Below are 72,089 nucleotides of genomic sequence, written 5' to 3' on the forward strand. Positions count from 1 at the left end.
GTCGATGGCGGCCCTTGCTCCGGCAGATGGTGGTTTGGGTAGTCGTGGACCTCGTCGGAGAGAGCTGCTGGGGTCAAATTGGAGTGGGGGTTAGTCTCCTAGAGGCGTCATGAGGCTACGGGCAAGTCTAGGGCGGTGGAGGAGTTCTCACCAGCGAGCACGCTACCGGAGCCCGAAGCGGACGGAGGTGGCCGGAGTGGAGGAAGAAGGGCCCCTCGAGGCTCTTTCAGTGGCTAGGTGGGGTCTGGTGAGGTGGTGGAGGTGTGCGGGGTCGAGAGCGAGCTCGGAGGCGCTATTTATAGCCAGCCCGAGGCGGTTGCCGTGTACGGGATAAGTCCGGCGAGCGATTACGGCGGCGCTGTAGCTGGATGGTTGGTTTAAGGGCTTGAGCATCGCCTAGACGGAGCACTGATTCCATTCCAGTGCCTAACTCAACAAGGTAGGGGTGGTTACGGCCTGTCCCCGACGGAACGGCCGTACGGCACGTCGGCGGCAGAGAGCGTGCCCTGAGTGTGCCAGGCCACGGCGACAGTGCTGCATGCGTGCGCTGGCAAGGTAGATGTTCACGCGGAGCTCTCAGGTGGTTTGGGCGGTGCCGAACGGCGTTATGCCGCAGGATGCCCCCTGTCGGCCGCCACTGGAGGCTCTGCCGCCGCGGAAGACGCCGGCGCAGGCGAGCCAGGGTGCCACTGACGCCAGGAACGAGCCAAGCGCGCGTCTGGTGCTCCGGACAGGGAGGAGGAGCCATGCATAATGCGCCAGGCGCACAGTCGACATGTGACTGAACTCTGACAAAGAAACGACACTGAACTTACTGAATTTTCTGAAGATGTACAGTAACAGTGCAGGCCAGGTGTTCGACAGAATGATTTTGGCATGTGGGGATTTTTCCTTGAGCTGGTTTTTGGTGGAGTGGTCTCTCATTGCAACTGGGGGTTGCTTGAATTTTGGTGGAATTTTTGGAGAAGTGGAGATATGAATTTCACCAAATTTGACAAATCTGGTCCAAACTTGCAGAGGGTGAATTTTGAAAATTTTGAAAAGGAGAAGAGTGGATCTTGATGGTTCTAGGTTGTGGGTGCTAAGGACTATCCAGAGGAGTTGAGTTGAGATCAAAGTTCAAAGGCATTAAGGTACTTGCTTTGCAAATTACCTAGGCTCAAAACAAAGGACAGAATTGTTTTGGGAAAAGAAATAAATGAGATAAAATCCAAAAATGGATTTAACTAGTTGGGACAGAAAGTTTGGGTTGTCCCAAAGTGGAAGGAGGGGTTTTGGGAGAATTTTACCACAAGAGGCATGGTAAAACAAGAATGGATCAAAACCAAAGAATAGCCCAAAACCAAAAAGGTTTTCTTTTTAGAAGAAATAAATCCAAGAAAAGATTTTTAAGAGGGAAAACTCAGAAGAGAGGTTTTTTTAAGAAGGTTTTAAATGACCTTCTTTAAACCAAGCAAGGCTCTTGCTGAAAACAAAAACCACAAAATTTTTGGAGTGTCACATTGAGGTAACTTAGTGTTATTCGAAATTTCTCAGGTTCCGTGTTATTCGGAATGAGTTTGCTAACAAGACTTGATCAACCTCGTTAGTGGATTCATTTTGATGATCATGAAATGGATGAAATTAGAAGGCACAACCTTCTGTACCCTCTTTTTACTTTCTGTTATTTAGAATAAATAAAGCAAAAATAGTATTATCTGTCTGTTTTCTGAATTATCCGTGCATTAAAAAAATATCCCAAAAATAAAAGTGCTCCAAATGCCCTGCAAATTTAGTATGATTTTTTAGTGAATATTTGAGGATTTTAGGCACTCAAATCACTACAGGAGGGGCAAGCACGAGGCCACGAGAGTGGAGGGCGTGCCCACCCCACCTAGGCGCGCCCCCTATCTCGTGGCCCCCTGGTGGCCCCCCTCCACTTATGCCAGCACCCACACACTTCCTCTGGTACCAAAAAAATCCCCATCCAGCTCAAGCACGAGTTCTAGCTCATTTTGCTGTGATTTTCAATCTCCTTGCTCAAAGCTCCATTCACAAAGCTGCTTCGGGAGATTGTTGCTTGGTATGTGGCTCCTCCATTTGTCCAACTAGTTTTTGTTCTAGTGCTATATTCATTGCAAATTTTTGCTGCATAGGTGACCATGTTCTTGAGCTTGCATGTTAAATTTATGAGGTCCCAAGCAATTCTAATGCATGATATAGGCTCTAGGCACTTGTAGGAGTAGTTGCTATCAATCTTGTTTAGTTTTATTCACTTTTATTTTGAAGTTACTAAATTTTCAAAAAAAATCAGAAAATGTTAAGGAGACTTTTAAGGGGCTCTTCTAGCCAAGGCTCTCAGGAAAAACAAGCCAAAGAGAAGGAAAAAGCCAAGTACAACCTTCCTCGCTTAGTGGAAGTCCGGTCGTGTGAATGTCCATGCAATGATTTCTTGAAAGAAGCTGGAATTCATGAAGATTTTTATTCTTTGATAGAGAACGCAGGCCTCACCGGTTTCATCAATGACCCGATCGATCAGTATCTCTTACTCACCAATACATTCATGCAAATTTTTTATTATTATCCTAAGAAGTCACCGCCTAAGAAGTCATCGGATCGGTCATCATTTCATTTGTATGATGAATTCAGAGCAATGTCTTTACATGATTTTGCGCGGTTTGTAGGATACCCTTTCGGGGATAATTAGAGGAACCGCATTGTAAAGATGTGGATGGCTTTGTTAACACTATAGCTGTATAGGAGCCAAAGAAAGGTTCCGAGGCAAAAATCTCTAGCATACACTTTCCTGTTTTACGCTATTTTGCCATATTTTCTAGCAGATGCTTGATTGGTCGTGGAAATAGTGGAAACTTTAATGTTCCTGATATTATCATTCTTCAGCATGCCTTGTTTGGAGACAATAGTTTTAGTATGGGTGTCGTCATTGCTAAACGGCTGAGCCTGAATCGTACAAAAGGCCCCATATTTGGAGGTATCTATGCTTCACGTCTTGCTAGACATTTTCAGATACCCATTAGGCACCATGAGAAAGGGGAGACAAAATTGCCTCCTCACATTTTAGATTACAAAAGCATGGTAGCACATAAGTTTATTGTTGACAACAAAGAGAAGATGCTCTTGTATAAACTTAGATTTAATAAGAAACACATTGAGATTATTATTTTGCCTGCGCCTCTGTTGTTTGATTTGCTTGCAGAAAATTTTCTTGTCACGCCGGAAGTGGTGTACAATCATCGAGCCCAAGCTTTCACTCCAGAACCTGAACCTGAGCCGGAACCTGCACTGGACCCTTATCGCGAATCATTTTTCCAGTGGGATCCGAAGATGACCAGCCAATGGTATCCTGATTACACCTCCCAGTACACCGGGGAGAGTAGCGGCGGTCCTTGGTACTAGACCAACTTAGGCCAAAAGCCTAAGCTTGGGGGAGTACGTATTTCTCACTGACTTTACAGTCATGTTCACACACTAGTCGTCGGTGCTCATACTCTTTCATTATATTATCCATGCTAGTTTAAATTTCTTTTTCTAGTTTTCTTCTTGTGTGTTTGATAAACCTTAAGAAAAACCCAAAAAAATAGTTAGTTTAACTTTCATGTTTGTAGTTGAATTGAAATAAAAATCCAAAAATATTTATCGCTCTTCTTCTTACTTTTTGGGAGCTTTCCCGTGTAAATAGTTTTATTTTCTTTTCCTTCCTTTGGGGGTCGAGAAGACCATATTGAAAATGCTTAGTGGCTCTCGTATGCATTATTGTTTATTTAACTTAGAGCCCATATTACTTGTCTTCTCTCTTGAGTTGAATGCTTGCAGATTCCAACTTAGTCCAATGCACGTGCACTCTTATTATTATACACATTGTTCGGTCGTGCAAGTGAAAGGCAATAATGACGATATATGATGGACTTACTAGGATGAGAAAAGCTGGTATGAACTCAGCCTCTCTTGTTTTTGTAAATATGATGAGTTCATCGTTCCTGATTCAGCTTATTATGAAGTAAGCATATTTGCAATGACATTTAGAGATTATAGTTGCTTGTGCCATGCTTGATTAGCTTTGAGTTATAATGGTTTACCTTGCGTGCCAACATGCTATTAGAATGATTATGATGTGATATGATGGGATGGTATCCTCCTTTGAATGAATTGAGTGACTCGACTTGGCACATGTTCACGCATGTAGTTGAAACAAATCAACATAGCCTTCACGATATTTATGTTCATGGTAGATTATATCCTACTCATGCTTGTACTCAGTGTGAATTAATTTTAATGCATGTTTATGACTGTTGTCGCTCTCTCAGTTGGTCGCTTCCCAGTCTTTTGCTAGCCTTCACTTGTGCATCCAAACTCCTTAAACCCCAAAGTTGTTCCATATGAGTCCACTATACCTTCCTATACGCGGTATTTACCTGCCGTTCCAAGTAAATTGGTATGTGCCAAACTCTAAACCTTCAAATGAAATTCTGTTTTGTATGCTCGAGCAGCTCATGTTACAACTAGGGCTTCCTATATCTTCCATGCTAGGTGGGTTATTCTCAAGAGGAGTGGACTCCACTCCTCATTCACGAGAAAGGGTCGGTAATCGGGATGCCCAGTCCCATGATCCAAAAAGATCAAAGCAAATCAAAATAATTAAACAAAACTCCCCCAGGGTTGTTGTTAGTTGGAGGCACTCGTTGTTACGAGCAAGCCATGGATTGATGCTTGTTGGTGGTTGGGGAGTATAAACCTTTACCATTCTATTTGGGAACTGCCTATAATGCATGTAGTATGGAAGATACAACCATCTCATAGTTGTTGCGTTGACAGCAAAAGTATGCCGCTCAAAATGTTATTCAATATCTATTTTAAAATCGAGCTCTGGCACCTCTACAAATCCCTTCTTCCCTCTGTAAAGGGCCTATCTATTTACTTTTATGTTGAGTCATCACCCTTCTTATTAAAAAGCACCCGCTGGAGAGCACGCTGTTATTTGCATTCATTACTGTTGGTATACATTAGGTATGACTTGACTAGATCTCTTTTACCATGAATTACAATGTTTAGTCAGTCCTTGATCTTTAAAGGTGATCTGCATTTATGTTTTGCGGTCTCAGAAAGGGCTAGCGAGATACCATTTTGTTATATCATGTTATGATTGTTTTGAGAAAGTGTTGTCATCCGAGTTTTATTATTATGGCTCGCTAGCTGATTATGCTATTGATATGAGTAATTGTGAGACCTAAGTGTTATTGTGAGTATGGTTAGTTCATAATATTGGTTGAAACCTTAATGCTGGCTTTTCATGTTTACAACAGCAAGAGCAAACAGAGTTTGTAAAAGTTTTTCTTTATCACTTTCAGTTTATCAACTGAATTGCTTGAGGACAAGCAAATGTTTAAGCTTGAGGGAGTTGATACATCTCCAACGTATCTACTTTTCCAAACACTTTTTCCCTTGTTTTGGACTCTAACTTGCATGATTTGAATGGAACTAACCCGGACTGACGTTGTTTTCAGCAGAACTGCCATGATGTTGTTTTATGTGTAGAAAAGAAAAGTTCTTGGAATGTCCTGGAAATCCACGGAGGCACTTTTTGGAAAATATAAAAAATATTGGCGAAAGAAACAAGACCAGGGGGCCCACACCCTGTCCACGAGATAGGGAGGCGTGCCCCCTCCCCCTAGGCGCGCCCCCCTATCTCGAGGCCCCCATGGACCTCCACCGACCTCAACTCCAACACCATATATTCACCTTCGGAGAGAAAAAAATTAGAGAGGAAGTTTCATCATGTTTTAAGACACGGAGCCGCCGCCAAGCCCCAATCTCTCTCGGGAGGTGTCGGAGTAAATGACCACGGGTAGCCTAACCGGCTCCCTTTGGCCCTTAGAAAATACAACGGGCCAAATGAGCCTTGAAGCATCCAAGACACGGGGCCGCCTTCCTCCGGCCGGCTATCTCATAGGCCGGCTATCGGAAGGCAGCCCGGCCCTAAACTCTCTTGGGGGACGCCACGATAGGGCCGACTCCAAGAGGCCGGCCACGGAAAGACCGACTCCAAGAAGTCGGCCCAAGAGAACCGCCTCCAAGAGGCCGGCCCCAGGCAGGCGGCCATGGGCCGTGCCCTAAAAGTCTGCACCCCCCATAACAATGATGGGACGGGGCGTGGCAATAGTGGACCCTGCCACCCCCGAATCCCAAAGCACGCATGGCTACAGTAATCCGGCGTGGCACTGTTGCCATCCTGAGCGTGACGCCCTCCACGACGGGCTGCCAGTACGGCCCATAGGCGGCGGACCCCTTCGGTCAGAGAGACGCCCGAAGGCAGCCTGGCCTCCCCCAGCCGGCCTGAGGCATGGCCGGCTTCCTATAGCCGGCTTGATCCCCTCCTCGAGGCACGCGCACCATTAAGGAGACAAGACGAGGTAAGGCTACAGTGATAGTCTGCAAGGCGGCGGAACTATAGCCATGCTTAGCTCGATAAAGCCCTCGTCATCAGAGGCGAGGCAACAGTAACCAGCCCCCGACAAGACCCCCAAGTGGTGGGGCCGGCCTGTCGACCAATGAGCCGGCAGCCGGTGGGACCCACAAGTCGGCGGGCCCCAACAGTCGGCGGAGAAGCCGGCGGTCATAGACACTGACGGCTAGGGCCCACGCCCAGCCGGATTACCATTGTACCCCGGGGGGGTAGGCCTATATAAACCCCCCGGGACACCCATGCAAAGGGTTGATCTCACATAGTTCTAGACACCTCTAAAGGGAGAGGAGAGAGCTAGCCTTGTCCTTCTTCCTCCTTCCACCGAACAACTCAAGGAGCCTCTTGTAGCTTCTTGTTGATCTAGTGATCATGCGGAGACCCCGCAGAGCAGGCGTAAGGGTATTATCTCCACGGAGAGCCCCCAACCTGGGTAAGATCCGTCGGCGTGCATGTCTTCGCCTCATCCAATTTCCAGGCACCGGTGATGTCTTACTGGCTCCCACACAGATAAGCCATCCGTTGGCATATGTCGCACCTCCCACCTAACGTTTGGCGCCCACCGTGGGGCCGGGTGCACTGTTGTCCGGAGACCTGTTCTGGACGGGAACCCTTTTCCTCCCCAGCGAGCGTAGCCAGCCCGGCACGCCCGATGGCGCTTGCCCCGACGCGTTGCAAAGCGTCGACGACGCCTGCGCAGCGAGCTGCCTCACCGATCTTCTTGGCGAGGCTCGCATCTCCGACGATCCCGCATCGGTCGCGGGCACAGGCTGCCCCGAGAGCCGCCTCGCCAGCCTCCTCGACCAACTCCACGTCTCCAGCGAGCCTACCGCAGATTTGGAGTCGGCTGGCTCCATCGACCCGATGCTTGTCGACTCCGACACTGCGTCGCTCGACACCTTCCCCACCAACATGATCATCTTCGACGACCCTCTTCCTCGAGCCGACAGTGGAGGCAGCACCGTCACCGAGGTGTTAGTCATCATCCATGGTGTCACCTCCAACGAAAACACCCGCGACGCCCTACAGGCAACGCTGCATGATCTGTCCGTCCCCATCCCGGCGGACGCTGACGCGGAGACGCTGGAGGTACGCCGCCTTGCTCTCCTTGCGGAGGGCCAGAGGATAGCCTCCATGAGACGCCTCACTGAAGGACACCAGCGCGAAGTCGACCACGCCGCCTTTGGTACGCCGCCTCTAGAAGGGCCAAGCCGAGTCGGCGTTGTCAAGAAACGCGGTGCGGCCATCGCCAGCATGCTGGGAGCGGACCGCCCAGTCTACGCCACGCCCCTCGAGAATCTACGCATCGCCCAGTCGATCGTAGATGAGCTAAATGGGCTGGGGGCCGACGAGCTCCCCTACATGACCAGACGCATCCAGCAGCTAATCGACGCGGCCGCATAGCGGCACGAAGTCGGCGTCCGTGCTGGGAGTCCCCCTCGCCGAGAGCACGGCGCGACATTGCGTACGCCGACTGCGGGCGGCGCCCGTACGAGACAAGAGAAGGAGCCGGCTGCTAGCCGCAGCCGGACTCGAATCACCATCGAGCGCGACGCCGAAGGCCGCCCTCGAGGTGTGGAATGACGAGGCGACATGCCTCCTCCTCCGCCTCGTGGGGAGATATATCCCACCCCGCCGCCTTTCGCGCATCCGACTCTCAGTGGTCGACTTGGTCGCCGCGAAGGAGTCGGCGAGAATGATGCCCGCCATCGGATCGACCGCCTTGCGCGATCCTTGGCCCTGGAAGAAGAAGATGATTTCGGCCCGCCCTATTTCGGCCCCCAAATCCGCGACGAGCCCTTCCCCAAAGGGTTCTCGCTCCCAAGAGACACACCCAAGTACAACGGCTCCGTGAAGCCGGAAGATTGGTTGATCGACTACTCCACCGCAGTGCGCATAGCAAACGGCAACAGGCGCGTTGCCGTGAAATATGTCCCCCTGATGCTCCAAGGCACGGCGCGCACCTGTCTCAATAGCCTCAAGCCTTACAGCATCAACAGCAGGCTGGACTTCACAGAAGCCTTCATACGCAACTTCACCAGCACCTACAAATGGGCCCCCAAGCCCCGGCAGCTCTCCTTGTGCGTACAAGGGCCCAATGAATCAACCCGCGACTACCTCACGCGTTGGGCCGAGCTCCGCAACTCCTGCAAGGGAGTGCACGAGGTTCAAGCCATAGAGTACTTCACCGCCGGGTGCAGAGAGGGAACCCTCCTCAAGCACCGACTCCTCTACGACGAGCCGGCTACCCTCGATGAGCTGTTGGTCATAGCAGACAAGTACGCCACGGCCGACTCCTCGATGAAGACTGAGCTCCGGGTGCTGGCGCCGGCTCCCAAGACGCCGGCTGGAGAATCAAGGCGACGCCCGTACCAGATCGATCACAAGCGCAAGGCCCCCATGCCGACTTCCACAAGCCGGCAGGTGGCCACAGTCGAAGACGAGCAACCTGAGGGGCGGCCGGCACCCAATAAGCAGAAGGGAGGCAGGCCGGCTTGGCAGCCGGCTTTCTCCTACGAGCAAACCCTCGATGCCCCCTGCAAGTTCCACAGCGGCGCGAAGCCGTCCAACCACACAACTCAGAAATGCCACTGGGTCACATGAATCTCCAAGGGCGAGGGGCTGTTGCCGCCTCCGCCTGCAGGACAGCCGCCTCCTGCCCCACAGCAGCCGGCCGCTCGGCCAGCAGTCGGAGCTATCCAAGACGAGTTCCCTGACGAACATGCCACCTACTCGTCTTTACAAGCCAGACAGAAGATTGGCGCAGCCGGCGCCGACAACAGCAAGAAGTCAACACGGTCGCCTCCAACAACCCCGAGTTTATGCACTGGTCAGAGAAGCCCATCGGCTAGAGCCAGGCCGATCACCCAGAGGTGATGCCGTCTCCTGGCTCCTATGCATTGGTTTTGGACGCCACCCTCGCGACAGAAAGGCGAGCTACCTGTTTCTCCCGCGTGCTAATAGATGGTGGGAGCAGCATCAACATACTGTACCGAGATACCATGGAGAAGCTCAACATCAAGCCAAAGCAGCTCATGCCAAGCCGGACTGTGTTCCATGGCATTGTACCCGGCCTATCCTGCTCACCAATCGGCAAGATCAAGATGGATGTCCTCTTTGGGGGCAGGGATCATTTCCGCCAAGAAGCAATATGGTTTGAGGTAGTGGATCTGGAGAGCCCGTACCACGCATTGCTAGGCCGTCCTGCTTTGGCCAAGTTTATGGTTGTGCCCCACTATGCCTACCTCAAGATGAAGATGCCGAGTTCCAAGGGCATCATCACCATAGCCGGAGACTACAAGAAGTCTTCTGAGTGTGCAGCAGCTAGCAGCCGGCTGGCCGAGTCCCTTGTGATTGCTGAAGAGAAGAAAATGCTAAATCGAGTTGTGGCCATGGCTGGCAAGCAGCCGGCCCTGTCCCCTGACCCCAAGGAATGTGACGCTCAAGGTTCTTTCCAGCCGGCCAAAGAGACAAAGAAGATACCTCTGGACCCGGAGCACCCGGAGAGGTACGTTGTCATGGGCACCGGCCTCGATAGTAAATAGGAAAGCGAGCTCGTCGATTTCCTCCGTGAGAATCGGGACATCTTCGCATGGTCTCCCAAAGACATGCCGGGTGTCCTGACGGATTTCGCAGAGCACAAGCTACACGTCCGATCTAACGCCAAGCCGGTCAGGCAGCCCTTGCGCCGCCTGTCAGAAGAAAAGAGAAGAGTAGTCGGAGAAGAAATAGCCCGGCTTCTGGCATCCAGCTTCATTATGGAAGTGTTCTTTTCCAGAATGGCTTGCCAACCCGGTCCTCGTGTTGAAGAAGAACAAGCAGTGGTGCATGTGCATTGATTACACCAGCCTCAACAAAGCCTACCCTAAAGATCCTTTTGCTCTGCCAAGGATTGATCAAGTGATAGACTCCACAGCCGGATGCGAGCTATTGAGTTTTTTGGATGCTTACTCAGGCTACCATCAGATAAAATTGAACCAAGCTAACCGTTTGAAGACCGCCTTCATCACCCCATTCGGAGCTTTCTGTTACCTGACTATGACATTCGGCTTGAGGAATGCCGGCGCCACTTTTCAGTGTTGCATGCAGAAATGCCTCCTCAAGCAACTCGGCAGAAATGCCCACGTCTACGTAGACGATGTTGTTGTGAAGACGAAGAAACACGGCACCTTGCTAGAAGACCTCAAGCAGACCTTTGAGAATTTGCGCCGGTTTCAGATCAAGCTCAACCCGGAGAAATGCGTGTTCGGGGTACCAGCCGGCCAGCTTCTAGGCTTCCTGGTCTCCGAACGCGGCATCGAATGCAACCTAGTCAAGATCAAGGCCATAGAGAGAATGAAGATTCCCACCAAGTTGCAAGACGTCCAAAAGTTCATTGGATGCCTGGCGTCTTTGAACCGCTTCATCAGCCGGCTTGGAGAGAAAGCTCTCCCCCTCTACCGACTCATGAAGAAGTCCACTCACTTCGAGTGGAATGACCAAGTGGACCAAGCTATCCACGAGCTAAAGAATATGTTGTCCACGTCGCCTATCTTGGCGGCACTGACTGAGAAAGAGCCCATGTTCCTCTACATTGCCGCCACTAGCTGGGTGGTCAGCACAGTTATCGTGGTCCAGCGTCCAGAAGAAGGTCGAGCCCAACTAATCCAGAGGCCGGTGTATTATTTGAGCGAAGTACTGTCCACCTCGAAGCAGAACTACCCGCACTATCAGAAGATGTTCTATGGTGTGTACTTCGCCTCCAAGAAACTCAAGCCCTACTTTCAATAGCATCCCATCACGGTTGTATGCACTGCCCCGCTCGCCGAGATCATAGGCAGCCGGGATGCATCCGGCCAAGTGGCGAAGTGGCCCATTGCGCTGGCTCCTTGCACGATCTACTACCAGCCCCGCACCGCCATCAAGTCCCAAGCATTGGCCGACTTCCTTGTCGACTGGGCCGAGACCCAGTACCTGCCACCGGCTCCCGACTCCACTCATTGGCAGATGCACTTTGACGGATCCAAGATGTGCACCGGCTTGGGAGCCGGCATCGTCCTCACCTCTCCCAAAGGCGACAAACTCAAATACACATTGCAAATCCATTTTGCCGCCTCCAACAATGTGGCCGAGTACGAAGCACTCATACACGGGCTCCGGATAGCCAAGGAACTCGGCATCCGCCGGATCCTGTGCTATGGCGACTCGGACTTGGTGGTCTAGAAATCATCCGGTGACTGGGACGCCAAGGACGCAAACATGGCAAGCTACATTTCCTCGTTCAGCAGAACAACGGATACTTTGAGGGGTGCGAGTTCCTCCACCTACCACGGGGCGACAACGAGCAAGCAGATGCCCTGGCATGAATAGGCTCCACCCGGCAAGCTATACCAACCGGCGTCGCCCTCCAACGCCTCCTCAAGCCGTCTGTCAAGCCGTCTCCGGAATCCAGTTCCATCTTCGAGAACCAAGCAGGTGGTACAGGGACTTCGACAGCCGGCTCGGGGACTGCCGTAGTCGAACCCGGCTCGGGGACTACTGCAGCCGGCCCGGGGACTGCACCAACATAGCAAGCGGTGGCCGACTCCAACTCCTCACAACCCGACCCGCCCACCCTGGTTGCAGTAGCCATTTTAGCGATAGAAGAAGTCACAGCTCCATCATGGGCCCAGCCCATCCTCCACTTCCTGATAAACGGAGAGCTGCCGACTAACGAGATCTCGGCAAGACAAGTCCAACACGGAGCCGGAGCATACACAATAATGAACCGAGAGCTTGTTAGGCGTAGTGTTACCGGAGTCTTCCAGCGCTGCGTCGAGCTAGAGAAAGGCGTAGCAATCCTCCAAGACATCCACCAAGGCGAATGCGGCCACCATACCGCCTCAAGGCCACTCGTTGCCAAAGCTTTCCGCCATGGATTCTTCTGGCCGACTACTTTGGAGGATGCCAAGGAGTTAGTCAAACACTGCAAAGGGTGCCAAATCTTCGGCTCCAAGCAACACCTGCCGAGTTCTGCACTCAAGACCATCCCCCTCACTTGGCCTTTTGCCGTCTGGGGGCTGGACATGCTCGGCCCGTTCAAAACGGCGTGCAGCGGCATGACACATCTGCTTGTCGCCTTGGGCAAATTTACCAAGTGGATTGAAGCAAAGCCAATCAAGAAACTGACTGGCCCGACTGCCGTGACATTCATTGCAGATATTACAACCCCGTACGGAGTACCACATAGCATCATCACAGACAATGCACGAATTTTGCCAAGGGAGCACTGGCACGTTTCTGCGCGACATAGGGCATCCGACTGGACTTAGCGTCTGTTGCTCACCCGCAGTCAAACGGCCAAGTCGAGCGAGCAAACGACATCATCCTCTCCGGCATCAAGCCCCGACTGGTCGTGCCGCTGGAGTGTTCGGCCGGCTGCTGGCTCGACGAGCTGCCGTCCGTCCTCTGGAGTCTGCGCACTACCTCGAACAAGTCAACCGGCTTCACCCCTTTCTTCCTTGTATATGGTGCCGAGGCTGTCATCCCAACTGACATCGAGTTCGACTCACCTCGGGTCAGCATGTACATGGAGGCAGAGGCCAACGAATCACAAGAAGACGATGTCGACTTGCTGGAAGAAAGCCGGCTGTTAGCCCTCAGCCGGTCCGCCATCTACCAGCAGGGTCTACGCCGTTACCACAGTCCGAGGGTCAAGTCAAAATCTTTCCAAGAGGGTGATCTTGTGCTCCAGCTGATCCAGCGAACAGCTGGCCAGCACAAGCTCTCGGCCCCTTGGGAAGGCCCCTTCATCATCAGCCGGGCTCTAGGCAACAACTCCTACTACCTGATCGACGTGCAGAAGCCGAAGGCACGCAAGAGAGACGATTCCGGCAAGGAGTCGGAGCGACCATGGAACGCCAATCTTCTCCGAAGATTTTACAGTTAAAATGCAGTATGTACCACACTACCTTTTGTATTAAGTATGAGACAACGGGCTCCCTGAGGAGTTCTCGGGGACAACCCTCTTTTATCTATGAATGCCGGGTATCATACCCATGGTTATGCCACTACATTCGTCTTTTTGTCCGGCACCGGGTTTGACTAGTCGGCCCGGGGACTTGCTGCCTTGAGTTATGTCCAAGTTCTACCTGCAGTCAGACAAGTAATGAGCCAGCACCCAAGCCCTCTCTCGTGAAAGTCGCAGCTCGAAGAATCGGTTGTCCGACTAGTAAGAGCCAAAGGCAAAAAAGGGGGCCCACATGAAAAACGGCTAAGGACTAACGAACTTACATAACGCAAGCCGACTCCCCCCCCCCCGCCAACCGGCTGTCGAAGCAGCCGGCTGGCCGGCTTGTCTTCTTACTCTGCTACAATCTAAGAAAGCTTGAGTACTTGCCCTCCTAGACGTCCAATTCCTTACCCGGCCACAGACTGCAGAGCAGCTGTCCGGCTGGGAAAGGCGGCGACCAAAGGAGGGCGGCAAAGGAAAACTACCCAACGATAAAAAGCAAGTAGAAATGGAAGCCAAGCACATGCATAATTATATTTACACAAAAGGCCTTCGAGAGGCCGGCATTTGACAAAGTTTGAATACACCCCCAGTGGGTGGAATTGCGCAAAGTTAATAAAAGCTGTTCAAAGAGTGATAAGCAGGGAAGTAAAAAAGGCGAGTCAAGCCAAGGGAGCAACTGGGGCGTCGGGCAGATCGGTGGAGACGGTGTTGTCGGCTGGAGGAGTGGCCGGCTGGCGAGTCTCGGCCTGATCGTCACCTCCAGCAGGCGGTGCATTCGCACGCGCCTCGTTGCTGGAGGCACGATCAGGCTGAAGCTGGCCGGCTGCTTCACCATCCGGTACAACGTCTTCGCCGTCTTCCTCCTCCTCCTCTTTGCCCTCGTCGCTGGAGTCGATCTCCTCCACCGAATCTTCACCGTCGGCCGGGTTCAGCCTGAACCATTCCTCTGGCTGCGCAACGCCGTCTTTGTTGACCTCGGCAGCAAAGGCGCTGGTGTCGGTGAAATCGGCGATCGCCGAGGCACACTGGATGATAGCCGGCCGCACCGCCTCTAGCTCCTCGTCAGCCTCCTGCCGCCAGGTGCGCAGCTGGTCCAAGTTCAGCCCAGGATACCAAGCCCGGACAAACTCCAGCGCCTGTCGCGCGCCGGACCAAGCTGACGAAGCCTTCCAGGCCTCGAGGCGGCCGACTGCTACCTCCAGCCAGTCGGCAGTACGGCTGGGGGTGCGGGGAATCACCTCGCTGGGCCAGAGGGTGGCCGGTACCTGCGCTCCAGCATGCTGAAGCCAGCGGAGCATGCAATAGGCCGGCTGGAGGTGGGCTTGGATCGCTACAAGCTGCTCCTCAAGCGACCGATTGGCGTCCGGTGCGACCTCAACCCCAGCTTGCCGCCGGGCCTCACGGTGAGCTTTCATGGCTTGGTTGGCGGTGACGGAGTAGTCGGGGAAGTATTCTTCACAAAGAAGAAAGAAACAGAACAAGTCAGAAGATAAACCGGATTACAAAGGTAAGCAAAGAAGTGAAGAAGAAGGCAGCCTACCGTCAATCAAGTCCTCGACCCGGCCGTAGCCTTCGCTCAGAGCCTGCCTTGCCTCGGCCCAGCTCGCCGCCTCGGTCTCATACTCGGCTTTGAGGGCGGCCTCGCTGTCCTGCGCTGCCTTCAGGGCCGCCTTGTGGCTCGCCTCCTGGTCGGCCAGTTTCTTGGCCAGATGATCACGCTCCTGAACCAAGGCATTGAACTCGCCCTCCCTGGTGCGAAGGGCGGTCTGGGCCACGCCGAGCTGCTGCCTTAAGTCGGCATTGGCTCCTGCCAATATGAAGAAGAAGAAATTAAGAAAGAAGCCGGCAAGAAAGATCCGACCCGACTGCTCAGTAGTCGGCCCGAATCTCGGGGACTACACCCAGTGGGTGCGCTGACGCACCCCCACATGAGATAAAAAGACAAAGCACTCACACCGGCTCTCCGACAGATCGGCGGCCTTCTGGTTCATCTCCCGGGCCTGGGAGTTGAAGGTAGCGGCGTGGAGGTTGTGATAATCCTGCAAACAGAACGAAGGTGCGAGAAAGAACAAGTCATTAAACCAAAGTCTTCTAAGAAGTTCCAAGCTGCCTGCTCAGCAGCCGCCTTGGAACTCAGGGAATACACCCAGTGGATGCGCTGACGTGCCCCCACGGAAGAAATCAAGAGCAAGAAAACTCATCCGAATGACCCACCGCGTCGTGAGAAACTCTTGGGTGCACTGCTTCAGCGCGGTAGCCTGAGCCTGAAGCCGGCTATGGACATCCTGCGCCGCTAGATTCAGCGCGGCTGTCCCGCCGCCCGGCGTCCACCCTGGCAAGCTGACGCTGGCCGTCTCCAGGTCGTGCGACAATGAGCTAGAGCCGGCAGCCCTCTGCGGGTCCGGCTTTGAAGCCGCCCTCCCCGCACGCCGACGAATCAGCGACAAGACCACAGGAAACCTCAGGCTGGCCGCCTCAGCCCGTTCCGGCCGACGGAGGCGGCACCGCTTCTCCCTCCGGGACGACTACGTCGCCCCCCTCCCTCTCCATCGCCGGCGGGTCACGGTCGGTTTCCTCCGGCGGGGGCACCGGGATTTCAGGGGCCACGGTGCGGAGGGGGATGACGAGTTGCGGAGGATGGCTACACATGGCATCCGCCTCCCTCTCTGCGGCCTCGGCCTCCGCCTGGGCCTTGGCTGCTGCGTCGGCCTGCGGCTCGGCCGACTTCGCCGCCGTCTCCTGAGCCGCCTCGGTGGCGGCTGCCCTCCACTTCTCCGCCTCCCGCTCCTCCCGCGCCTCCCGCGTGTTCCGGTCCGTCGCCGCTTGGAGCTCGGCACAAGGGTCTACGCGGCGGGAACTCGCAGATCCTCCGGCCCCGCCGACTATGGAGGCGGCGGTAGTCCGCTCAAGAGAGAGCGGAGCCCTAGTTGATAAAACAAGAAAGACTTAGAAGAGCACCGACTGAAGGAAAGAAAGAAAGGCGTGCGAGAATCAATACTTACGCCGAAACCGCCTACGGCTGCTTCACCACCTTGCGGAAGCAAGCCACCTTCACGGCCGCCTCGTCTCGCTTGGTTGCCGTCGTGGAACCCTTGGGCTTCTTCGGCCGCCCGCCGAAGAGGGTCGGCGCCGCCCGGTGTTTCTGCGCGCCGCCCCGCGCATCCGGCCCACCGGAAGGGCCGGCGCCTTGATGGTCAGATGACGGCTGGCGGCGCGGAATAGGATCGGCCTCGTCATCGTCAGGCCAGTCATCAAAGCCGGCGGTGAACCCGGAGCCGCCTGTCTCGCCGCCTCCCACTACAGCGTCGTCGTCAAGGGCGGCCGCCCCCAAGTTGGGGTCGTCAAGGTCGTCCACCATGCGGTCAGGGGCAAACTCGCGTTCCGCCCCGCGGTCCCGGCCGAAGGATGAAGGAGGGGGTTCTGATTAAAAAGCAAGCCGACTGGTCAGAAGCCGGCCAGAGAGAACTCGGCAACAGAAAAGAAGACAAGAAAGAAAGCTTACCACAGGCGGAGGGTTGGCACGAGAATACGGCTCCTTGCCATACTGCCACTCCTCGGTGAACTTGCAGTTGGCGATGTAGTTCACCATGTAAGATACATCATCATGCAGCATCTCCCTGGTGCTCAGCTGGCTTGGGTCGAAGCGGCTGCTCATATGGCAGATCAGATGAGGGTGGCCTTGGAGCGGGAGTACCGGCGCTCGACGAAGGCGGCTATCAAGTCGGACCCAGTCAGACGCTCTGACTGGATCAGCACCCAAAGCTGGGCGACGACGCCAGCTCCAGCCGGTGTCAGCGACCTCGCCTGGAAGGACCACGAGGGCTGCCTCCCAGGTGGCGGGCCGGCTATGTAAGCTGGCAAGTTGACATAGTCACCGTGCGGGGCGACGTTCTTCACGTAAAAATAGGACTTCTGCCAGAGCTTCACTGACTGGATCAACGCGATAGGCGGGAACGGGTTGTCGGCGGCGGATCTCCGGATGGCGATGAAGGCGCCGCATGGAGCCGGCACGCCTGCGACAACGGTGCCGAGCTTGGACTGGAAGAACTCCCCCCAGAGTTCGATGGTGGGGAGGGCGCCGAGGAAACCTTCACACAAAGTGACGAAGGCCGACAGCACCACCACCGTGTTGGAGGTGAGCAGGTGCGGATGAAGATGGTAGAAATCAAGAAACGAGCGGAAGAAGCCACTCGCGGGAAACCGACGCCGCACAGGCAGTGGGAGTAGAAGATCACTCACTCGCCCTCCTCCAGCACCGGCGAAACCTCCCTCGCCAGTGCGAGGCGGACCCGCATGAGATCTTCGCCCGGCCACCGCCGCGTCTTGCGGAGGAAGTCGATGTGGTCGTCGCGGACGTTGGAGCCGTCCTAGGAGCTCGACGTCGGAGCCATGGCGATGCAAGGGCGATGGAGAGCGTGGCAACGAGGAACGCGCGGTGCGGTGGCGGCAAGATTGCGGCGCGCTAAGAAGAGTGGAGGAACGGTGGCGCCGCGGAGAGCTACTGGGGCAATGGAGAGGAAGGAGAAGGTGGTGGCGGAGCGAGGGCGAGCGCGCGAACGACTACCGCTCCCCCTCCCCACCCCTACTTATAGCCTCGTGCGGCGAAGCCGAGGAGGCGAGGCACAGGGGGCGTGAGATTAACTGCGCCCACTCCCCCACGTCCCACGATTATCGCGCCTTTATGACGTATGGGAACCGCCGTCGGAAGACGTGCGGTTGGTTCGGGCCGCAGGAGATCCACGCATGGGCCGAGGCGTGGAAGTGGCGGGCCCCGGCCTGCGGCGGCGTCCCGTCACGCGCGTAGGCTAGCAGGCCCATCCAGCCGGATGGTGCCACGTAGCGCACAGGCGGCGGGTGGCCAGCCCGCCGCTTGGCTAGCGCGCCAGCTGGTTCCCGCCTTCAGATTTCAAGGAGACTTCGTCGAGAAGGCACGCATAAGAGAAGCCGGCTCCCAGCTGCCGGCTCTTCGGGATAGGAAGCTAGCCGAGCTTCTCGATTCCCCCTTCAGCCACAAAGCCCAACCAGCTTTGGGGACTACTCTCGGAGTAAATGACCACGGGTAGCCTAACCGGCTCCCTTTGGCCCTTAGAAAAAACAACGGGCCAACCAAGCCTTGAAGCATCCAAGACACGGGGCCGCCTTCCTTCGGCCAGCTATCTCACAGGCCGGCTATCGGAAGGCGGCCCGGCCCTAAACTCTCTTGGGGGACGCCACGATAGGGCCGACTCCAAGAGGCCGGCCACGGAAAGACCGACTCCCAGAAGCCAGCCCAAGAGAACCGACTCCAAGAGGCCGGCCCCAGGCAGGCGGCCAGGGGCCGTGCCCTAAAAGTCTGCACCCCCCATAACGATGATGGGACGGGGCGTGGAAACAGTGGACCCTGCCACCCCCGAATCCCAGAGCACGCATGGCTATAGTACGCCGTACAGGACAGCCATCACCCGTCCGGCGTGGCACTGTTGCCATGCTGCGCGTGACGCCCTCCACGACGTGCTGCTAGTACGGCCCGTAGGCGGCGGGCCCCTTCAGCCAGAGAGACGAGGGAAGGCGGCCTGGCCTCCCCCAGCTGGCCTGAGGCATGGCCGGCTTCCTATAGCCGGCTTGCTCCCCTCCTCGGGGCGCGTGCACCATTAAGGAGACAAGACGAGGTAAGGCTACAGTGAGAGTCCGCAAGGCGGCGGCACTGTAGCCATGCTTACCTCGACAAAGCCCTCATCATCAGAGGCGAGGCAACAGTAACCAGCCCCCGACAAGACCCCCAAGCGGTGGGGCCGGCCTGTCGACCAATGAGCCGGCAGCCGGCGGGACCCACCAGTCGGCGGTCCCCAACAGTCGGCGGAGAAGCCGGCGGTCATAGACACTGACGGCTAGGGCCCACGCCCAACCGGATTACCATTGTACCCCCGGGGGGTAGGCCTATATAAACCCCCCGGGACACCCATGCAAAGGGTTGATCTCACATAGTTCTAGACACCTCTAAAGGGAGAGGAGAGAGCTAGCCTTGCCCTTCTTCCTCCTTCCACCGAACAGCTCAAGGAGCCTCTTGTAGCTTCCTGTTGATCTAGTGATCATGCGGAGAACCCGCAGAGCAGGAGTAGGGGTATTATCTCCACGGAGAGCCCCCAACCTGGGTAAGATCCACCGGCGTGCATGTCTTTGCCTCATCCCGTTTCCAGGCACCGGCGATGTCTTACTAGCTCCCACACAGATAAGCCATCCGTTGGCTTATGTCGCACCTACCACCAGACAGGAGGGCTGATCTGGAGTCTGTTCGGGGCTCTGGAGAGGAGGATTCGTCGCCGTCGTCATCATCAACCATCCTCCATCACCAATTTCATGATGCTCACCGTCGTGCGTGAGTAATTGCATTGTAGGCTTGCTGGACGGTGATGGGTTGGATGAGATTTATCATGTAATCAAGTTAGTTTTGTTTGGGTTTGATCCCTAGTATCCACTATGTTCTGAGATTGATGTCGCTATGACTTTGCTATGCTTAATGCTTGTCACTAGGGCCCGAGTGCCATGATTTCAGATCTGAACCTATTATGTTTTCATGAATATATGTGTGTTCTTGATCCTATCTTGCAAGTTTATAGTCACCTATTATGTGTTATGATCCGACAACCCCGAAGTGACAATAATCGGGATACCTCCCGGTGATGACCGTAGTTTGAGGAGTTCATGTATTTACTATGTGCTAATGCTTTGTTCCGGTTCTCTATTAAAATGAGGCCTTAATATCCCTTAGTTTCCACTAGGACCCCGCTGCCACGGGAGGGTAGGACAAAAGATGTCATGCAAGTTCTTTTCCATAAGCATGTATGACTAATTATGGAATACATGCCTACATTACATTGATGAACTGGAGCTAGTTCTGTGTCACCCTATGTTATAGCTATTACATGAGGAATCGCATCCGGCATAATTATCCATCACTGATCCATTGCCTATGAGCTTTTCACATACTCTTCTTCGCTTATTTACTTTTCCGTTGCTACTGTTACAACTACTACAAAAACCCAAAAACTATTATCTTTACTTTTGCCACCATTACCTTTATTATCATACTACTTTGCTACTAAATACTTTGCTGCAGATACTAAGTTATCCAGGTGTGGTTGAATTTACAACTCAACTGCTAATACTCAAGAATACTCTTTGGCTCCCCTTGTGTCGAATCAATAAATTTGGGTTGAATAATTTACCTTCGAAAGCTGTTGCGATCCCCTACACTTGTGGGTTATCAGGTACCCGTAATCAGTTGAGCCGGTGTCGGGGCCCCAGCCTGCATCGTCGATGTAGAGCTTGCCGCGGTGACTCTTGGTCATCCGGCCGAGAGCGTATCCCTTGAGCCCTTCGAAGCTGCCCTTCAAGAACTCAAATTCATCGTGCACTGGCCCCACGGTGGGCGCCAACTATTGTGGAATTGTCACTCTAGATGTCCTCGTGAAAGGACTTAGTCGTGGAGCCATCGCAACTACGAAACTTAAAGGGGTTAATCGGGACAAAGGACACGAGGTTTATACTGGTTCGGCCCCTTGCGGTGAAGGTAAAAGCCTACGATCTAGTTTTGAGTGGGATTGCTTATGTCTCGATAACCAGGGAGCGAATCTCTTGACCTAGCTCTCGATTTGGTGTTACTTGCCCTGAACCGCCGCAGGGTCGTCCCTTTATATACAGAGGTCGATGCCCAGCGGCTCACAGAGTCCCGACCGGCTCATAAACAGTGTACGGCTCGGTCTCTTAACTATTCTTGACTTACAATACAAGTCACGTACATATGGCGGTTTATCACTACGGGCCTTAAGTCGCCTCTGGGCTTTGGGCCCTTAGCTGAGCCGCCATCTTCAACCTTGGTCTTGGGCTTCAAGAATACTTGTAAGTATAACCCGGCGCCTCCTGGGCGGGTCATACCAATAGTTATATCCCCAACAACAAGTATACAGAAGAAAATCAGAGTCCGGAAGGTTCCCCAGGTGGGCACAACCCACCTGGGTGCGACAGGCATGCCTGGCGCACCCTGGTGTCTTATGTCCACCATGGGATGTTTCCTGGGAGTTTCTTTATTTCCAAAATTCTAAAATATTCCAAAACTAACAAAAAATATTTTTGCGGCCGTATCATGTACCTCCTTATTTTGACTATTCTGGGGTGTTCTAGAAGGACCCTTTTATGTGTTCTTCCGGTGTCAAAGTTTGGATAATATTACTTTCAACATTGATAGGCATACCTGAGATATAATGCTTTATTCATTGCCCGTTGAAAACCTTCGGGTTAGTGCCTTTGAAATTATTTATTTTGATGGCTCCAGACCGGTAAACCTCCTCGACGACATATGGGCCTTCCCATTTTGAGAGGAGCTTTCCTGCAAAAAATCTAAAACGAGAGTTGTACAAAAGAACATATTCTTTGACTTTGAACTCATGCTTTTGGATTCTTTTGTCATGCCATTTTTAACATTCTCTTTGAATAATTTTGCATTTTCATAAGCATGGGTTCTCCATTCATCTAAAGAGCTAATATCAAATAACCTATTTTCACCGGCAAGTTTGAAATCATAGTTGAGTTGTTTAACTGTCCAGTATGCTTTATGTTCTAACTCAAGAGGCAAATGACAAGCTTTTCCATAAACTATTTTATAAGGAGACATACCCATAGGATTTTTATATGATGTTCTATAAGCCCAAAGTGCATCATCTAATTTCTTAGATCAATTCTTCCTAGACCTATTCACAGTATTTTGGAAAATTAATTTTATCTCTCTATTGCTAAGTTCAACTTGACCACTAGACTGAGGATGATAAGGTGATGCAATTCTATGGTTAACATCATACTTGGCAAGCATTTTACAAAAAGCACCATGAATAAAGTGTGAACCATCATCAGCCATTAAATATCTGGGGACTCCAAACCTTGGGAAAATAACTTCCTTAAGCATTTTAATAGAGGTGTTGTGATCAGCACTACTAGTTGGATAGCTTCTACCCATTTAGTAACATAATCAACAACAACCAAAATATGTGTATAACCATTAGAGGAAGGAAAAGGTCCCATGTAATCAAATCCCCAAACATCAAATGGTTCAACAACAAGTGAATAATTCATAGGCATTTCTTGATGTTCTTTGGCATTCATCACAAGATGAGACAAACTTACAGGCATCCTTGAAGAGAGTAGGCCAATAATCTAGATTGCAATACCTTGTGAGAAGTTCTATCTCTAGCATGATGCCCTCCATAAGCCTCGGAGTGACATTTCCGTGGGATTTGTCCTTGTTCATGCTCAGGTACACAACGTCTAATAATACCATCTACTCCTTCTTTATAAAGATGTGGGTCATCCCAAAAGTAATGTCTTAAATCATAGAAGAATTTTTTCTTTTGTTGGTATGTAAAGCTAGGAGGTAAATATTTACCAACAATGTAATTAGCATAATAAGCATACCAAGGAATAATATTAGCAACATTTATTGCTGCTAACTGCTTATCAGGAAAACTATCATCAATAGGTAGTGGGTCATCAAGCACATTTTCAAGCCTAGACAAGTTATCTGCTACGGTGTTCTCAGCTCCTTTTCTATCAATAATATGTAAATCAAATTCTTGTAACAAGAGAACCCAATGAATAAGTCTAGGTTTAGCATCTTTCTTTTCCATAAAATATTTAATAGTAGCATGGTCTGTGTGAACAGTTACTTTGGAATCAACAATATAGGGTCTAAATTTATCACAAGCAAACACCACTGCTAAAAATTCTTTTTCAGTAGTAGCATAATTTCTTTGAGCACTATCTAGAGTTTTACTAGCATAATGAATAACATTCAATTTCTTATCAACTCTTTGTCCTAGAACAGCACCAACAGCATAATCACTAGCATCACACATAATTTCAAAAGGCAAGTTCCAATCAGGTGGTTGAACAATAGGTGCAGAATTTAAGGCTTTCTTGAGTGTTTCAAAGGCTTCTAAACAATCATCATCAAAAACAAAAGGAACATCCTTTTGCAAAAGACTAGTGAGAGGCCTAGAAATTTTAGAGAAGTCTTTAATAAATCTCCTATGGAAACCAGCATGACCTAGGAAACTATGAATACCTTTGATGTTCTTACGACATGGCATTTTCTCAATTGCATCAACCTTAGCTTGGTCCACTTCAATACCTCTTTCAGAAATTTTATGACCCAAGACAATGCCCTCATTAACCATAAAGTGGCACTTCTCCCAATTCAAGACAAGATTTGTTTGTTCACATCTCTGCAAAACTCGCTCAAGATTGCTTAAACAATCATCAAAGGACTTCCCATAAACAGAAAAGTCATCCATGAAAACATCAACAATCTTTTCACAAAAGTCAGAGAATATAGCCATCATGCATCTTTGAAAGGTAGCAGGTGCATTACATAAACCAAAAGGCATACGTCTATAAGCATAGGTTCCAAAGGGACAAGTAAAAGTAGTCTTTTCTTGATCAGGCTGAGATACAGGTATTTGTGAAAAGCCAGAATATCCATCAAGGAAGCAGAAGTGTGTGTGTTTAGATAATCTTTCAAGCATTTGATCAATAAAAGGCAAATGGTAATGATCTTTTCTGGTTGCTTTGTTTAATTTTCTAAAATCAATTACCATTCTATAGCATGTAACAATTCTTTGTGGAATAAGCTCATTCTTATCATTAGGAACAACAGTTATACCTCCTTTCTTAGGGACACAATGAACAGGACTTACCCATCTACTCTCAGCTATGGGATAGATTATACCTGCTTCCAAAAGTTTTAGTATTTACGTTCTTACCACTTATTTCATCTTCGGATTTAACCGACGTTGATGATCAACCACTGTTTTAGCATCAGGTTCCATATTAATTTTGTGCTTACATAGACTGGGACTAATGCCCTTTAAATCACCAAGAGTATATGCAATAGCAGCTCGGTGCTTCCTTAGAACTTTCAATAATCTTTCTTCTTCATGTTCTGAAAGGTTAGCACTGATAATAACAGGATATATCTTCTTTTTATTAAGATAAGCATATTTTAAAGTGTTTGGCAATTTTTTTAATTCAAACACAGGGTCACCCTTAGGTGGAGGAGGACCTCCAAGAGTTTCAATAGGCAAATTGTGTTTAAGCAGAGGACATTGTTCAAACAGGATCTTATCTATTTCATTTCTTTCATGCATATGTAAATCATTCTCATGGTCTAGCAAGTATTGCTCTAAAGGATCAGTAGGTGGCACAACAATAGAAGCAAGACCAATTAATTCATCCTTACTAGGAAATTCTTTTTCATGATGATTTCTACTAAACTTGGAAAAATTAAGGGATAATTAGATTTATGCCCCTAGTTGTGTCCCACTCGTCTGTTTTACCCCTAATTCCTAAAAGTCACCGGTTCTGTCCAAGTCACTTTGCTCCTCTTATGCTTTGGCCCTTTGACCATTTGACCGTCAGTGTGAAAACTTCATAACTAATTCATACTAAATCAGAAAAATGCAAATAAGATACCAAAATGTTCAGAAAAACATCACCTATATGTCAGTGTCATTTGCATTCATGAAAAAAGTGTTGCATTCATGAAAAAAGTGTTGGAAAGTGCCCATCCAGGTTTTAGCTCTTATGCTACCACCACGAATAGTAAAATCTAAAAATTTCAAAAAAAATTCCAAAAAAATTTGGTTGCAAAGAATGACAAGTGTTTTAAGTGTCTGCCAAGTTTCATCAGGGAATAACATTTGTGGGTGCCGCGGCAAAAAAACAATCAGCACTCGCAAAAAAACAATCAGCACTCCAAAATAGATTATTTTTTGCCACGACTTCCACGAATGGTGTTCCCTAATGAAACTTGGCAAGCACTTAGAACATTTGTCGTTCTTTGCCACCATATTTTTTTGAATTCTTTTAGAGTTTACTATTGATGGTGGTACCAAAAGAGCTAAAAACTCGGATGTGCACTTTCCAACACTTTTTTCATGAATGTAAATGACACTGACCTATAGGTGATGTTTTTTTGAACATTTTGGTATTTTATTTGCATTTTTCTAATTTAGTATGAATTAGTTATGAAGTTTTCAAACTGACGGTCAAATGGTCAAAGGGCAAAAGCATAAGAGGAGCAAAGTGACTTGGACAGAACCAATGACTTTTGGGAATTAGGGGTAAAACAAATGAGTGGGACAAAACTAGGGGCATAAATCTAATTATCCCAAAAATTAAACTCATGAGACTCATCACCAAAGCTAACACCCACAATTTGTTTCTTGCAATCTATCTTAGCATTTACTATGTTCAATAAAGGTCTACCAAAGATAATGGGATAGAAGTCATCTTGCGGGGTACCAAGAACAAGAAAATCAGTATGATATTTTATTTTCCCACACAAGACTTCAACATCTCTAATAATCCCATAAGGTGATATGGTGTCTCTATTTGCAAGTTTCATAGTAACATCTATGTCTTCTAACTCGGTAGGTGATATGTCTTTTATAATTTCTTAATATATAGTGTAAGGAATAGCACTCACACTAGCACCCATGTCACATAAACCATGATAACAGTGATCTCCTATTTTAACTGAAATAACAGGCATACCAACAACAGGTCTATGTTTATCTCTTCCACCAGGTTTAGCGGTTCTAGAAGCTTCTTCACAGAAGTAAATAACATGCCCATCCGTATCTTCTTCCAAGAGATCTTTAACCATAGCAATGCTAGTTCTACTTTAATTTGTTCATTAGGTTTAGGAGTTCTGACATAGCTTTTGTTAATCACAATTGAAACTTTAGCATGTTCTTTTATCCTAACAGGGAAAGGTGGTTTCTCAATATAAGCAAAAGGAACAACTGGATCAACATTATAAAGTATAGTTTCTTATTTAACTGGTACTGGTTCTTTAATTTCATCTTTCATAGGTGGGTAATATTTAACCCACTTCTTTTTAGGAATTTCAACATGAGTAGCAAATGATTCACAAAAGGAGGCTACTATCTCAGAGTCAAGTCCATATTTAGTGCTAAACTTTTGAAAAGCATTAGTATCCATAAAAGATTTAACACAATCATACTTAAGCTTTATACCCGACTCTTTACCTTCGTCAAGTTCCCAATCTTCAGAGTTGCGTTTAATTCTTTCCAATAGATCCCACCGGAATTCAATAGTTTTCTTCATAAAAGAATCAGCACAAGAAGTATCCAGCATGGTTTGATCATTACGAGAAAGCCGAGCATAAAAATTCTGAATAATAATTTCTCTTGAGAGCTCATGATTGGGGCATGAATATAACATCGACTTAAGCCTCCCCCAAGCTAGAGCAATACTTTTTCCCCCACGAGGCCAAAAGTTATATATATAATTCTGATCACGATGAACTAGATGCATAGGATAATTTTTTTGACGGAACTCCAATTTCAAACGATTCCAATTCCATGATCCAATATCATCACATAGCCCATACCATGCCAATGCGTTTCCATTCAAAGATAAAGGGAAAACCTTTTTCATCACTTCATCCCTGGGCAAACCTGAAAGCTTAAACAATCCACAAATTTGTTCCACATGTATCAAGTGCATATCAAGATGTTCAGTTCCATCTCCTACATAAGGATTAGCTAGCAGTTATTCTATCATACCCGAAGGGATTTCATATTCATTATTTTCAGTAGGTGCAGTAGGTTGAGGGGTAACTAATTGTTGTTCCGCCCGAGGTGAAGATACCCCGAACAAACCCCTCAAAGGATTGTTTTCCATAGTAACAAGTGACAATAAATTTCAGCACACTATATAAATGTTTCCTTACTGAATTCCACTTACCAAAGGCGCTTCACTCCCCGGCAACGGCGCCAGAAAATAGCCTTGATGACCCACAAGTATAGGGGATCAATTGTAGCTCTTTTTGATAAGTAAGAGTGTTGAACCCAACGAGGAGCAGAAGGAAATGAAAAGTAGTTTTCAGTAAGGTAATGTCCACAAGTGCTGAAACTGTAAGTAGCGAGTAGTATGATAGCAAGATAATTTGTAACGAGCAAGTAACAATAGTAACAATAAGTATGCAACAAGGTAGCCCAATACTTTTAAGACAAAGTACAGGCCAAAACAGTCTCTTATAACAAGCAAAGCGTTCTTGAGGGTACACGGGAATTTCATTAGTTACTTTCGTCATCTTAGTTTGATTTGTGTTCGCTACTTTGATAATTTGATATGTGGGTGGACCGGTGCTCAGGTGTTGTTCTTACTTGAAAACACCTCCTACTTATGATTACCCCCCCCCCCCCACTCGCAAGCATCCGCAACTACAATAAAAGTATTAAGAATAAATTCTAACCATAGCATTAAACTCTAGGATCCAGTTGGTCGCTTACGGAATAGTGCGTAAACTGGGGTTTAAGTTTCTGTCACTCTCGCAACCCACCATCTATTTACTACTCCACAATGAATTCCCTTAGGCCCAAATATGGTGAAGTGTCATGTAGTCGATGTTCACATGACACCACTAAGGGAATCACAACATACATACTATCAAAAATATCAAACACATATCAAATTCACATGATTACTTGCAACATGATTTCTCCCGTGACCTCAAGAACAAAAGTAACTACTCACAAATAATCAACATGCTCATGATTAGAGGGGTATTAAATAGCATAATGGATCTGAACATATAATCTTCCACCAAATAAACCATATAGTAATCAACTACAAGATGTAATCAACACTACTAGTCACCCCCTAGCACCAATCTATAGCTTCGGTAACAAGATTGAATACAAGAGATGAACTAGGGTTTGAGATGAGATGGTGCTGGTGAAGATGTTGATTGAGATTGCCCTCCCAAAGATGGGGGAGTTGTTGGTGATGATGATGATCATGATTTCCCCCTCCGGGAGGGAAGTTCCCTCGGCAGAATCGCTCCGCCGGAGAGCAAAAGTGCTCATTTCCAAGTTCCGCCTCGAGGCGGTAGCGCTCCATCCCGAAAGTCTCCCCTTTTATTTTTTTTCTAGGTCAAAATGACTTATATACTAGAAGATGGGCACCGAAGGTGGGCCGAGGAGGTCACAACCCACCAGGGCGCGCCTGGGCTCCCTGGCGCGCCCAGGTGGGTTGTGCCCACCTAGTGGGGCCCCTCTGGTAGTTATTTGCTCCAATATTTCTAAAACATTCCATAAAAAATTCTCCGTGAAGTTTCAGCTTGTTTGGAGTTGAGCAGAATAGTTAGCCTGACGTAGCTTTTTTAGGTCCAGATTTCCAGCTGCTAGAATTCTCCCTCTTGGTGTGTACCTTGCAAATTATGAGAGAAAAGGCATTAGAATTACTTCGAAAAGCATTATTATGGATAAAAACATTATAAATAACAGTAAGAAAACATGATGCAAAATGGGCGTATCACATGCGCGTAGTGCTTGGGTTTGATGAATTATAGATTTTTGCAATAAGTATGTGAATTCTTTATGACTAATGTTGAGTCCATGGATTATACGCACTCTCACCCTTCCATCATTGCTAGCCTCTCGTGTGCCGCACAACTTTCACCGGTACCATACACCCACCATATACCTTCCTCAAAACAGACACCATACCTACCTATTATGGCATTTTCATAGTCATTCCAAGATATATTGCCATGCAACCTTCCACCGTTCCGTTTATTATGACACGCTTCATCATTGTCATGTTGCTTTGCATGATCATGTAGTTGACATTGTATTTGTGGCAAAGCCACTGTCGGTGTCAAAACCGGCGGATCTCGGGTAGGGGGTCCCGAACTATGCGTCTAGGCGGATGGTAATAGGAGACAAGGGACACGATGTTTTTACCCAGGTTCGGGCCCTCTCGATGGAGGTAAAACCCTACTCCTGCTTGATTAATATTGATGATATGGGTAGTACAAGAGTAGATCTACCACGAGATCGGAGTGGCTAAACCCTAGAAGCTAGCCTATGGTATGATTGTTGTTCGTCCTACGGACTAAAACTCTCTGGTTTATATAGACACCGGAGAGGGCTAGGGTTACATAGAGTCGGTTACAATGGGAGGAGATCTTCATATCGTATCGCCAAGCTTGCCTTCCACGCCAAGGAAAGTCCCATCCGGACATGGGATGGAGTCTTCAATCTTGTATCTTCATAGTCCGGGAGTCCGGCCGAAGGTCATAGTCCGGCCATCCGGACACCCCCTAATCCAGGACTCCGTCAGTAGCCCCTGAACCAGGCTTCAATGACGACGAGTCCGGTGCGCAAGTTGTCTTCGGCATTGCAAGGCGGGTTCCTCCTCTGAATATTTCATAGAAGATGTTGAACACCAGGGTAGTGTCCGGCTCTGCAAAATAAGTTCCACATTCCAGCGTAGAGAGAATAATATTTGCGTTAATCGGATCTGCTGACGTATTCCGCGGCATGACATCATGCCACGGCCAGGCTTTTATTCATTTTATTGTTCCACCTCAGCACGTTTAGCGAGGCGGTTTCCTTGGCACGTCTTGTCAAAGCAGAGATCGTGTCCCCTTATTCCGGGATTCTCATCAATACGGGTGTGGGTAACCCAACTGCGCCATTAACCGCGGCGCTTGGGAGATAAGAGAGTTTTATTAGGCCGGTGGGGGGCTCGTAGTTTTGGCTGCCCATATAAGGGGATAAGAATCCGCCCTTTCCATTCACGCCTTCTTCCTCTTCTGCTTATCCGTCCCTGTGTGCTCGAGCTCCAGCGCCCAAACCCGCACTTCCCACCTCAACCTTCTCCGACCATGTCCGGAGCGGGAGGTAGATGGATGGCCTCCTCCGTCACGGAGGGGCAAATCAAAAAACTGAGGAAGGCCGGATACTTGTCTAACGACATCGCGCACCGGCTTCCAGATGAGGGGCAACTCATCCCCACCCCTGGGCCCCATGAGAGGGTTGTTTTTCTTCCCCATTTCCTCCGCGGACTAGGTTTTCCTCTTCACCCGTTCGTCCGGGGGCTCATGTTCTACTACGGCCTAGACTTCCACGATCTGGCCCCGAACTTCATCCTCAACATCTGGTGTTTATCGTTGTGTGCGAGGCCTTCCTCCGCATCCAGCCTCACTTTGGCCTATGGCTGAAGATCTTCAGCGTCAAGCTGAAGGTAGTGGGCGGGCGCCAAGCGGAGTGCGGAGGCGCCATGGTGGGCAAAATAGCCAACGTTACATGGCTCGAGGGCGCCTTCGTAGAGACCATCAAAGGGTGGCAATCGGGGTGGTTCTATATCACCGAGCCGCGTGACCCTGAATGGGTAGCGGCCCCCGAATTCCGATCTGGTATCCCCACATGGCTCACATCTTGGAAGGAGATGGGCCTGTCGTGGGGTAGTTCGGCGGAATTGACCGGACATCAAACCTGCATCAAAGACTTGATCGGCAAGAAGGTTAAACTCATCAACGTCGTCCAGGTCATGCTCTTCCGTCGGATTCTCCCGTGTCAACGACGGGCTTTTAGCTTGTGGGAGTTCGACCCGGCCCAGCACCAGACTCTGTCCCGGCTCTTCGACACAAAGCATGGGGATGCCTGGAAGGTGCTATTCAAGAGCTCCGAGGTCTCCCCTCCCGTCACCGAGGATCGCGGATTCTACGCCGAGCGCCAAGCCAGCGCGGTGAGCTTAATTTTCCCTTTACGGGGTATTTGTTTTTCATAGATTTGATTCTATGCGGGATCTAAACTCCCATCTCCTTAACAGGACTGGCAGAAAAAGGCCGGACAGATCAACTGTCCGGCTCCCTTGCCCGAAGACCCAGCGGACGCCCACTTGACGAAGCTGCTGGTCCCGGCACCTCACGTGGTGCCGGAGAAGAAGGCCAAGAAGAAGGCCACGGGGACTCGAAAGAGTTCCCGGCGCCTGGTGGTGTCGGATTCATCGCCCGACAACCCCGAAGCACCCTCCGCCTCTGAGGACGAGGAGGAGGAAGAAGAAGAAGCCTCTCCCCCTCCAACGGGGGAAGGAAAGAAAAGGAAAGCCGCCCCAACTGGGGAGGCCGGAGGGTCCAAGAAAGGGAGAACCCTCCTTCCGGACTACACCTCCGACGCCGAAGACGGCGGGGAGGAATGGCCATCCAGGGTCAAGCCCCTGGCAAAATCGTAAGCATCCGGTCATCCGAATAACTTATGACGCCCCTCCATTATTTGGCATTTTCTGACGCCGAATTTGATCATGTAGTCCGCCCAAGGCCCAGCTCGACGATTCGACGAGCGGCTCCTTGGATTCGTCGGATGTGAATAGCGCTTCACTTCCGACGGCCTCCTCCCCTCTCCCTACGGACGAAGCCGAGGTGGAGTCCCAAAAGGGACTAAACCAGGAGGAGGTGGTCCTGGAGGCGCCACAAGGCGACCTTCCGGACTGCAGGCCCAAAGGGGGTAAAGCTCCGGAGGGATCTAAGTCCGGCCCCGAGCCGGACACTGCTCTGGAACCATCAGCGGTTCCGGAGTCCGACAGGCGGCGCCTTCATAAGAAGGGCAAGCCTGCGACGCCGGCGACTTCCGTCCATCCGGAGGGCCGGACAATTTGCTGGAGGCGCTTAACGGCGCCTCCATCGACGAGGAACACCGCACTGTTATGAGTGCGGTGATTCAGAAGGTTCCGTCTGCCAAGAGCGGGCTGACAGAAGCCTGTGCAAGCCTGTTAACGGGCTTTGAGGTATGTGTTGAAAAACATATATATATATAAAATATTACCGCATAGACAGTAGCCCCTGATGCTCAGTTCGGTGTTTGGAAAGAAAAGCCGAACTGAGGATCTAAAAAGATATACGTAGGAGTCTAATAGAAATATGTCAATATGGGAATGCAGGCTGCGCTGCTGACCTCTACCGCACTGACTACGGAGGTTAATGCATTGAAGGAAAGCCTCGAACGGTCCGAGAGCGAGCTCGGCCGTGCCAAGAAGCAGCTCGAGGATAAAGAGGGTACATAGTACCTCATGTAAATGTATATAGAAATACTTGGTTGCAAAATAATAACAGGACCAACGTTAATGTTGCAGGAGCCACGAACGAGGTGGCGACCCTGAAAGAGGCGGTCTCCAATGCCGAAAAGAGTGCGGCCTTGGAGCGCACCGAGCGAGAGAAGCAGGAGGCGCGGGTGGCGGAGGTGCGGCAAGAGCTCCAGGCTCTCGTGGAAAAACACGAGAGTTTGGAGCGTGACTCGAAGACTCGAGAGTCCGAGCTTGCCTTGGCTCTTGAGAGTGCCAAGACCGCTAAGGCCGAAGCCCAGAAGGCCCTTCAGGAGATCGAGGCGATGAAGAAGATAGCGGCGGGTAAGGCATTCTTTATGCAAAGCAAAAATATAAAAGTTAATTATCTGCTACTTACCCGAATCCGGAGCTCTCCAGGAGCGTTCGCCGATCTGCCCCGTAGTGTGTCTGATGCCGCCGCATACTACCGAGCCGAAGAGGGGAGCTCGACGGAAAAAGTGTTCTGGTCTCAGTATGCTGAGGCCGAACATCCGGTGCCCCTGAGCGACCAGCTGAAGCAGCTGGTCGAGCTCCACAAGGTGGCCGAACAGGCCATGAAGGGCCTCATAGCTCGGCTGTGGCCTGGAGAAGTCATGCCTGGGAGCTACTTCGGTCTGGTGCGGCGGCTGGTGGACGCGTGTCCGTGGATTGAGGTCGTCAAGCGCTCCGTTTGTATTGAAGGTGCCCGTCGGGCCCTTGCCCGTGCTAAGGTGCACTGGGGCAAGCTAGATGCGGAGAAGCTGTTGACGGACGCGCCACCGCCGGGCAAGGAGTATCGTACGCCCGAGATGTATTATAATGGCGTTCTGAAGGGTGCCCGCCGTATAGCGGATGAGTGCTCCAAAGATGTAATTTTTGAGTAGACTCGCATTTGTTATCCTGTACGCTGAAGCTTTGTTCATATGCGTTAAGCAACGCTTGTTAATTTAAAATATTACCTTCTGTGCGGCCGTTTATCAAATCTGAGAGATGCAAGTCGTCGGCTTCGACCCCCATGCCACGAGTGCTGGGGTGTTCGGGATAAACCTGAGCGCTCTTGTTCCCATTCTTGGGTCCATCTAGGGAGGCGTTCAGCACAACGAACCAGGCCGTCGGACTTATAATGCTTTATCACTCTCACTTAGCCATAGAATTCTATAATTTTAAATTTCGGCGAAGCCCCTAGTATTCGGAAGACCGAGTTCGGGGCGCTATCCACGCCTAGGCCGGATAAGTCCGGTTCCTCGCTCGAAGCGGCATAAGTCTTTAAGGACTCGAAGAAACCTCGCGAACAGCGACCGGTCTCTCGCACTATCATGACAGTCAGTTTTAGCTTTCTCTACTGAGGTGTTAACCCAGCTCAACTGGGGCACAATCGCAGTAGTTCTCCCAGCGCTACCTTAGCCAACAATGCGGAACGTAAGGTACCAAAACATGGGAGCCGGGCAAACCCAACTATTGACCAAAGACATGATTCGGAGCCGATGCATATAGTGCTATAAGTTCGGGGTGCCGCACTCGTGAGAGTGTTCGGTCTTCTCACACCATGTTATGGGGTGTTGTAAGCCCCTGGTGTATTGTCCGCACCAAAGTGTACGGTTGCAGAATGTCATGACTGAACATATTTGTATATAAAAATAGATAAGTACAATAATAGGTAAGAGCTATATATTGTTTATTAAAAAAGGGCTGCTGCGAAAGCAGAACGATACAAGAAGTGCGGTAAGCAAGAGATGGGAGTATTTGACATATTCCCCTCCAGGGGCAAGCTGCGGGATTGTAAGTAAAACAGGTATTAAACTCGTTATAGAGACCACCTGGACTTTTGACGTGGCTTGCTCCCTCCCTGGCTGTTGCATCGTGGGTTCGGCGAGTGTATTGCCGGACAGGCCTTCCGAATAGTTGGGTCCTGAAAGTGTGTAAAAAGGAAAACGGCGAAATAGGGAGCCCCTTAGTGCGGTTGAGCCGCATTCTGGGCGTGCCGTTGTTGTGCCCCTCCCCTTATGCCCATGGTATCTCTAAGGCGTAATTATGTACGCGTGGTACCAGTATCGCCGTTTGGCGGGGGCTGGGGTTGGGGCCGCACTGCTATGCTTGCTCGGAACGTGCCAGCCGGATTTGTTGTAGGTTACTTCGGGCTCGCTTGACGTTGTCCGGACGTTTGACGCCTGGATTGGAGAACTGCCTTGAGAGGCTACTCTGTACTTCCGCCGCCAGGGCCGCCGTGTGCTCCTCCGTTCGGAGAGAGCGTTCGGTGTTTCCGTTTACCGTGATGACTCCGCGAGGTCCTGGCATCTTGAGCTTGAGATATGCATAGTGCGGCACCGCATTGAACTTTGCAAATGCGGTTCGTCCAAGCAGGGCGTGATAGCCGCTGCGGAATGGGACTATGTCGAAGATTAACTCCTCGCTCCGGAAGTTATCCGGGGATCCGAAGACCACTTCGAGTGTAACCGAGCCTGTACAGCTGGCTTCTACCCCTGGTATGACACCTTTGAAGGTTGTCTTTATGGGTTTAATCCTTGAAGGATCGATGCCCATTTTTCGCACTGTGTCCTGGTAAAGCAGGTTCAGGCTACTACCGCCGTCCATTAGGACTCTGGTAAGGTGAAATCCGTCGATAATTGGGTCTAGGACCAGTGCGGCAAATCCGCCGTGACGGATGCTGGTGGGATGGTCCCTTCGATCGAAGGTGATCGGGCAGGAGGACCATGGGTTGAACTTTGGGGCGACTGGCTCCAGCGCATAGACGTCCTTGAGAGCACGCTTCCGCTCCCTTTTGGGGATGTGGGTTGCGTATATCATGTTCACCGTCCGAACTTGCGGGGGAAATCCCTTCTGTCCTTTGTTGTTCGGCGGCCGGGGCCCCTCCTCGTCATCGCTATGTAGCCCCTTGTCTCTGGTCTCGGCACTTAACTTGCCTGCCTGCTTGAACACCCAACAATCCCTGTTGGTGTGATTGGCTGGCTGTTCGGGGGTGCCGTGTATCTGGCACGAGCGATCGAGTATCCGGTCTAAGCTGGATGGGCCCTGAGGGTTTCTTTTGAATGGCTTCTTCCGCTGACCCGGTTTAGAGCCTCTGAATCCGGCATTGACTGCCGTATCTTCAGTATTGTCACCGTTAATGCGGCGCTTATGCTTGTTGCGACGTGACCTGCCGTTGTTATCCTTGGTATCCGAATTGCCGGGGCTCTTGGTTATGTTATTGCTACGAGCTAGCCAGCTGTCTTCTCCCGCATAGAAGCGGGTCATGAGCGTCGTGAGGGCTGCCATAGATTTCGGCTTTTCCTGTCCTAGGTGTCGGGCAAGCCATTCGTCTCGGATGTTGTGCCTGAAGGCTGCAAGGGCCTCGGCGTCCGGACAATCGACTATTTGGTTTTTCTTGGTTAGGAACCGTGTCCAGAATTGTCTGGCCGATTCCTCTGGCTGCTGGATTATGTGGCTTAGGTCATCGGCGTCTGGTGGTCGCACATACGTGCCCTGGAAGTTGTCAAGGAATGCGGATTCCAGGTCCTCCCAACAACTAATTGACTCTGCTGGCAGGCTGTTAAGCCAATGTCGAGCTGGTCCTTTAAGCTTGAGCGGGAGGTATTTGATGGCGTGTAGATCATCACCACGGGCCATGTGGATATGAAGGAGATAATCCTCGATCCATACCGCAGGATCTGTTGTGCCATCGTATGATTCGATGTTTACGGGTTTGAAGCCCTCGGGGATTTGATGATCCATTACTTCGTCTGTGAAGCATAGTGGGTGTGCGGCGCCCCTGTACTGGGCTATATCACGACGCAGCTCGGACGAGCTTGGTCTGTTGTATTCGGCCGGGCCATACTTATTATGTCCGGCGTGACGGCTAGCGTCACGTGAAGCGGGGCGCCCATGCGATCCGTAGATCGATCTTGTTTGCCTTGCCTTATTCTCCAAGATGTCTCGCAGGTCTGTTGCATCTCCCCGTACTCTGGTATGTTTTGAGCGGTGTCGGGGTGCGGCTTGGGTTGAGGGCCTGAAGGCCTCTCTATCGCGGCCACGGGGTGGCCGATCGGGCGCATCGTACGCTGGTGATGTAGGTTTAGTTGCTTCCTCGTCAAGTTGGGGTAGCAGCCTGCGCTTTGGGTAGCTCTTGGATGGGCGTTCTAGTTTATACTCTTCGGCCGCCAGGACTTCGGTCCATCTGTCGGCTAGCAAGTCTTGGTCAGCTCTAAGCTGCTGCTGTTTTTTCTTGAGGCTGCTTGCCGTGGCTACGAGCCTGTGTTTGAAACGCTCTTGTTCGACGGGATCCTCTGGCACGACGAATTCGTCGTCGTCGAGGCTTGCCTCGTCTTCGGAGGGAGGCATGTAATTGTCGTCCTCATCCTCTTTGTCGGCCGCTCTCTCATGAGGGTTGGCTCCTTCGTCCTCCTGCACTGAATCATGCTGGAGGGGGTTGTCTTCGGCACTGTCCGGCGTGTTGTTATCTCCGGTGCCGGAATCGCCGTTTTTGCTTTGGCGGGACTTAGAGCGGCGCCGCTGATGTCGGCGCTTGGGTTGCTTCTTGGAGGGGTCATCCTCCGTTTTCTCCTCGCCATCCCCCGCTTTAGGGGTGTCCACCATGTATATGTCATATGACGAGGTGGCTTTCCAGTTCCCTATAGGTGCTGGTTCTTGATCGTGTCCTTCATCGGCATCCATGCCGTCGATGTCTTCGGAGTCAAAGTCGAGCATGTCGGTTAAATCGTCGACAGTGGCTACGAAGTGGGTGGTGGGTGGGCTTCGAATTTCTTCATCGTCCGCATCCCAACCGTGTTGGCCGTAGTTCGGCCAGGGCTCTCTTGACAAAGAGAGAGACTTTAATGAATTCAGGATATTGCCGAAAGGCGAGTGCTGAAAGACGTCCGCGGCGGTGAACTCCATGACCGGAGCCCAATCGGGCTTAATCGGAAGAGGTGCGGGATTTACGGAGTCCGGATCGGAGTCCGGCACCTTGGAGTCACGGGCCTTGCGAGGGACTAGGCTGGTATCCGGCTCTATCGCCGTAGAGGTTGCAGTTTCCGGGGCGGCGTCCAACCGTCCGTCCCCGACTGACGTAGTGGGCTCCGAGCTAATGGTCGGAGCGGACACCTGAGCGACGCTCTGGGCGTTGTCCGATGACAGAGCTAAATCATGCCCATCGTGACAGTGCGGCGCGCCCGGTCGTGGCTCGAATCCGTCGAAGATCAAGTCCCCGCGGATGTCGGCCGTGTAGTTCAAGCTTCCAAACCTGACCTGATGGCCAGGGGCGTAGCTTTCGATCTGCTCCAGATGGCCGAACGAGTCGGCCCGCAGTGCGAAGCCGCCGAATACGAAGATCTGTCCGGGGAGAAAAGTCTCATCCCGGACCGCATCGCGATTGACGAGCGAAGAAGCCATCGGGCCTAAAGGCGACGACACAGAGGAACTCTGAATGAAAGCACCAATGTCGGTGTCAAAACCGGCGGATCTCGGGTAGGGGGTCCCGAACTGTGCGTCTAGGCGGATGGTAACAGGAGACAAGGGACACGATGTTTTTACCCAGGTTCGGGCCCTCTCGATGGAGGTAAAACCCTACTCCCGCTTGATTAATATTGATGATATGGGTAGTACAAGAGTAGATCTACCACGAGATCGGAGTGGCTAAACCCTAGAAGCTAGCCTATGGTATGATTGTTGTTTGTCCTACGGACTAAAACTCTCCGGTTTATATAGACACCGTAGAGGGCTAGGGTTACACAGAGTCGGTTACAATGGGAGGAGATCTTCATATCGTATCGCCAAGCTTGCCTTCCATGCCAAGGAAAGTCCCATCCGGACATGGGACGGAGTCTTCAATCTTGTATCTTCATAGTCCGGGAGTCCGGCCGAAGGTCATAGTCCGGCCATCCGGACACCCCCTAATCCAGGACTCCCTCAGCCACCATTCATAATTCTTTCATAAATGTCACTCTTGATTCATTGCACATCCCGGTACACCGCCGGAGGCATTCACATAGAGTCATATTTTGTTCTAAGCATTGAGTTGTAGTTTTTTGAGTTGTAAGTAAATAGAGGTGTGATGATCATCATTATTAGAGCATTGTCCCATATGTGGAAAAAAAGTCCATAAAAAAGGGAAGAGAAGGCCATAAAAAAAGAGAGAGAAGGGGCAATGTTACTATCCTTTTTCCACACTTGTGCTTCAAAATAGCACCATGATCTTCATGATAGAGAGTCTCTTATTCTGTCACTTTCATATACTAGTGGTAATTTTTCATTATAGAACTTGGCTTGTATATTCCAACGATGGGCTTCCCCAAATGCCCTAGGTATTCATGAGCAAGCAAGTTGGATGCACACCCACTTAGTTTCCTTTTTTGAGCTTTCATATACTTATAGCTCTAGTGCATCCGTTGCATGTCATCTTACTTAATGTGTTACTCTGTTGTTAATGAACTTAATACTCTAGATGCAGGCAAGAGCCGGTCGATGTGTGGAGTAATAGTAGTAGATGCAGAATCGTTTCGATCTACTTGACACGGACGTGATGCCTATGTTCATGATCATTGCCTTAGATATCTTCATAATTATGCGCTCTTCTATCAATTGCTCGGCAGTAATTTTTTCACCCGCCATAATATTTGCTATCTTGAGAGAAGTCACTAGTGAAACCTATGGCCCCCGGGTATCTTTTCCATTATATTGAATCTATTAGTTTCCCGTCAACTTGCCAATTTCTGTCGCGTTTCCTTTAGTTTTTAATCTTCACTTTCCAATCTATAAACCAAAAATACCAAAAATATTTACTTTACCGTTTATCTAGCTCTATCAGATCTCACTTTTTCAAGTAACCGTGAAGGGATTGACAACCCCTTTATCGCGTTGGGTGCAATTGTTGATTGTTTGTGCGGGTATTTGGTGACTTGTGCGTTGTCTCCTACTGGATTAATACCTTGGTTGTCAAACTGAGGGAAATACTTACTCTATTTACTGCATCACCCTTTCCTCTTCAAGGGAAAAACTAATGCAAGCTCAAGAGGTAGCATTCCCACATATTCATTGAAGATCTTTATTGGTCGTACCGTAATGACAACATAAGCTATTCCTTTTGTCATCGGTATGTTACTTGCCCAAGATTCGATCGTCGGTATCTTCATACCCAGTTCAATCTCGTTATCGGTAAGTCTCTTTATTCGTTCCATAATACATCATCCCGTAACTAACTCATTAGTCAGATTGCTTGCAAGGCTTATTATGATGTGCATTACCGAGAGGGCCCAGAAATACATCTCCGATACTAGGAGTGACAAATCCTAATCTCGATCTATGTCAACCCAACAAACACCTTCGAAGATACCTGTAGAGCATCTTTATAATCACTCAGTTACGTTGTGACGTTTGATAGCACACAAGGTATTCCTCCGGTATCTGGGAGTTGCACAATCTCATAGTCAAAGGAATATGTATATGACATGAAGAAAGCAATAGCAATAAAACTGAACGATCAATATGCTAAGCTATCCATCACATCATTCTCCTAATGATGTGATCCCGTTCATCAAATGACAACACATGTCTATGGTTAGGAAACTTAACCTTCTTTGATTAGCGACCTAGTCTAGTAGAGGCTTACTGGGGACATGGTGTTTTGTCTATGTATCCACACATGTATCAAATTTTCGATTAATACAATTCTAGCATGAATAATAAACATTTATCATGATATAAGGAAATATAAAATAATAACTTTATTATTGCCTCTAGGGCATATTTCCCTCAATTATCACGGTTTTCCTTCACAGTGTGATGTGGGGCCATTCGCTACCGTTGAGGCTAGATGTTGGAGGTGAGCATCAGATTAGGTGAAGTTAAATGACGATCTCTCTTATATGTTGGATGCAAAAGCATCGGTGACTCGATGATCCATCGTGAATCTGTGATACATATGCTAGGACCATATTCTCGACTTGCAGATCTTTAAGGACTTGTACAAGTGCACTTGAAGTTGGACTAGAAGTTTGTCGAGAAGGGCTAGATTTGACGCTGCAATGGTCCCTGCTCTCGACAACTTTGGAATCTGATAGTGCGGTCACAATATCGGAGATAATATCTAATGGTGATTGCATGTCGAGGTATGCCAATATCGTTAATGAGATGCATCGGAATTTTGATGGTGATAGAGATATTGTTTGTAATAAGATTGGCACTCAGTATTCTTTACGACGATAAAGGGTTTTCCCCCACTTTATATATAAAGCAAACGTCCGATACATCCAGCCTGCTGGGGCCATAGCACAGAAAAGCCCAAAATGAAAGACAAGAAGAAAAAAAGAGAAATAAATGCCGACACCGGCTAATCAACGGAGAAAGGAAGCCCGACAACCGTTGCACCCTCCAAAGAAGTACCACCACGCTCCCAGCATTTCGAAGCACCGTGCACCAAGCAACACCTTCAAGAAGGGATGATACGGCGTTGCCATTGTTGACCGAACAAGTTCTAGGGTTTCCCCCGGTACGCGGGGGATGGTGGGGAAGGGATACACCCGACGCCCATCAGGAAGGACCGACGGCGCCCTCGGGCGTCACCGCGTCGGTGCCGGACAAGTCGACAGGGATTTCTCCTGATCCACGACCACCACACCACCCCGGGCACTTCAAAATGCACCACCCCATCAGCCGCCCACCATCTTGTGCCACCACGGTTACCGGACAACCTTCGCCGCCTCATTGGAGGTGCCAACATGAGACCTGGAGAGGGAAAGGCGACATCGGTCGTGGGAGCGAGCACAACTCGACCGGAAGGAGGGGATAACCTCCACCACTGGAGCGTAGCCGACCGGACGCGGTGACGAGGACTTGCCGGGCCCTGACGGCCCGGCAAGGTCCACGTGGACCCGGACAGTCCAGCCACCACACTGCAGCTCGCCGATCGACGAAGACTTCAGCGCCCGTAGACCACCGCCACCTCTCCACCATCAGGAAGCGTCGCCGCCGGACGTCGAGCCACCGGCCCACCCCAACCCAGGTGGGGTCCAAATGGGCCTAGATCTGGGCTGGACGGGCGCCGCCCCATGGCCAACGGCCGCACCGCCGCGTCGAGAGCACCGTGGCACGCAGCAGCACCACCGCCGGGCCACATCAACGCGGGTCGAAGCACATTGCCGCCAGCCACCACCGCCCGAGCAAGGGAGGTCGCGCGCGGGGAAGATCTGGCCCGCCGCCACCAGCACCTCGCAGGCAGGGCCCGGCGGCAGCGGAGGGAGGGAGGAGCGAGGGGGAGCGCGGAGGGGGGTCGGGGACGAGGCCCTCAGTCGCCTCGCTCGGGGAGGCGACGCGAGGGTTACGGGGGAGGAAGGGGGGAGGTGGGGGTGGGGGGAGGGCAAGCGGCGGCGGCGACGCGCACCTGCGGAGCCGGCGGCGGCGCGGGAACCCTAGGGGAGCCTCGTGACCCGCCCAAACCGGCGGAGCTTCTTCTCTATGGGCTACAAAAAGAACGTGGTTGTGCTATTCCACTCACTACTCTTTAGCCGTGAGCTAGCTTCTTATGGTAGGCGGTATGATCGCACCATGGTTTGGCTAAGGTCCTGTCCAGCAAAGTTGAAACCGACCAAAGTAGTGGATTGTATTCTACCAAGTGATTAATACTAGATCTCTAATTACGCCGCAAAAGAAACTGTAAAAGTAGCATGGAAAATAATTAATTTGATTCAGTTCATTACGTGCAACAGCCCGCAAATGACAATGTGATTCCATTAAATTTGATACCTTGACACTGCAATCGTTTTCACTTTTCAAATTTCAACAATCTGTGCCGAGAGTGCATGATAATTAAACATCAATAAACGAGCACATTCTCCGTCCTTGACTTTTTTTTTACGAGAAAGGGCCCACACATACAGTACAAGAACTATTCACATTCTTCGCGCTCATTTCATTAAGATCCGGAAAACAAAATAGTTACCCGCAAAAAAAAAGGAAAAACAAAATAATACAAGAACTATTCACAAGAGAAAATAGAAAAAGATGAAAAACTCCTACACATATCACGAGCATAAAGGCCAGCCCAACTTGCGCATGCTCTTCCTTGAAGTTAAGATTGCAATGTCGAGCACAATTTGGAAGGTGTCGGTGAAGATCCGCCTATTTCCATTCTTTCAAGCGTTCCACGAAACATAGGTAACCACTTGGCCGAATCGTTTGCGAGCAACAACATCTGATTCGATCAACATTTTTCATGTTCCACCAATCCTCAAGGAGAAGAAGGTGCCCGCCATCCCATGATGGATTACTAGCCAAGTCGAAGCATAGCCCAAACACCGCAGCAGAATAGACATTCAAGCCAGATGCTCATTTGATCAACAAATTCTTGCAAAATTAGCTTCCTATTCACTTCTACACAATGCACTCCTAGGTCCTAACACGTCGCAGAAGTTGAACTAAGAGTACAGCATTCGCTTCTTCAGGCAACATTCATGTATAGGTCATTGCTATGATCCATAAAGAAGAAAACTCAAACTAATAACATCTGTTATATTCTTGCAATAACTTTAATGAGAAGCACTTGATTCTGTCTGGATCAGTGCAAATTTGTCAAGATTATTAGAGCGAGATTGTTGAACATCACATGAGACTAGTTAGAAATTGATCACCCATGTTTGGCCGGCAACCTCGTGACGGCGTCCATGAACTCCTCGTCGGCGACGAGCCTCTCCATCGCGTCAGGCGCGATGCACACCTCCAGCGACATGCTCCCTCCCCGCTCCGGCCCCTCGTACACCGTCGCCTTCCCGTCCATCTTGCCCTCGCGGCCGCTACGCACGGCGGCCGGCTTCCCCCACCCAAAGTCGTTCCCGAACACGTCGAACCGCGGCGAGCTCCCGGTCGTCAGCGCCGCGCCTCCGGACATAAGGCTCCCAAAGTACCGGAACTGCGGCTCCCTGGTCCAGCTCTCCAGCCACTCCCTCACGGCCTCCTCGTCGAACGACGCCACCGCGCGGTTCAGCTGCCACGCCGTCCAGCCCAGCCCCCTGCTCTGGATCTCGCCGACGGTGCAGCTCGCCGTGCCGGGCACTAGAGCGTTGCCCATGTATCCCGGCGGTATGCCGCTCAGGCGCCCTCGGCATCCGACGGCCAGGTTGTAGGACGTCTCCTTCCCCGGCGGCAGGCGCCGTGCTCGGGAGACCGCTCGCCACAGGTGCGCGAGCAGGGCCTGGAGAGAGGAGATGGTGGCGGTGGCCGTGCCCGCCATCTCGTCGTTCGCCCGCGCCTTGAGCTCCTTGACGCTCGAGGCGGAGAAGGTGAAGAAACACTCTTGCACGGTCGGGGGTTCGAACCGCCGGACGGCGTGCTGCAGCTTACCGAAAGGCAGGGGGATCGGCACGGGGCTGGCATCAGTGAACCACCTCCGGTGCACCCGCGCGGAGATCTTGCTTAGGTCGCTGGTTGCTCCTCCTCCCCGGTTGATCTCCGACCAAGCGTTCAAGAACTCCCAAAAGACGAAGCCGTCGCCGACGGAGTGGTTCAGCGACACGCCGACGAACACGCCGTCGGCGAGCTCGGTGACCTGCACCGACAGCACGGGGAGCGAATCGACGGCCGCGTCCGCGCCAAGCACCCCGTTCAACGGAAACAAGGCCCAGACGACCGACGACGGGGTGTACAGCGAGCCGGCGATGTCCGCGACGGCGACGCCGGGCGTCGTCGCGTGGACGAGCTCGGCGCCCTCCCCGGTGCAGCGCAGCTTGACGTTGACGGTCCCGTCGCCCCGCTCCTCAACGGCGAGACGGCCGGCCAAGTGGTAGTACCTGTCCAGGGCGCGAGCCAGGGACGACGCGAGGGTGCCGACGAGGCGGTCGCCGCCGGCGGGAGGCGCGGGCAGAAGGAGGCCCTTCTGGATGTAGACTACGCTGATCAAGCGGAGATCCCAGGGAGTGAGGTGGATGTCCTCCCGCGGCGGCGCGTTGCCGTTCGACGGCCGGACCAGTCGCCGGGACACGGTCCGGACGGTGCCAGCGGTGCCTCCTGTTTCTTCCATGTCCATGTTCGTTCACTGGATCCGCTGAATTGCTCATGCGACACCCGATGGACCATCCAACATGCTTTCTTGTCCTGTAGTCTCTACTCCTAATGTCTCAGTTGGTAGGTCGCGTTCCAGGTTTTATTTTCGTCCCACCTCATCCGGTCTTTTTTGGTACTCCTTTGGTACTTCCTCCCACCTCCCCCTCAGCCACAAAAAATGAAAAAAAAAAACCCGCGATCGAGTCCCGCACACGCCCAAACTCCTGTCGTTATTAACGGATCGAAAATAAACCACGGAGCACAAACCAGCGAAAAAAAACGGCAAACTGTGCGTTCTCGATCTCGTCTGGTTTTTCTTTCGTATCTCATCCCGCACGTAAAACAAATCTCAATCTCGATCTGTTTCATCTCAGCCTCCAGCCCCGAGAGGAGCCGCCGCCGAGAGGAGACGCCCCAGCCCCGAGAGGACCCACCGCCGCCGCCGCCGCCGAGAGGAGACGCCCCAGCCCCGATAGGATCCGCCGCCGCCGCCGCCGGGGAATGAGGTCGCCGCCGCCTCCCTCGCCCGCGGCCATGATGACCGATCTGGTGTTGGCGCCGCAGATCACCCTCTGGTCCATGGCCTCGACTAGGTACGAATCCCTCTTCCACTTCTTCTGGTTTGGTTATTTCCGCATCTTGATCTGATTCGGGCGTGTGTGCAGTTTGCTATGATCTGGCGACGGGGATGCAAGGAGAAGCTGCTGCGGTTTCAAGGGGCCGTGAGGATGCCCACCATGAAGGCGTGTCTGGGATGATGGAGGTGATATCCGCCAGGTCCCCGTTGCCGTCGACTGTCGGCGGCCACCGTCTCCTCTTCCATGGCGTCGTCGGGGCCTTCCCCTGCCAAGCGTAGCGGCTCCTTGGCTGGATCACCGTCGCACACCTCACCGGCGTGGTCGGCAAGATCTGCATCTCGATCCTCGCCACTCTCCATCCTCTTGCAGGTAATAGGCTTTCCGCCCCCTCTTTTATCTCCGGCGTTCTCATGTGCACGGATTGTGAGCGTGAAGGAATATTTCTCTTCTATTTCATGGTGCTGCTGTGCTCCTTCTGCTTTCACACTGCACATATATAGATTCTTCAAAGGAATTGGATGCTGATAATATCAAGTAAGTTCCCTGAATGTGATATATATTCTTCCCTCGCTTTGAATTGATTGCCCCAAACAATATATCTCTCATTGACATTCATGGCCTATTATTATTGTTGTTAATTTACAACACTCTGCGCTGTATTGTCCAATCATGGTCCAAACTTCAACTTGGTTGTGGATTCATTGTATGTACCATATGTTGTTCATAGCTACAAAATTGCAATCTCGCGAAAATGTTCTTGAATACAGTAAAATTTGTCACATAACCCATATGCTGATCATAAAGTTTGTTGTATGAGCTTGTGGCATACTGATCCGACAGGTGGCAGGTATGCATTCAGATGTTGCAGCTCTAAGGAAGGGTAGTATATGGCACATGGCTTCGTGGGTTGTTCAACAAGAAGTGTTTTGGGCATATTCGAAAGGCAATCTTGTGAAAATTATACATCGATTTTCTTATTCCGTCATCAGCTTCTATTGATATGAGCGATACAAAAAGTTCAGCACTGAATTTTAGTATGTTAACTTGCAAGATTTCTCACGACTATGTTTTTTTTGTTATAGGTTTATAAATTTCGAAATATAGTTGCAGCTTCACGGAATGGACGGCCCAAGTTATGTTAGTGTCTATATGTTTACTTGGTGGTGGTCTAGCGTGAGTGACACCTGCATCTGTAACTTACCCATTGGATGTTCTTCGAAATCACCTGACAACACAGGTGATGCTTTTCTTCCTTTCGTGATTTGTGAATAACACTAAGCCAACCAATCAATCAATATAACTTCCAGTTAGAACTTAGAGCATCTTTACCTAACGCTTTCATGCAATGTAGCTTTACAGACCAAAGGAACAGGTTTTAGTAAGCTAAACTTTCATGTCTATAAAATTCTGCAGAAAACCACTAGGTATTACAAGGGCATCTTTCACACGTTGTCTACAATTTGTAGAGAAGAGAATAGTAGAGGATTGTATAAAGGCCTTTGGTCCACCTTATTGGTAAGCCATATGTTTCTGCTGAGAATTGTTTTTTAGTTGACTTCCCAGTAACTTTTATGTGTTACAGGGAGTTGGACCTGATATATCAATCAATGTTTATGTATATGAATCCTTGAGGTCTCATTGGAAAATGGAAAGTTGAATGTCAAAATGTGCGACCAATGATTTGATATGGTACCTCCCTCTTCTCTCTTCTATGAACCCTATAACACACGTCTCAAATCTTAATTTCTTTTATCCTATTGCAGGTTAATTCCAGTTGGGTGTGTTAACCTACAGTAATCAATCAAGTCAACAAATATAACAATGATACTTTGTCTTCTGATTTTTGGTGATGATTTTTTTTTGTGACTAAACTAACAGGAGTTGAAGCATGTGTTCTTATTTTTTTTATATGACTAGATGCATATGAACTGAAGCTCCATAATTTTCTTTTCAAGTCGACATTGGTGGCAACCAATACAATTAGCGTTATTTACAACCAATGAAGTCTTATAATTTTCTTTCTTAGAAATATACAGTGACGCTGACTATCATTTAGTAGCTCTACAGGCACTAGCCAAAAACAATAATGTTTATTTATTTAACCACCAAATAGACATGATGTGCGGTTTCAGTACTACTAGCTGTGAGGAGGAGGAGGTTAGCCTTGATGGCCAGGTGGTACCTCAGAAGGACACCTTTCGGTATTTGGGGTCAATGTTGCAGGAGGATGGGGGTATTGATGAAGATGTGAACCATCGAATCAAAGCCGGATGGATGAAGTGGCGCCAAGCTTCTGGCATTCTCTGTGACAAGAGAGTGCCACAAAAGCTAAAAGGCAAGTTCTACAGGACGGGGGTTCGACCCGCAATGTTGTATGGCGCGGAGTGTTGGCCGACTAAAAGGCGACATGTTCAACAGTTAGGTGTGGCGGAGATGCATATGTTGAGATGGATGTGTGGCCACACGAGGAAGGATCGAGTCCAGAATGATGATATACGAGATAGAGTTGGGGTAGCACCAATTGAGGAGAAGCTTGTCCAACATCGTTTGAGATGGTTTGTGCATATTCAGCGCAGGCCTCCAGAAGCTCCAGTGCATAGCGGACGGCTAAAGCGTGCGGAGAATGTCAAGAGAGGGCAGGGTCGACCGATTTTGACATGGGAGGAGTCTGTTAAGAGAGACCTGAAGGATTGGAGTATCGACAAAGAGCTAGCTATGGACAGGGGTGCGTGGAAGCTTGCTATCCATGTGCCAGAGCCATGAGTTGGTTGCGAGATCTTATGGGTTTCACCTCTAGCCTACCCCAACTTGTTTGGGACTAAAGGCTTTGTTGTTGTTGTTGTTGTTGTTGTTGTTGTTGTATTTAACCACCAAATAGAACAATAGGTTATTTTGCATTGTGGGTACACAAATCACAACACTATATTTCAGCTGTAGAAATCTGTGTGGATGCTTGCTGATATTTTAAGCCTACATATCGCCGATTTGGTTTGAGTAATGCTTGAAGCATAATTTACTTCCTAATGTGCAAATAGCAGTATCATTTTTTGTCAAGAAACTGAGAAGACGGAAGAGAGTTGGTGTTGTCAGTGTGGTGAGCCTATGCGGCAACCACAAGGCTGAAGTCTGCTTTGATCGTTATTCAAGATTTGAGCCTTGGCTCCGGTTTTGATAGCTCTATATCAGTAAGTTTAGCCTAGTAACTATTTTAAGTATCTTTACTGTGCATAGTTGCATACATTTTATTCATGGATTAGTCTTGGTAATATTAACATTTGAAAAGCAATTTTTGTGTGACCATTTTTTCATCTTAGTATCTCCATCTACCAGCAAAAGTCAACGTGCACAAACCTGTATTTAACATGCAACATGAGATAGTGTGCATCGAAACTATGCTTATGTTTGTGACATTCATGTGGCATCTCATGCAGATAGATTTTATTATCCATTTCTGTAGCATGCAATGTTTATTTTCTTCTTTTGGTCCATAATCCCTCCTAAAAGAAACCTAAGAGTGTTTAGATCACTAAAGAAGTGATCTAAAGGCTCTTATATTTCTTTACATATGGAGTACATGTCATGATTGTTGGATACACATGCAGACTTTCAGTGAGTTTTTGTTCTCGGACTTGGGATCCACAGTCCAAAGCTGATTGGTGGATCAAGTGAACTTGGTGCATCTCCATTCAAGCTGGAGTACAATTACCGGCCTGCTTGTTTAGCGCAGTCTCCACAATCATACAAGCAAATGAGCAGCTGGCGACCCAACACACAAAGTTTCTATCTTCTTATTTTCTATACAAGTAGCAGCTGGCGCAGCGGTGGTGTTGATGAACGACACCCAATGCAGAGGCGGCAGTTACCATAGGGAAGAGGTCAAGAACATCTAGCTCTTGTGGTGTTCCTCCTCATTATTGTCATCGCCATCAACAGCAACAATGACGACCGGCTCATGAGACAGCTACTAGAGGGAGCGAGGAAGGGGGAGACAAATCTTTCAGGTACAATGGTATGACAACCATGTTCTGAACTATCAATGAGATTTGGTGCTAAGTCAGCATCGTGTTTTATCCAATCTATCAAACACCATAAGTTTCATGTCGAATGTGTTGTAGAAATGTTCTTCCATAAATATGGTTTTAGTCCTTCATATTTTAGTATCGTTGTAAATTTATCCATTCACACATCACTCTGAGAAACATTTTTAATTGGGGGAAGGAAGAATGGGAGAAAAGAAGAGTGCTTTGACGTAAAAAAAGAAGTCGTCAATATAGCCCGTTGCAACGCACGGCGTTCTACTAGGAGATGCAAGTGGAGTGGAATAATGAAAATACATTCCATCAAATACATTTTTTGATTGTTACTGTAATTTTTTTCTATACATGTGAAATTGGAAATGCATTATGCTTATGTATGCAATCAGAAAAAAAAATTAAAAGGCCCGTGACAACGCACGGGCATTGTACTAGGGAAACAAGTATTGACATTGTACTATGGAAACAAAACGAATAGACATGCAGACTAAGCTCCATATCCAAGGGATTTTGGTAGTACATGCCATGTTTATGCTCACTGTTGAATAGTTTGTATATAACTATTTATGCAATACTTGGACCATAGGAGCAATTCATTCTGTATATTTTGCTGGGGATTGTGCCTTGCAGTTAATTTATAGAAGGGTAAGATGTATCGCAATATCTTTGACTTGCATTCTTTGTGATGTCAAGTAAGAAAATAGAATATATACTCTTTGAATTATCTTTTCTTTTTTTGATGTCTCTATCTTACTTATATAATCCAATTGGCATTCGCTAGAGTTTCTGTTGATGAAACATTTGTTTTGTGATGTGAGGAGGTTCTGTTTGTGAGTAGATACGGTTCGTAGATCATGATATCTGCACAATCTCAATCTACTTCCTATGACCATATATTGTATTAATGGGTTGTGTCAGGGTTATTTTATGAACTACTGGGTTGTTGATCTACATTACGGTTTAATTCTTACACGAATTAATGTTGACTCGATTCCCTGTAGTAGGTTGAGAGGCTTCTCCTCTCATGATTTACTATGATTAGTTTGCTTGGCTCCATGCTCCTCATGATTTCTTTGAATTTTTCTGTAGGAGCTCGGTCAAAAATCACCCAAGGAAAATATGTTGTTCTTCTCTACAAGGGTTGCATGTGGAATTTGAGGAGAATTTGTGCACCAGCATCCGACTCCTTGTTGCTCTGATCATATTGTGTAAATATATTTCTAATAAAGCAATCGCCCGATGGTGTACATGTTATAAATAACAAGAATCATCAAGTGTGAGAGATGGCAACTTCATGATGGGATGGTATGTACTGTTGTGCTCATCAATAGAGTTAGATCACTTTTATGTCTGAGAGTCGATTTTTTTGTGCGTTAGATGGATTGACAAGTACCAAAGATTGATGCCAAGCAGAACTAAAACCTGTCCATGGATTACCTTCAGTCCCGCATTCCAATCAACAACATTGGGCCGAGCGAGCGCCCGGGTGGCGCAAGAGGCAATGGGCAGCCGGTGGAAACTGAGTGGTGAGCGGCGGTGGTGAGGTCGAGAGGTTGGCACCAGCGGCGAGTAGGCAATTAACGTGACGGGCGAGCGGACGGGGCTTGTAGGTGTCACGATTGCATCACAATTGGAATAAAGTAAACAATGCATACTCGTGTGGCGATTTGACTGATTTTGTGTGTTGTGTGCTTGTGTTAACAGCCAGCCAAATCAATCAGCCAAGGGCCATTATGTACGTGAGTGTGTTAGCAGTGGGTATATCTGAAGATTATTTCTCAACTCGGCATGTGGGTAGAGACTAAAAAGACAATGCCATGGTAGCATGGCAGACCTGGCAAGTGCCACGAACATCATGATATTCTTCCTTTTCTTAATTCCTTGATTTGAAAAATAATTTGCTCTGCGTGTATAGGAACATAGCAGTCGGGGAAACGACACTTTGGCATCTTGATCTATCAAAGGAAATATATTTTTTACTTTAGAAAATGTGGGTTTGGATTGGTCTGTTGAGTTATGGCTGGCTGATCGGAATAATTTTTCTATTTAAAAAATGTAGCAAATAGAATTTCATTAGAGATTGGTCTGTTGAGTTATGGCTGGCTCATCGGAATAATTTTCCTATTTAAAAATGTAGCAAATAGCATTTCATTAGAGATGGCTTTGCAGCAAAACGCAAATCACGCAAACCAAGCTATTGCCGCCTCGTCGCTCTCGCCGGGAGCGACAACAACCGCGGGTCTCTTCTTCGCCTTCTTAGTCGGCATCTCCTCCATCCGGATGCCCTGCAGCACGAGCCACTCCGCCACCGCCTGGGACTGGACCTCCAGGAAGTTTAGGTCCGTCTTCGGCCATCCGGCATGCCACACCGCCACGTCGTAGGCACGAGAGGCCTCATCAGCGGTGGGATACGTGCCGAGCCACCAACGCTGCCCGGCATCGGAGAACTCCAGTCTAAAGTTCCCGGAGGGCTTCACCCTCATGCCGAAGAAACCGTACTTTCCCTTCGGCGTCTACTTCGGCGCCATCAGGGAGCGGGCGACGGCCGAGCAGGGAGCAGGGAGGCGACATGCGGCGTGGGGCGGAGGCGGACGAAGCAGGGCGGCAGCGTGCGGCGCGGGGCAGAAGCGGACGGAGCGGTGCAGCGGACGAACCGGAGAGGAGGCGGACGGAGCAGGGCCGGAGAGTAGGCGGACGGAGCAGGGCAGGAGGGGAGGCGGACGGAGCGGGGCCGGGCGGAGGATGGACCGGAGGCGGAGGCGGCCGGAGAGTGTTAGAGTTGTGTCGAATATTGTGTACAAGGTAGGTTACAGTTGGACTCTGAGTAGTATTGTGTTTAGATAGGATATGGACTCGTGTTTTAATAGGACACTTGTATCCTAGGCCTCTCTTATATAGCGGGGGTAGACACACGATGTAACCTATGCCAACCTAATAGTACAGGCGCGCAAGGGGGAGCCGGCGGCATGTGCCGGCGCCCGGGTGGCCGATTTGCGGTATTGTGACGGTGTCACGGGGAGGAGCGCCCGTAGTCAGGCCCCGGGGATGTAGCCATATCAGTGAACGTCGTTAACAAATCTCGGTATCGTGCTCGTGTGATTGCTTGGTCCTCGAATGATCAATGGTATGGCCCCGGATTTGTTCTAACAAGTGGTATCAGAGCTAGGTTGTTCGGAGGCTACGGGGTGTTGATTGATCGAGAGGAAGGCTTGACGTTTAGGTCGGTATCGTGTACACGGAAGTTTCCGCAAATACATGTTGGCATGGTTGAGATCGATCGGAAGAAATCAAGCAAACAGCAATGTCAGCGAGTTGTGGTGGTAATCGGACAACAGCGGCGGTGTGGTATAGCGTAAGCAGCAGGCTTATCGATTGACGCAGCGCCTGGAAGCGACCTGGTTAGGTGCGCGTTGGCGCAGCGATCGTGAAGCGCAGTCTAGCAGCAGCGCAGTGCTTGCTTGGTGGGCAGGCCAGGCGGGGCCGTGCGTGCCCGAAGAAGGCCCGTGCCAGCTGTTCGGAAGTTACTACGTGCGAGATTTGTTTCGAAGAAAAAGAACACCTGGTGAATACCTGTCGTGGTGTGGTGCGTTCAGGCAGGAGCTAATCAAGCGATACGTATCCATCAGAAGTAGAACTTGTGTAGACGTTGGCAAGGCAAAGGCAAGTAGCCAGCATTAAAAGTTTGTGTCAATGGATCTACGTGAGAAGACCAAAAGTTTTTTGGTTGGAAATTGCTATTGGTATGCGGAGGCTGTTCGTGTACTTGGGCATGGCGTTGATAGCTTGGATTTGTTGGCACAACAGAGATGCTTGAAGGTATTGCGGGAAGTCACGTCAGCTAAGATGGAATTATCATGTGATGGATGGAAATTCACGGAAGACAATTTGGGAGCCTGGAGCGTGTCGTACAGTCGAACGAGTTCGGCTGGGTCGGACTAGGCAGTCTGACGGATCGACGCAAGTCGGTTGGTACAGAAGACGGTGGTGGGATCGGCGATAACGACATAGGAGCGTGATGCCGATGGTGACTGACTTTTGGGCGTGGAAACACGTGGCGCAGGCCCGAGGCTTGTGTGGCTTTGACAAGACTATGACGTGGGGTTGATTCAAGATGGTGTACACGTGAAGCTTGGAGTCAACGGGGCGCGGGATGGCACGTACAACCATCATGAAGTCATGTTGAAGGTGGAGCTGGAGTCTGGAAGACTTCACTCGGTGCTGATTGAGGGGCTACGGCGTAAGAGCTCAGAGAGTCGAAGCCTATTCAGCGAAAAAAGCGAGGGACACGTAATTTGGACTGGAGCCCAGTGGTCTGATGGAAGCGTGAAACTCGTCATCGGTCGGTGATGATCGGTGGTACTCTGCAGTGGGGGTTGAGTGGTGTGGTTTCACGACCCTTGAGACTCAACCAGGACAGCGGAGGCTCGACGCGGTAATAGCGGCGAGGCGTGCGATATGCACGAGACATGGAGATGGGCCAGGGCTCTGGTGGTCATACATGTGGTGAGACAACTGCGAATTTGACTCGGGATGACTACAAGCAACGGTGAAATTCCTTCAAGTTTCAGACATGTGGTCAAGAAAGGAGCGGTGATGTTGAGTTCAGGTAACTCTTGTGTGCGACACCCAATATGTGAGTTGTTCACTTTCACGCAGGTCAGTGATCGGTATGTGATGGCGTTGGATTGATACTCTGCAAGTTGGGAGCACAAACTAGAGTAACAAGGAACTTAATTTTGCTCGAGTGTTGACTGTGGTCAAGAAAAGAAGGGACTACAAGTCGCAGGTGGAGTCACATGGAGTCTTTGGAGTAGCAGCGGTGCTCACGGGATAAGCTCAAGTCGAATGTACATGGAAGTTTGACACATGGACGAATTCAAGGTGGTGGAGAATATTCGCCAAGGTGGAATTTGTTAGAGTTGTGTCGAATATTGTGTACAAGGTAGGTTACAGTTGGACTCTGAGTAGTATTGTGTTTAGATAGGATATGGACTCGTGTTCTAATAGGACACTTGTATCCTAGGCCTCTCTTATATAGCGAGGGTAGACACATGATGTAACCTATGCCAACATAATAGCACAGGTGCGCAAGGGGGAGCCGGCGGCATGTGCCGGCGCCCGGGTGGCCGGTGTGCGGTATTGTGACGGTGTCACAGGGAGGAGCGCCCGTAGTCAGGCCCCAGGGATGTAGCCATATCGGTGAACTCGTTAACAAATCTCGGTGTCGTGCTCATGTGATTGCTTGGTCCTCAGATGATCAACGGTATGGCCTCGGATTTATTCTAACAGAGAGGAGGCGGGCGGGGTCGGGGCGGTGGCGAACGCGATGGGGCAGCGCGGCGGCAGGCGGCGGCCTAGGCGGGGTAGAATCAGTGGTGGGGTTCTGGATCTATGGCGGGGCGAGACCTTAAAAAGTTAACATGTAACTCTTGCAAACTATTTCAAGAGCCCGTGGCAACGCACGGGCAGTCTACTAGTTATATGTACTCCCTCAGTAAGTTTCACGGACAAAAAATATCCCTCAGAAATCTTTATCTTTATCTTTACCTCTCTATCTTTACCTACTAATAAAGCAATTAGTGCTTCTGGTGGTACGTCGTCGCTGCTTTTGCGAAAAAGTCCCTATGGTTTAGAGTATTCAACCCGCAGTCCATATAATAAAGTCAATCGAACCGGCATGGGCGAGAAAGAAAAAAACTGCCTCCCGATCTAGCCCGCGCTACCCCGTGCTCCGCTCCTCCCCGAGGTCCGAGCGCCTCGGCCTGCTACTGACGCCGGCGTCCCGCGCCACCGCCGCCGACCTCCAGCCGTTGTCCATTACCCTCTCCCACGCACTCTATCTCTCTTCTTCTCCCTTCTCCCTTCCTTTTTTCTCTCTCAAATCTTGTCTCTGTCAGGACTTAGGAACAACAGCGCCATGGATCCCGACGTGGAGCTCCACTACAGCCTCATCTGACCTGGGAGGGTGTCGCGCTGCGCTCGGGCGTCGCATCAGGCAGCGGCGGCGAGGTGGGAGGGGAGCACGGAGACGGGCGGGCGGAGACGGAGGAGGAGAAAATGGAGAGGCGGGGCGGCGGCCATGGCGGGGAGGCTACGCTCGGGGGCCGCATCAGGCGGCGACAACGAAGCGGGAGGTGTGCACGGAGACTAAGGACACGAGAGTGGAGGCGTCCGGGAGCGAGGACTTCGCCGGCGTCAAAGCCACTGCCAGGCGGGACGCGCAGGCGCGCGAGGGGCGCATCGCTCCTCTCCTGGTGCGGCGCACGAGCGAATGAGTTGGGGTCGAGCTGCCGGCACACCACCCGTAGTTCGCCCCTACTCCACACTTTGTCAGAACTCCATCTGTCGGTTCTGCATTTAGGTATTCACCGAATCAAACTTCGTAATTTCCTGATATATCTTCATGATTGTTGAAGCCAAACTCGCATCTCATCTGCTTTTTAATTGCGCCCTATCCCAACCTGAAAATTCCTATTTATATGGCTAATGAATCGTGTCAAGACTCAAGTATGTACGAACAGTTTTGCAAAGTTTACTTTCTGGTACTGATGGTCTAAAGTGGTGTCTTGTACTACATGGTTAGATAATGCAGTGGGATTTTCTGATGTACAACCTATATATCAGAAAAGGTTGGCCTTGGAATGATCTGTCCCGGTTATTAGTGTTTGTGGTCATGTATTTCGTGAAGATCAAATATCTACAGGAAACGAATCTACATTTGCATGCTTGATTTGAAGACTTGCCAGCTGGGTGAAGAAGCTTTCTGACAAACATCCAAATCACTCTAATAGGCCCAAGTTGAGCATATGTTAGATGGTCTGGATGACATGGATGGCGCCGAGGATGTCCCTTTTGATGAGCTCATAGGCATGCAAGGCTTAGTATTTCACTTGGTTGAGAATGCAATTACAGTAAGGATCTCTTCTTTGTCTTATTTTAGTTAGACAAATGTGCTTCCTTCATGTTTACATGTATCTGATGTTGTTTCATTTGATTTTCTTAAGATATGTATTACATACAAGTCTGATAGATTCAAGAGAATGAAGAGTGAAGAATACTATACTATAAATACGTCAACTACAGATAACCCTCCCAACTACAATGTTGCACCTGACAACCTCCTACTCGACGAGGCCAAGCTATCTGCAAGGGACCATGCTGCTGGACGTTCCTAAGAGGTATGGACCTAAGGATGGCCTTCCTTGCACTATATTGTAGTAATATAATCCATAATGCATGCAGTTTGCTTTCTCCATTTCTCCCATGGACTCTGAATATGACATCCACCGTCCTTTGTAGGTTCATTAGTTTACTTTTTGTTGATGCAAAAATTAATATGTAGTTGTAACCGCAGGTGTGCTGCTAGATGACCTTCTTGCTGCTGCAACAACAAATGCAGCTAACCATGTAACTGCAGCTCCTGCTACATGCAAGCTGGAGGAACACAAGGCATATATGCTACGATGATGAACAAACAGGCAAATGACTGCAGAAACAACTGCTGATGTTCTTGGAAACCCAGTTGCTCCTCCTGTTAATGGGGATGTTTATACGGATATCAGCCCTGAGAATGTTGTGGTCCAGTGACACCGAGGTTTGCATTATTTCTATCCTAGACTTGTGCAGACCATCTTTCTATGGATGGTCTTCTATTCATATTAAATGTGAGCTACCGCCTACTAAGATGTGTTTCGAACGTATTTTGTGCGTGTGTGTTTGCAGAATATAGTGCAAATGTGCTAATTATTCGGTTGAAGCATCTGCTGCAGAGATTGAGGTAATTAGTGCAACTTTAGCTGCTATAAAGGCCAGACAAGTTGGAGATGAGATGGGCATTTTATCATATTGCTTTGCCTGTAATAACCAAAATTGATTGATTTAGTTTCACACAACATAGATAATTATGTCATCAGGTTCAGTTTTACTTATGAAAGTTGAACTTTTCTTATCTTGTTAGATTTCCTCTTTGTAAGTTCTAGGACTTTAGTTAATTGAATATCTAATCTTATAAGGCCTGCATGCCAGAGCTTTCCAGAAGGTAACACTTGATGCAATTCTGTTCCTACTATTCTTACCTGATGCTACCTGGACAACCTTCAAGCATCAATAACTTAATCCTTTTAGGTTTTGTACTTCTTTCTTCAGTACAGACATAATATTGTTTTGTGCTTCCCAATATTTGGACGTGAAAGTAGAGAAGCTTTACATTTCAAGAAATATTAGATTATCAATAAGAAAATATGGTCCAAGCCGGACTACTACTTCTAAATGTTTTGTTTTTCACCAAAGGGGATATTTTACTTCTCCTAATCACGGTCGCTGTGTAACCTGATGATGGTAGGATGGTAAATAACTACATCCTTTTTTGGTATGGCATAAAAATACATCCTACGCATATGATGATTTGCAACTGCAGCTGAACAATAATGAAAGAAAACAGAGTACATGCATTAATAATGTACCTACAACAATGGGTTGCCCCACCAAACATCACCAGAGGACTGAGAAGGAAAACGACGCTTCCTCAATTAGGTTCTATTGGCCGTTGTACCATCAGCATGATGAAGATTCTGGAACAGTGCACGACCTGTCCAAGCCCAAGGTCTTCCCTTAGTGTGAAGCACCTGAGCTGGCGTCGAGCAAATATCCCCTGAATATTATTTCATTGTGGTCTTTCTAGGTATACAACCATATCAGCTGCACCAAGGAGCTCCATGCACGGCGGTACTACTTCCCACAGAACCTATTATAAACAGTGTGCTAGCTACCAGGACTGCAGATTCATGGAAGAGTTTTGTGCAAAAAAATAGGAGAAAGAGAAACATAGGAGACATTTCAGCAAGTTTACTTATGGAGGCAAAAAATAATTCTACTTATCACTGTAGTACGAGTTGTAATAAACGAGAAAAGACGTGTGATATTATTATTTTTCTCCCGTTGCAACGCACGGGCATTTGTGCTAGTAATAATAATAATAATAAAGAGAATTGGGTTTCTGTCGTCCGTCATTAAAATTGCCCCTGAGGTTGTAAAAAATTACCCACTATGCCATTGGTAAGTGAAAAAAACAGTTAGGTTTGCCCCTTCTAAAATCCGCGGCAGGCTCGGTTATTAAAATTAAGCCCATGTAGTCAATAACTTGTGGGTGGCTAGCGTAGTGGTGTGAGCCTCACCTCTCGACCTAGGAGACCCAGGTTCGATTCCCCCTTCCTCTTTTCTTCTTTTTCTCTCCTATTAATGTTAGTAGGCGTAGGATATTACTACTCGCCCCAGCGTCACTTAGCATATGGGCTGCACAATGTACCAGTTACTCTATTTTCATTCTTTCTATTTTTGGACATATTCAAATATTTCAAAAAAACTCATAACTTTCAAACCCTAACTCCAAATCTAACATGTTATATATAGAAATCCCTTAAAAAGATGTGTAGATTTCAAATATGGTATTATATTAATCACTTTCAAATCCTAACTCCAAATCTAACATGTTATATATGGAAATCCCTTTAAAAAGATGTGTAGATTTGAAATATGCTATTATATTAATCATCACTCCTAATATTCCATTTATGCTGCAACCTTTATTAATATCTTCTTTATATGGGTATTTTGAAAATCCCGTCTTAACGTTGATATTTCTGTTGTCTAATAAATTGGAAACATGTTGAGTACATTTCACAAATAATACAACCTTATGAACTTTGCGCGACACCACTTATCATGTTGTTTCTCGTGTGGCATTGTGAAAGATTTGAAGGGATTCGCCGATGCTGTCAGTGTATGAGGGATGATTTTTTTTCGTTTCAACGCACGGGGAATAATGCCTTTTCATGGAATCTCAAGCATGCATGGTTAAAAAAAGAAATTCCGAATCATTTTAGTGTGGTATGTGCAAATCTGTTTATTATGTTTACTTCTATATGAAAATTATTGTGACCTCTTCAAATAAAAAATTCGTTTTAGTGTGGTATGTGCAAATCTGTTTATTATGTTTCCTTCTATATGAAAGATAATTGAGTTGCACTTTAGACTTTATAGGTCTCCGTGCATGTATGTTTAGAAGAAATTTGGTAACGAAAATCAGTAATGGGCATCTGGTAACTTACCAATTAAACCTTAATTTCTTATATATGTACATACATGTACGATCCTCATGATTTAGGCTCTCAATGATAAATCAAATGATGAAGGTAATGACTCCTTATACTGCAAATTAACTAGGAAGGTAATTTAGATATTTAAATTAATCAATTCTTTCATGATTGAAGTGTAGCATCTCATACATGCATTTTAAGACCATTGGTAAAATATATATTACATGGCTGATGCAACAGAATGTTGTCTTGGGTCATTGGGCCAGGGAAGTGTGTTTTGATTCTCTCGGTGCAATGCACGGGCATATTTGCTAGTTATATTTTTTTACACAGGAAGTACTTTTTCTTTAAAGTCCAGTCATATGCAAATACTCGAATCACAAAGCTAGAAACAATGGCGTGCCATCCATGTGGACCGCTCTCTCGGCATCTCCAACGGGGCTCACCGAATTTTCACCCACAAATGTTCCACCGACAATCCGCCGATCATCCAACCATGTTTCTCAAATTTGCTAAAAATGTCCAGACCGTCCGGTCCAAATATTTGAGAATGTTTTGGTGTCCGCTTTGGAGATGCCCCCACCCCCCACCCCACGCCTTGTTGGGCATCTAACTAGAAGAGTCGTAACACAATGATCATCCATTTGCCGCATCGCTATCGACATGCCTATTTGGCTTTGCCACTCCTTTTGCTCCATCTGCAAATTCATCTTTAAAGGTCAAGTTTTTTAGTATCATTGTAAACTACTTCCTCCGTTTCATAATGTAAGACGCTTTTTGACACTATACTAGTATGAAAAAAAGTCTTACATTATGGGACGGAGGGAGTAAATGATACGACTGTGAAAACTTGTTATAATATACTTGAATATGATGTTCTCAGGTAGCACTTGAACAAAATTTAATTGTATGAAAATATCAAAACTAAAATGGCACAACCCCTTCATTTCATAACACAGTGCTTAAACAAATTTGAGTGAACTCCAGTTTTTACTCCGTGCTTTGACAATTTTTATGCTAATTACCTAATTTAATAACTTTTTATTAGAATAAACCCATTTAGTGAATGTTTTGCGGATTTTTTGCTCCATTTTAAGTATTCCAGGTTGCGGATAGTTTCTCTAGTGGTTTTTTTTGCCAGGCAAACCATCAACGGAGTTATGTCTAGTATGATGCAACAGCTAAACGCAAATGTTGTGAAAAAGAATGAGGTAGAAACTCATCGAGCCGAAGCGGTGCGTACCGACATTTGACGACCGTGAGAAAAATATTTGTTCGACCAAGTCATTCAGCCGATTTGAGTACAAGGAAAACCCCGGAAGAAAACTGCAATGTGGCACATCATATGTATCCGATGACTGGAGCTCACCTGACAGGTCAGTAATGTGATAAAATCTAGTAAAACTTCTGTTAAATGGGGTAAAATCTGGTACGACTTTCACTAAGTGCGATAATCCAGGATCACTATGCGCATACTCCTTCACTGGATCTGCGGACGGACATTTCATGGACATCCAACATGCTTTCTTGTCATGTAGTCATACGCAATATTCGAAATTCATCAATAAATCTAGAGTACGGTTGTAATTGAATTCTACCTAACATATTGCCTCCGTTTCCAAATCGAATCGCCTAGAAAATCAAGCACATGATGTTAGAATTAATGTTGTCATGTAGTCATATGCAGTCAGTTCAGAGCTGCATTGAAACTTATTAGCTGTGGTTGTAGGCTGTAGCTAACCCATCAGTAAATTGGTAGCAAATGTTGTCAAGAAAGTATTGTATGCTATCTTGAGCTTGTGCAGAGGAGCAAAATCCAAATTCACGAGGTCCAATTGCAAGCATGCGACACGATGTAAGCCATCAAGTTCATTAGGACACCTTCAATGCGGACCCTCAACCTGTCCCATCCGTCTGGACCGCACGGTCCAGACATGTTTTGCCGTGCAATACGGTATTGTACTCGCCCGCTCAATGGTTCATGCGCCATTTTTCACGTAAATCGAAAGCAAACACATGATGGAGGCTTTGTGGGTGTCCAAATCTTCTATGCCATCCATTATCCATAAAGGATACACACAACATGTAATATTTTGTCGGTTACATCTTTTAAATGTGTGTAGCTAGGACTGACTCGACTGACATTTAATCAATTCTAGGTCAAATTACACAATATATAAGAAGAAAAAAGAAAATCTAAAAAGAAAATTTGGCATGGATCTTCACGCAAGAGCAAACGAATATAATATCTAACTGAGAAATAACCAAGTCTCAATCGATTGAGACTCAGCAAACCTGTTTTGAAATAGACAATGTGCGATAACATGTTAGGAAGATAGAGTCATAGAGCGATTTGGTCAGTAGTAGATGAGGAGGTTGATTTCATAGGGCATCTCCAACGGTTTCCCAATAGGGCACTACTAGGCGCCGGTCAGCTGACCCGTTTTTGCTCCGGTCGACCGGCCCGGTTGCCGCGCAACCGTTGATTTGGAGCGAGCATGACCATTTGATTTCTTGTAACGCGCCGTTTTTCTAGCTTAAGTTCGTGAAAAAAACTCTATGCTGAGACGTTGTGCACATCATGTCGCACCCAACTTCGGCGGTAGCAATAACAGCTAGCGGCCACAGCCACCAGCCGCATCTCGCCCATCTCCCCGTGTTCCTCGTCGCTGGACGGCACACCCCCGTCACCCCGTCTCTCGATCGGCCGACCACAATCGCAGTTGCATCCAAGCCGGTTGTAGCAAATTTGTCGTCCCTGGCCTGCTCGTCGCAGCCTTAATCAGAGCACTACCACGGACCGTCAAAGCTTCCTGTGTTGTTGGTTGCAGCACGAAGTCGCACCGGTTCCAGCATTTATCAACGCGTCGTCCGCCCCGCCGCAACACTATTGTGGGTCATTGCAGCTCTCAGGGACATCGCTTCCTGTAAATCATCTTGCTAGTTCCGGCATTATTGCCGCGCCCCCGCCCCCATTGAAGCACCACCACATGCCTGTTGTAGCTCATAGAAACGTTGGTTCCAGCAAATCAAGGTTGCTGTCTCCAGTATTGTCGCCGTGCTACCGCACCCCATTGCAACACCGCCGCAAATAGTTGTAGCTCTGAGGGACAATGGTTCCAGCAACTCGTGGAGCTAGTTGTAGCAAAAAATGCAAGTGTTGTTCTAATATTGGTCGTGTCATGGTATTCTTTCTAGCACTGGCGACTCATGGTTCTAGCAAATCGCATCACTAGTTCCAGCAAAACGCACTGGCGGTTGTAGCATCAGGCGGCCGCGTGCTTGTGCATGGGTGCAAGTTATAGCAGCACCGCGATCGTTGCTACAGAAAAACAACAACCCCATCCTGGTTGTCGTCGTAGTAGAAGCAAGAACCCTGTCATGGGCGTCTCCCCGGCTACACAACAACTATAGGAGCACGCAGTCCCATCATCGGCGTTCACACGCACCACTTTGATGCCGGGAGCAGAGGAGGAGGAAAAAGGCGAGGAGAGAATCAGAGCACGAGGGCGAGTAGCGGATTTGATTCAAGGTGCGATGTTCAACTTGACGGCGCAAAGGCTAAAGCAGCGGGGGAGAGAGAGAGAGAGAGAGGAAGGTGGGAGATACGGTCGCGTGTTCAAGACAAGGCACTACTGCAGTATGCTGCTAACGCGACACTATGATTAGAGACCCTTTGACGAAACTATGTGCGATGCATTAATCGCAAACGATGGTGTAAAAAACTCGTCAAAAAAGGTGCAAAACGTTTGCGATGACGGATGCATGAAACACGGTTTATATTTTAGTTCCGTGTGTGATGTAGGGCATACGGTTCAGTGCAATTAGCTATTTGCGATGAGGAGCAACAAAAGAAACGGGCAGTCAGATGAAGGTGTGTGCGATAAACAACATATGGTTCACTAGGATGAACTGTTTGTGATTAGGCAACACAAAAGAAACGGTCAGCCAAATCAAGGTGTGTGCGATATACGGCATGCGGTTCATGCGGATGAACTGTTTATGTTGAGACAAGAGAACATAAACGGTTTAATATAACAAGATGTGTGTGATACGCTGCAAACAGGTCTGTAATCAGAAATGTGTGTGAAGACCGATAATAACACAGACGATTGCTGCTAATAAGACGTGTGTGCTGTGCGATGGGATTGCATACAGAACAACAACAACAACACACACACACACACACACACACACACTTATAAGGACATGGTTGCATAACCAAATTAAACATCCAATTACATAGGTGGCTACTACAACCATGGCATTTGCACACACCAAAGTAAACTAGTACACGCATAATTTCATAGGTGGCTACTACATACATGACACTTCCACACACCAATAAAGTAAACTATATATTACATGCATGATTAACTAGCATAAACGATCATCTGATCATCATCTACTTCTTGTGACGCTTGCTCTGCTTGTGGCTCGATCCGGGCTCGTCGATTTGGGTAACGAGTCACTTCCTCATGTTAACGATCCGCATGTGCATCTCGTAGCATGTGTACATGCTCTTGGCCGCGAACCTGAGGTGAGGTTCATTCAGTCGCCGCATCCAGGCCCTGTGCCAGGATACATGATTTGTTCTCTGGGCATCATGCTTCATCTTTTTGTAGTAGGGGTCGATGATGGCTGAGGCGAGTTCGACCAGGGAGTCCTTCTTCGTGCTGCCTCAGACCCTGTAGTGGTCACGGATTTCGACAAGGTTCTGGCAGGCCAAGCCCGTAACACTGAGCGCTTTTACATCGTTGGTGGTTTCCACCGTGGCGAACTTGTAGTCAGTGCTGTTGACAAACCTGTTAAAACGGTCGCAAGGCTCTCTGGCCATGCAGTAGTGGTAGATGAGGACATGATGGCGCACGTACAACTGGGCGACGGTGACCTTCTGATCTATGCCGGGACGACCAGCGGTGTACTGGAGGTCGATGCCGACCACCTTGTACTTGTCTCCAGCAAGCAACTGCTCAACGGTGTTGATGTAGTCGTCCACCATGGCTAGGTCGATGGTGTACACCACCGAGAGATCCGTCTCCCTCGCGTGGTTCTCCACTTTATGCTCGCCAAACTCCATTGGACCGCTGCTACACATGCCCTCTCTATGTGTCGTCGTGGGTGTGCTTGTTGTGTTGTGGGGCGCGATCGAAAGGTTGAAGAGACTAAGGTTATAATGGCCACGGGAATTAAAGGGGAGGCCGAACGGCACGTCTTGATGGCAGTTCTAATTCGCCGCGCGTAACTCCATCGTGCCGCATGTAACTGCATCGCGTGGCAACACGCACGGCGCAACCGCATGCATATGAGGGCCCCCGACGTGATCGTGCGCAGGCCTAACCGCCGGTAGAGCGTGCGCGGAGGGACGCGAGCAGAGCGCTTTGCAGTCGCCTTAACGGCGAGCAACCATATATATGCATATAGCAGTTGAACACGCAATGAAAAGTTGTCCACAACCAGAGCGCACCGACGAACGCGAGCAGAGCACGCCGCGGCGCCTAACGGCGAGCAGAGCGTGCCGCGGCGCCTAACGGTTGAACTGTTTGTATAAATTAAGCATGACTGCTTAATCTATGAATGAAATATATGCTTAATTACTGAACTTTAGTTGCAAAAATTAGATAGTGCTAGTGATTTTTAGTTGCATATTTTGACAAATCGCCATTGGAACCGCTGGATGTCCTCTCTGTATGTGTCGTCGTGGGTGTTCTTATTGTGTCGTGCACTGGCCCCAAACACTGGCAGCACAACTTATAAATTGAGAGATGAAGTACTAGTTACAATGATGCATATAATTAAGCAAAGGGATCACACATGTCTGTATTGACTGGAACGAGAATGCAATAGCACAATAAGAATTAAGGAGGCAAGAAGAAGGATGCATCCATCAACGTACGACCTCCTCCTCCTCAACTCAGTGTGCGGGACCACCGACCGGTAGCTAAGGAGCGGCGGCTTTTGTGGCGAGGTCAAGGTGCTTCTCAGCAAAGGCATCCAAGGCTTCCAGCCGGTTGAAGAAGGCCAACATCGTAGTGTTGGGGAACGTAGCAGAAATTCAAAATTTTCCTACGAGTCACCAAGATCTATCTATGGAGAAACTAGCAACGAAAGAGAGGGGAGTGCATCTACATACCCTTGTAGATCGCTAAGCGGAAGCGTTCAAGAGAACGGGGTTGAAGGAGTCATACTCGTCGTGATCCAAATCACCGGAGATCCTAGTGCCGAACGGACGACACCTCCGCGTTCAACACACGTACAACCCGGTGACGTCTCCCATGCCTTGATCCAGCAAGGAGAGAGAGATAGGTTGATGAAGACTCCGTCCAGCAGCAGCACAACGACGTGGTGGTGATGGAGGAGCGTGGCAATCCTGCAGGGCTTCGCCAAGCACCGCGGGAGAGGAGAAGGGAGAGAGGTAGGGCTGCGCCAGGGGCAAGCGTGAAGCTCCCATGTGCCTCCCCTTTATATATAGGGGTGGAGGGGGCTGGTTTCTTGCCCTCCAAGTCCATTGGGGCGTTGGCAAAGGTGGGAGGAAAGAAATCCCATCATTTCCTTCCCCACTGATTATTACCCCCCCTTTTTAGGGATCTTGATCTTATCCCTTCGGGATATGATCTTATTCCTTCTAAGGGGGGATCTTGGTGTGCCTTGAACAAGGGTGTGGGGCCTTTCCCCCACTACCCACGTTCATGTGGGTCCCCCCATGCTGGTGGGCCCCACTCCGGAACCTTCTAGAACCTTCCCGGTACAATACCGAAAAATCCCGAACATTTTCCGGTGGCCAAAATAGGACTTCCCATATATAAATCTTTACCTCCGGACCATTCTGGAACTCCTCGTGACGTCTGAGATCTCATCCGGGACTCCAAAAAACATTCGGTAACCACATACAAACTTCCTTTATAACCCTAGCATCATCGAACTTTAAGTGTGTAGACCCTACGGGTTCGGGAACCACGCAGACATGACCGAGACGTTCTCCGGTCAATAACCAGTAGCGGGATCTAGATACCCATGTTGGCTCCCACATGTTCCACGATGATCTCATCAGATGAACCACGATGTCAAGGACTCAATCGATCCCGTATACAATTCCCTTTGTCTAGCGGTATTATACTTGCCCGAGATTCGATCGTCGGTATACCGATACCTTGTTCAATCTCGTTACCGGCAAGTCTCTTTACTCGTTCCGTAGCACATCATCCCGTGATCAACCCCTTGGTCACATTGTGCACATTATGATGATGTCCTACCGAGTGGGCCCAGAGATACCTCTCCGTCACACGGAGTGACAAATCCCAGTCTCGATTCGTGCCAACCCAACAGACACTTTCGGAGATACCTGTAGTGCACCTTTATAGACACCCAGTTACATTGTGACGTTTGGTACACCCAAAGCATTCCTACGGTATCCGGGAGCTGCACAATCTCATGGTCTAAGGAAATGATACTTGACATAAGAAAAGCTTTAGCAAACGAACTACGATCTTTGTGCTAGGCTTAGGATTGGGTCTTGTCCATCACATCATTCTGCTAATGATGTGATCCCGTTATCAACGACATCCAATGTCCATGGTCAGGAAACCATAACCATCTATTGATCAACGAGCTAGTCAAAGAGGCTCACTAGGGACATGGTGTTGTCTATGTACCCACACATGTATCTGAGTTTCCTTTCAATACAATTATAGCATGGATAATAAACGATTATCATGAACAAGGAAATATAATAATAACAACTAATTATCATTGCCTCTAGGGCATATTTCCAATAGTCTCCCACTTGCACTAGAGTCAATAATCTAGTTCACATCGCCATGTGATTAACACTGATAGGTCACATCACCATGTGACCAACATCCAAAGAGTTTACTAGTGTCACAAAACTAGTTCACATCACCATGTGATTAAGACTCAATGAGTTCTTGGGTTTGATCATGTTTTGCTTGTGAGAGAGGTTTTAGTCAACGGGTCTGCAACATTCAGATCCGTATGTACTTCACAAATCTCTAGGTCATAATGTAAATGTTGCTTCCACGCTCTACTTGGAGCTATTCCAAATGGTTGCTCCACTATACGTATCCGGTTTGCTATTCAGAGTCATTCGGATAGGTGTTAAAGCTTACATCGACGTAACCCTTTACGCCGAACTCTTTATCACCTCCATAATCGAGAAACATTTCCTTATCCCTCTTAGGATAATTTTGACCACTGTCCAATGATCCGTTCCCGGATCATTCTTGTACCCCTTGACTGACTCATGGCAAGGCACACTTCTGGTGCGGTACACAGCATAGCATACTATAGAGCCTACGTCTAAAGCATAGGGGACGACATTCGTCCTCTCTCTCTCTTCTGCCATGGTCGAGCTTTAACTCTTAACTTCATACCTTACAACTCAGGCAAGAACTCCTTCTTTGACTGATCCATCTTGAACACCTTCAAGATCATGTCAACGTATGTGCTCATTTGAAAGTACCATTTAGCGTTTTTGATCTATCCTCATAGATCTTGATGCTCAATGTTCAAGTAGCTTAATCCAGGTTTTCCATTGAAAAACACTTTTCAAATAACCCTATATGCTTTCCAGAAATTCTACATCATTTCTGATCAACAATATGTCAACAACATATACTCATCAGAAATTTTATAGTGCTCCCACTCACTTCTTTGGAAATACAAGTTTCTCATAAACTTTGTATAAACCCAAAATCTTTGATCATCTTATCAAAGAGCATATTCCAACTCCGAGATGCTTACTCCAGTCCATGGAAGGATCGCTAGAGCTAGCATACCTTTTAGCATCCTTAGGATCGACAAAACCTTTCTGATTGTATCACATACAACCTTTCCTTATGAAAACTGGTAAGGAAACTCATTTTCACATCCATCTGCCAGATTTCATAAATGCAGCTAATGCTAACATGATTCCGATGGACTTAAGCATCGCTACAGATGAGAAAATCTCATCGTAGTCAACTCCTTGAACTTGTGAAAAACTCTTCGCCACAAGTCGAGCTTCATAGACGGTGACATTACCGTCCACGTCCGTCTTCTTCTTAAAGATCCATTTATCTCAATGGCTTGCCGATCATCGGGCAAGTCCACCAAAGTCCATGCTTTGTTTTGATACATGGATCCTATCTCAGATTTCATGGTTTCTAACCATTTGTCGGAATTTGGGCCCACCATCGCTTCTCCATAGCTCGTAGGTTCATTGTTGTCTAGCAACATGACCTTCAAGATAGGATTACCGTACCACTCTGAAGTAGTACACATCCTTGTCACCCTACGAGGTACGGTAGTGACTTGATCCGAAACTTCATGATCACTATCATAAGCTTGTACTTCAATTGGTGTAGGTGCCACAGGAACAACTTCCTGTGCCCTGCTACACACTGGTTGAAGTAATGGTTCATTAACCTCATCAAGTCTCCACCATCCTCCCACTCAATTTTCGAGGCAAACTTTTCTCAAAAAAGGACCCATTTCTATAAACAACCACTTTTGCTTCCGGATCTGAATTGGGAGGTATACCCAACCATTTTGGGTATCCTATGAAGATGCATTTATCCGTTTTGGGTTCGAGCTTATCACGATGAAGTTTTTTCACATAAGCGTCGCAACCCCAAACTTTCAAGAAACGACAGCTTAGGTTTCTCTAAACCATAGTTCTCACGATGTCATCTCAACGGAATTATGTGGTGCCCTATTAAAGTGAGTTCGGTTGTCTCTAATGCCTAACCCATGAACGATACTGGTAATTAGATAAGAGACATCATGGTACGCACCATATCCAATAGGGTGCAACTATGATGTTCGGAAACACCATCACACTATGGTTTTCCAGGCAGTATTAATTGTGAAACAATTTCCACAATGTCTTATTTGTGTGCCAAAGCTCGTAACTCAGATACTCATCTCTATGATCATATCATAGACATTTTATCCTCTTGTCACAATGATCTTCAACTTCACTTTGAAATTACTTGAACCATTCAATAATTCAGACTTGTGTTTCATCAAGTAAATATACTCAGTATCTACTCAAATCATCCGTGAAGTAAGAACATAACGATATCCACTATGTGCCTCAGCACTCATTGGACTGCACACATCAAAATGTATTACTTCCAACAAGTTGCTTTCTTGTTCCATTTTACTGAAAACGAGGCTTTTCAGTCATCTTGCCCATGTGGTATGATTTGCATATCTCAAGTGATTCAAAATCAAGTGAGTCCAAACGATCCATCTGCATGGAGTTTCTTCATGCGTATACACCAATAGACATGGTTCGCATGTCTCAAACTTTTCAAAACGAGTGAGTCCAAAGATCCATCAACATGGAGCTTCTTCATGCATTTTATACCAATATGACTTACATGGCAGTGCCACAAGTAAGTGGTACTATCATTACTATCTTATATCTTTTGGCATGAAAATGTGTATCACTACGATCGAGATTCAATAAACCATTCCTTTAGGTGCAAGACCATTGAAGGTATTATTCAAATAAATAGAGTAACCATTATTATCCTTAAATGAATAACCGTATTGCGATAGACATAATCCAATCATGTCTATGCTCAACGCAAACACCAAATAACAATTATTTTGGCTTAACACCAATCTCGATGGTAGAGGGAGCGTGCGATGCTTGATCACATCAACCTTGGAAACACTTCCAACACATATCGTCAGCTCAACTTTAGCTAGTCTCCGTTTATTCCGTAGCTTTTATTTCGAGTTACTAACACTTAGCAACCGAACCGGTATCTAATACCCTGGTGCTACTAGGAGTACTAGTAAAGTACACATTAACATAATGTATACTTCTATCGACCTTGCCAGCCTTCTTATCTATACCAAGTGTCTAGGGTAATTCTGCTCCAGTGGTTGTTCCCCTTATTACAGAAGCACTTAGTCTCGGGTTTGGGTTTAACCCTGGGTTTCTTCACTGGAGCAGCAACTGATTTTCCGTTTCATGAAGTACCCCTTCTTGCCCTTACCCTTCTTGAAACTAGTGGTTTTCACTAACCATCAACAATTGATGCTCCTTCTTGATTTCTACTTTTGCGGTGTCAAACATCGCGAATATCTCAAGGATCATCATATCTATCCCTGATATGTTATAGTTCATCACGAAGCTCTAGCAGCTTGGTGGCAATGACTTTGGAGAAACCTCACTATCTCATCTGGAAGATCAACTCCCACTCGATTCAAGTGATTGTTGCACTCGGACAATCTGAGCACAAGCTCAACGATTGAGCTTTTCACCCTTAGTTTGCTGGCTAAGAAAATCGTCGGAGGTCTTATACCTCTTGACGTGGGCACGAGCCTGAAATCCCAATTTCAGCCCTCGAAACATCTCATATGTTCCGCGACGTTTCGAAAAACGTCTTTGGTGCCTCAACTCTAAACCGTTTAACTGAACTATCACGTAGTTATCAAAACGTGTATGTCCGATGTTCACAACATCCACAAACGACGTTTGGGGTTCAGCACACTGAGCGGTGCATTAAGGACATAAGCTTTCTACTATCCGCATAATCGCTACTTTCAACTTTCAACTATATTTTCTCTAGGAACATATCTAAACAGTGGAACTAAAGTGTCACATCCCTAGCTTCTGGTGCTGCCTGGTGTTTGCATCATGTTTAAATTTTGAAAACTTGAACTGAGGAATTTTGGAAGCCTCAAAAACTTAAATAAAAGAGGGGCAAAGGACCCTGGAAAATGCATTCAATGTTTCCAAAATGGCCTTAAATAATGTTGGTTATATTTTGGCAAGGGTTTTGCACCAAACCAAAAATAATGAACATTTTTGAGGAATATTTTGAGCACTGAATTTAAATCATTATTTTATTTGCATTTGGAATTATATTCATAACTTGTATAGAATATATTTCCAAATACCCTGAAACATTTTATGTGCTTTTGGAAAAGTCCATTAAGCAACATAAAAATATTCAGAGGAGTTTTTGGCATTGTTTGAATTATTTTTAAATTCAAAATAGTGGCAAAACAGATTAAATAAAAGAAAACAGAACAGAATATAAAAAAAGAGAGAAGGCCACCAGGCCACCTACCTAACTTACCTGGCGCCCACTTACCTAGCCCAGCACGGCCCAGCCCATCTCCACTTCCCCCCCCCCCCTGTCGTCTTCCTCCTCGCCAGAAGGACCGAGGCGTGGCGCGCGCCCGAGATGCCTCGGCCACCTCCTGCTTCCCCTGGCCACCTCCTTCTTCCTCCTCGACGCCCCGGTGACGCCACGCGCCTCCCCGACCCCCTCTCACCTCTCCCTCACTCGCTGCACCCTCTCTCCCTCCCCTGACTCCCTTCCCCGAGCTCACCCGAGAGTCGCCATCGCCGCCGTTCGCCATAGCCGCAGCCACCAGCCCTCCCTCGCCCTTCCGCCAGTTCCAAAAGCTCCGCCGCTGACCTCTACACCGTCCCCGCCAAGCCACACGAGCAGACGCGCCCTGCAGCGGCTTCCCCGACCTCTTCTTCAAGCTTCGGCCGCCGAGATCGCCGGCGACCGTGTGCCCTCCCTGACGCCTCCCCGAGCTCCCCGAGGCCACCGTCGCAACCCCTGTGAGCCTCCGGTCGATTGCCCTCTTCTCCCCGCGTCGATTTCGCGCCCTAGCCACAGATGCACATAGCCGAGTTGTGCTCGCCGCCGGCGAAGTCGTCACCATGGCTTGAGTAAGCCCAGCTTGCCCCTGAGCATGTCATCGCGCTCGCGCTGCTCCCAGGAGCCGATCTAGCCCACCCGTTCGTCTCACCGTGCACCACAACGCCGATTCCAAGCACACACGAACTCCGGCCGCCGCCTTGGAGCTCGCCGTCGTCGGCTCCGGCCACCATAGGTCCGGCCACCACCACCGTTCGACGCGTGCCACTGCGTGCGTTTGAATGCAACTAACCGCGCTCGAAATGATGCCCTGAGGACGATTTCCGAAGCCCGCCGCCGCATCTGGCCTCGCCGGCGTCATGTCGCCGGT

At 48.7% G+C, this 72,089-nt stretch overlaps 1 protein-coding gene and 1 long non-coding RNA gene across 2 annotated transcripts; one reads left to right on the forward strand and one right to left on the reverse strand.

Moving 5' to 3' along the window:
• Positions 1-42,480: 42,480 nt before the first annotated feature.
• On the reverse strand, positions 42,481-44,425 carry LOC123093645 (uncharacterized acetyltransferase At3g50280-like). Its single transcript, XM_044515657.1, has one exon. It carries the CDS (start codon positions 44,359-44,361, stop codon positions 42,967-42,969), a length of 1,395 nt encoding a protein of 464 aa, XP_044371592.1. The 5' UTR covers positions 44,362-44,425; the 3' UTR covers positions 42,481-42,966.
• Positions 44,426-45,193: 768 nt separating this feature from the next.
• On the forward strand, positions 45,194-46,471 carry LOC123093653 (uncharacterized). The gene is made up of 3 exons (XR_006445468.1): positions 45,194-45,325; positions 46,039-46,193; positions 46,370-46,471. It is a non-coding gene; the product is annotated as an uncharacterized lncRNA (long non-coding RNA).
• The last annotated feature ends 25,618 nt before the right edge of the window (positions 46,472-72,089 follow it).

This window comes from Triticum aestivum, chromosome 1B (genome assembly GCF_018294505.1).
Source record: "Triticum aestivum cultivar Chinese Spring chromosome 1B, IWGSC CS RefSeq v2.1, whole genome shotgun sequence".
NCBI classification, from domain to species: domain Eukaryota; kingdom Viridiplantae; phylum Streptophyta; class Magnoliopsida; order Poales; family Poaceae; genus Triticum; species Triticum aestivum.

Coding starts and splice junctions, on each gene's coding strand:
- LOC123093645 (XM_044515657.1), bottom strand. CDS start 44,361: ATGGACATGGAAGAAACAGGAGGCACCGCTGGCACCGTCCGGACCGTG.